We start from the raw sequence: 72,089 nt of genomic DNA on the forward strand, positions 1-72,089 counted from the left end.
CAGAAGCTGGCCACAGAGACACAAACTTAAAAGTTTATTACTGTTTACTTCCAGCCTTTTCTGCTTAGATTAAACTCTAACATGAGAATCAGCTGGAAAAATAGATGGGAAAGGTCAACCAAGTTCAAAAGCAGCAGGACATTCATTCCTCTAACCAGCCTAAAGGGAGAGGTTTTACAACTTAGAATTCAGTTTAAGCAACTTCAAGATTATTTTCGGGTTGCCAACACTTCAATTCAATCTAGAAAAACATTTACTTTTCTGAACACCTACCATGTGGAGAAACAAAGGCCAAAAGGCAATAGTCTCTGCCCTCAAGGGGCTTACATTCTTTGGGGAGGGCGTTATAACATATACACAAATAAATAAAATATAAGGGAAATCAAGGAGGGAAGGAACATTAACAATTGGGGGCATGTCAGGCAAGACTTCACAGAGAAGGGGGCCCTTGAATTGAGCCTGAAGGGGACACAAGCATCATAAAAGGTAGAGACTTAAACCTAGAATTCTTGACTATAGGTATAATTCATCATCTTCTCCTACTATGGGAATAAGGAAGAAGAGATGCATCCTGGTGTATCAATCACCAAACGTTTGTTGAGTGCCTAGTACTGTGCTAGATACTGCAAGGGATGTAGAAGACACTTGGGACATAATCCCTTTTATAATCTTTCTTTCTTTCTTTCTTCCTTCCTTCCTTCTTTCTTTCTTTCTTTCTTTCTTTCTTTCTTTCTTTCTTTCTTTCTTTCTTTCTTTCTTCTTTCTTTCTTTCTTTCTTTCTTTCTTTCTTTCTTTCTTTCTTTCTTTCTTTCTTTCTTTCTTTCTTTCTTTCTTTCTTTCTTTCTTTCTTTCTTTCTTCTTTCTTTCTTTCTTTCTTTCCTTCCTTCCTTCCTTCTTTCCTTTTTTTTTTTCTTTTCGGTGAGGCAATTGGGGTTAAGTGACTTGCCCAGGGTCACACAGCTAGTAAGTTTTAAGTGTCTGAGGCTGGATTTGAACTCAGGTTCTACTGCATCCAGGGCTGCTGCTCTATCCACTGAGCCACCTAGCTGCCCCCCTTTTATAATCTAAAAATCCTGAAACAAGAGGGAGGCAGTACTGGCTTAGTGGCTAGAGTACCGGATTTGGCCACTAGATGAGACAGTGGATGGAGAGCTGGACTTTGAGTCAACAGGACCTGAATTTAATTCCTTGCTGTGATGCTGACTAGCTGTGTGATCTTGGACAAGTCACTTGACCATTCTCAGCCTCAATTTCCTCATCTGTAAAATTAGGACAATAATAGTACCTAGCTCTCAGGGCTGTTGTAAAGTTTAAACAAGAGAGATAAATTTTATGCTTTGCAAACCTTAAATCACTAAGTAAATACTAGCTATTATTATAAAATGTGGGTTCAAATCCTGCCTTGGACACATACTGACTGTATGACTGTGGGCAAATCACTCAACCTCTCAGGAGCCTAGACCTCTTTCTAAGACCCTAAATTACAGACAGGTGCTGATCTACCTCAAGGGAGGAGTTTTCATACTGATGACAAATCACTGGTCTAGGTCCCATCTCCCCACTTACCATTCTTTCAGTGAAGATAGAACTCCCTCCCCTGCCTCCCTCTTAGGGCTCTCATGTGCCTCAGTTGTGATAATGTGTATGAAATGGTTCTGTAGCTCTAAAGGTCTCTTTAAATTTGTCTTTGCTATTTAAATGTAAGGAAGTGATCTGTTGTTTGGGAATGTAAAAAGGATGCAGGGTAACCAGGACACAGCCTGCTGGGGGGAAAATCACTTTCATAGCTGAGGGGGAGAGAAGAGTAATGGAGGTGCAGTGACTGGGGAGAATGGAAGGGAACAAGCCTGGGGCACAGAAGAGAAGGGAAGGGGCCCATTGGCAGGGAGAGGGAAATCTTTAGTGTTTCTCCTTAGGCAGTGAGTAATAACTTCTATCTCTGTAAGAGCTTAAAGGTTTCCAGAATCCTTTCCTCAATTCTGTGAAGTGGCTGGAGCAAAGCTTACTATCTTCATTTCATGGTGGGATTGCTGGCGATTTTTTTGCTTCTTCAATGCATGACAATGCCAGGGAGTGCTCTGGATGGCATGGGGAAAGAACTCTGGATAAGTTGAACATTCCCATCCAGTTAGTTACTGAGGGTCCAGAGGTTTTTTATTTATTTATTTATTTTTATTAAGCTTCTAGATTCATGGGAAGTGCTGATATAGACAGGCTTTTTGGAAGCTGGGGGAAAGAAGTTAGACCATGATTTTACTTGGAAATAACCTGGAGTCAGCAATGAAGAGCAAATGAAGGATGGGGGGTGGTATGTTGTGCTTCTGACTACCAGGCAAACTCCTTCATGAGGTCAGGGCTCTGTAGGAACTGTAGTACAAAGGAAAAGTCTATCTGGTCTGGTATAGTGTTACCACTATGACAGTGAACTCTGAGGGACTCCTGTGGCACTGAGATAGCTCTATGGAAGAGAAGTCTTCTTCCAGAAAGGGGAGGGACCTTCTGGGAGCTTTGTAGAGTTGCCGTAGGTACCTTAGGCAGGGAATGAGAGGGGAAATGCCATCTAGAAGGCCAGCTTAGTGCAGGGCTGTGAGTGACCACAGGGAGACTGTTCAGATCTCTGTGGTGAGGGATAGTGTGTGTGTGTGTGTGTGTGTGAGAGAGAGAGAGAGAGAGAGAGAGAGACAGAGAGAGACAGAGACAAAGAGAGACAGAGAGACAGAGAGACAGGGAGAGAGACAGAGACAAAAAGAGACAGGCAGAGACAAGAGAGACAGAGAGAGAGAAAGACAGAAACAGAGACACAGACACAGACACAGAAAGAGAGACAGAAAAATAGACAGAGACAGAGAGAAACAAACACACAGTGACACAGAAAGAGAAGACAGAAAGATACAGAAAGACAGATAGGGAGACAGACACAGAAAGAGACAGAGAGACAGAGACACAGAAAGGCAGAGAGACAGAGACTGAGAGAGAGAAAACAGAGAATGAATATTTCCTGTAGGTTCTGAAAAGAGCTCTGTACAATTTTTTTTATCTTTGTGAAATACATGCTTTCAAGGGATATTGGTGACAACATCTTTGGTAGTATCATATAGTGAAGTTTCTCAATGATCTGGGTGAGGGTAATAAGCCACAGATGGGAAAAATTCATCCAGGAAAACCAGGAGAATTGCAAAGAGACTAATTCAGGCTTAATGTCAAGAAAAAATTTCTAATAATCAGAGCTATCCATAAGTGGAATAAACTACTTCAGGAGATAATCAATAATAGTGATAATGCCTAGCATTCATATAATGCTTTTGAGATTAGTAAAGCACTTTACACATGCTATCTCATTTGATCCTCCTGACAATCCTTGGAGGTAGGTTCCACTGTTATCCTCATATAACAGATGAGGAAACTGAGGCTGAGGGGTTCAGTGACTTGGTCAGGGCCAAACAGCTAGTGTTTGAAGCAGAATTTAAAATTAGATATTTCTGGTTTCAACCCCAGCCACTGTGAGTTCTTCCTCATTGCAGGTCTTTAAGCAATGTCTGGATGCCCAATTGTCAGGGATGTTAGAATGTTTTTTTTTTCCTTTCAGTTATGGGGTTGACTATATAGCCACAGGTAATTGCAGGATTCTGTGCCACAACCAGCCTCAGAGGACTAGCAATGCAGGCATAAAACAGGATTTAGTCTAGGGGAATGGGGACTTGGAAATATCATGATGTTTAAGGCATGACAGCAAAAGTATGACAGAAAACTGGAAATCAGCAAAATTGGATTTTAGTCCAGTCACTGCCACCAAATAGCTGTGTGACCTTGAACAAGTCACTTAACTTTTCTGGACCTCAGTTTATTTATCTGTAGATGAGAGGGCAGGGGAATATGGTCTTTAAAGTGCTTTCCAGGTCCAACATTCTCAACCTGAGCGGCAGTGGTGTGAGTGATCCATTCCAAGAATGCATGAGTCATTCATCGACAAAGGCAGAACCTTAAACCGAAACACCACCATTCAGGCTATTGCAAGTCTCACAGGAAGGTCTTCATCATGAATTTCTGAAGTCTCCTTTTATCTTTTCATCTATCTTGTAGAGGCAACACTCTCCACAGTGCCAGGTCTTCATGAAAACTATTTCTATATTCTTCTCTTCCTTTTCTAGGAAATCATTCTTTCCCCTTACCCTGCTTATAGTTGTCATCCTAGTTTTCTGGGCATGGATAGGAGGGGGAGTAGCTACTACATATGCAGTGCCATCTGGGAAACTGTCCACTATCTTTGCTTAATATCTCTCTCTCCCCCCCCCCATAGCCTCCTTGAGTAAATAAAATTCCTACTTTGGGGATTCAATTCATTCCAATAAAACTGTCTCCAGAAGGTTCCTGTTAAGGTACATGAGTGTTATAAGCCATTCAATTTGCTCTTTCATCATTTTCTTTAGTGGTAAGAACGTATTTTTCAAGATTTCTACTAGTTCGGCCTGTAGTTGAACATTACTAATTTTCTTTCTTGAACCACAATAATGCATAAACCTGGTTGAGTTGACTACATGGCAGCTATATCTAATACTATAGGGTCTTAGGACTGGAGGAAAACTTAGAATGCACTAGGCTTGGAGTTGGAAGACCCGAGTTCAAATTCTCACTCTCCTACATATTAACTATATGACCATGGGCAAGTCACTTAATCTCATTGGGAATCAATTTTCTCATCTACATAACTAATAATTGGGGTTAGAACATTTCTCCCAGCTCTAACTCCTGTGATGCTATAAATATGGGAAAAGAAAGATGAAGTGACCATCACATTCTTACCTAGTGTGGAGCTAGGGTGGAGCTTTGGATAGGCATGAAGGTCTGACCCTTGCTCAGGTGCTTTTCCCTTACATCCCATGGAAGGAATGAGTCACACAGTCACATAATTTCAGGGTTGAAATGAATTTAGAGGTAGACCAGTCCAAACCTTGCCTCAAGTATCTCTTCTACATAATCCTCAACAGCTGGTTATCTGACCTTTGCTTGAAGATCCCCTCAGTGAGGAGGAACCTGCTACCTACTGTACTGAAGATGAATTTAATGAGTTTGAGGGATGATGGGGCTGTTTGGGGTTTTGATTTAACTTCTTATGGGCATCTACAGCTCATAGAATCATGGATTTAGGTTGGAAGGGACCTTAGAAGCCTAATCCCTTCATTTTAAACTGAGGCATAGAGCAGTGAAAGGATTAGTCCAAAGTCACACAAGTGACAGAGGTAGGCTTTGAACCCATAGTCTCTGACCCCAAATCCAAGGCTTGTTTGCTCTGTACCATGCCTCCCCTTCGTGTGGCTTGGAGGATGGGTCTTAGGGAGTATGGATGAATTGGTTGACTCAGATTCTTATAGGATGGACAGTTATGGGGGCGGTCACCCCTTAGTATTAGGCCTAAAAAGATCTTGGTCTTTTTGTCTTTTTCTCTCTATGAGAAGAGGTGAAAAACCAGATACCCAAGAGTGGAATGTTGTCTCTGGAGGGCACCTAAATACTGGCTTATTCCCTTAGACTGCTTCCCCTTGGCACTAGAGAAGGCAGTCTCTGTCAGTTTAACAGATGGTCATGAAGCTGGAGAGGAAAACTAAGTCATGCTATGGGGCAGAGGGAGAAAACCTAGCTTTTGCCTTCCACTATTATTGTGGATTATTTGGAGATGGTGTACCAAAGCAAAAGGAGGTTGCCTGTCGAGCAATCCCAAGTTTGTTTACATTTTGGTGAAGTTCAGGCCCTCAGAATGGTGTCACAAGACTGGAAGTGTGTATTAGTTTGCGGAGGGGTAAATGGAGTATTGAAATGTTAGGAGGGGTCACTTGTCTAGCAACATCAAGTTCATTTCCTTCCTTGTGGAGTCTAAGCTTCTTTCTGGAGTAGTAAGTATCATCAAACTGAACAGATGCCCATATGGATCTTTGGGGTGAAACTGGAATGTTAGGTGGGGGTCAACAGTCTAAAATGCTTCCCTTTCAGAGGTAGTCCAAACTAAGGTGATAAGTCTGGATCCCTATATGAGTCTCTTCACTGAGAGAGGGACTATTCACAAAAGTATTAAGGAATTGCCTCCCTAGAAATCCCGTTCATTTTTCTCCCAAGGGGTGGCAATACAAAAGTGAAAGCCTTTAGGACCCTGGAAGAAGATGAGTCTCACCAGAGAGGAAGTTGAATCGTATCCATTGTCTATGGGCTAATTTTATTTTTCCCTATTACTTTTTTTTTTTTTTTTGGTGAGGCAATTGGGGTTAAGTGACTTGCCCAGGGTCACACAGCTAGTAAGTGTCAATGTTCTGAAGCCAGATTTGAACTCAGGTACTCGACTCCAGGGCCGGTGCTCTATCCACTGCACCACCTAGCTGTCCCTCCCTATTACATTTGATTTCCCCAATGTTTGAGCCTCTTAAGATAATTTTGGACACTGTCATATAATATGCTAGCTGTCCCTCTTTAGTTTTTTGTGTCATTTGAAAATTTGATAAGCAGGCCATCTCTGACTTCATTCAAATCATTGACGAAAGTGCAAAATAACAAGGTCTCAGGAAAAGATCCCTGGGGAACTCCATTAGAGACTTGCCTTTAAGGTCAAGGGGTTGCATAGAGATTTCCTCTGAGCTCTTTGAAATATGTGCTCCCCAAATTAGGGGGTGTATTAGGTTAAGCCTAGCTTTCCTCTTCTCAACCACACATTTTGAGATAGAATGGTTCCTTCTCTCTTATCTTCTCTTCATCCCCATATGAAGCACCAATTCTACCTTGTTGGTCATGATTCCATTCTCCATCACATTTCATCTATTCACTTCCCTTTGTTACCTTTTCAAGGAAGAAATGGTCATCAAGGCAAACTAAGAATTTATGGGCTGCTCTATTTTTGGCAATCAAACAACCAGATTTTATTAAGTACCTACTATGTGGTAGGCACTGAGCCAGGTGTGGGGGATACAAGAGGGAAATGAGGTAGTCCCTGCCTTAGGTGAGTGAGTTTTGCTGAAGGATTTGGGCAGGAAAATATATGCCTGAGCAGAGAAGATGTAGGAAGTTGCAGTAGAGAATTCTGGTCAACTAGAGAATTTTATGAGATCCTATAGGTTCTTGGATGAGGTGGGAGTTGGTATGAGAATGGCTGGGAGAGTTACTCTGAAGATAAATGGTTTACTTGACAATTTTGTCTAAAGTAGGTCCTTTTCCTAGGATAAGACCAATATCATCTGACTGAGTCAGAGTTGTGCAGAATGATTGAGAAATATGCTCTGGGGTGTGGCCAGTACATCATTTACTTTGCAGGGAATTTTTGTTTGGTTTGCTCTTCGGAGACTTGGCCCCTTCCCATCATACTCCTGCAGTCAGTAGAGAGGGCCCCACCTGGGAGATGGGGTTTCAGAGACACCTTCACACCAACATTCTAAATTAGATTCTTGGGACCAACTCAGGGACCAACTCCAAGCCTCACCATACTTGGTCCTCCCACAGCCTCAAGGCCAGCAGTTCCCTTCCATCCACCTCTCTAATCCCTACGAATCAGAACTGATACCTGCCTAGACAAGGATCCTTTTTCCGTGACCTCTCTCTATACTCCGGTCTATTATTTAGTTCATCTCTATCCCTCCCCAGGGGAAGCTATGTGGTGCTATGGTGCACAGTGCCAGGTCTGGAGTCAGGAAGACTCATCTTCCTGAGTCCAAATCTGGCCTCAGACACTAACTAGCTGTGTGACCCTGGGCAAGTCACTTAACCCTATTTGTCTCAGTTTCCTCATCCATAAAATGAGCTGGAGAAAGAAATGGCAAACCACTTCAGTATCTTTGCCAAGAAAATCCCAAATGAGGTCACAAAGAGTTGGACACAACTGAAATGACTCATTATCCCTCTACTCCCTAGTCTCCTTAGCCCATTCCTTCAACTATACACTATGACTTAGAAAAATCATGGATATATTTTGTTTTTATACTAACAGAGCACTAACTCTAGAGTTATAGAGCTTGGGATCAAATCCCACCTCTGACAGGATGGATTGGGTCCGAAGGAGACAAATATTCTTCCTGGTTGCTCTCCTAACTTTATATTTCTGTATACTTGGGTGGGAACCATTATAAGGCCTAAACTATTATTTATTTCCATCTAATTTTTGTCCTTGATCAGGAAAAACAAGACTTTCTTTAATATTTGGAGCCCCCAAAGACTCTGTGAGCAGTGAGCAGTCTTTAATCTTTGTGCAAAACAGAATAATCCATGACTCAGGAACCTCTTTAGTCTGTAATTCAATTCTGCAACTCATCAACATTTGTTAGCTTGTATAGCCATCTCAACAGAAACAGGGAATCCAATTAAGGGCTGAGATTGCTTCAGTTGTCATGGATCATTGTTCATCTGGCATCATCTGGTCTGCCTTTGAGGCTTCAGGGTCCCGCACCAGGCAGGCAGACAGGCAGGCAGGCAGGCAGGCAGGCAAGCAGACAGGCCCTCAGGGTTACCTTGAGTTCTGATTCTTCCTTTCTCTAAAGTCAATCAATCTGTAGATTTTGGGCCCCTAGAGAGGAGCATTGTGTTCTTCTCTGATTCCAGCTCTAGAATAATAGATTTTTTTCTGCTTAGGGGCTATGGACATCACCCTCATCATTATTTAATTTCCTTTTTTTTTTTTTTGTGAGGCAATGGGGGTTAAGTGACTTGCCCAGGGTCACACAGCTAGTAAGTGTCAAGTGTCTGAGATAGGATTTGAACTCAGGTACTCCTGACTCCAGGGCTGGTGCTCTATCCACTGCGCCACCTGGCTGCCCCCACCCTCATCATTATTAATTTTATCTTTTACAGTTACATGTAAAGATAGTTTCAATATTAATTTTTTATAAGATTTTTAATTCTAAATTTTTTCTCCCCCCTTTGTCCCCCAAGATGACAAGCAGTCTGGTTTTTTGGTTTTTTTTTCCATATAAATATTTTATTATTTTCCAGTTACATTTAGGGATAATTTTTTTTTTAGTGAGGCAATTGGGGTTAAGTGACTTGCCCAGGGTCACACAGCTAATAAGTGTTAAGTGTCTGAGGTCGGATTTGAACCCAGGTACTCCTGACTCCAGGGCCGGTGCTCTATCCACTGCACCACCTAGCTGCCCCTAGGGATAATTTTCAACATTTGTTTTTATAAGATTTCTAGTTTCAGATTTTTCTCCATCCCTCCCCTCTCTCCCCCCTCCCCAAGACAGCAAGTAATCTGATATAGGTTCTATATATACAATCAAGCAGTGTGATATAAGCTGTACATGTACAATCATATAAATATATTTCTACATTAGTCATGTTGCGAAAGGAGAAATAGAACAAAAGAGAAAAGTCACAAAAAAATCCAAAACCAAAATTAAAAAAATAGTGAGAATAGTATATTTTGATCTGCATTCAGACTCCCTAGTTCTTTTTCTGTATGTTGAGAGCATTTTCCATTGTGAGTCTTTTGGAATTATCTAGGATTGTTGTATTGCTGAGAAGAACTAAGTCAATCACAGTTGATCATCATACAGTGTTACTGTTACTGTGTACAATGTCCTCCTGGTTCTGCTCACTTCACTCAGCATCAGTCCACTTAAGTCTTTCCAGGTTTTTCTGAAATCTGCCTGCTCATCATTTCTTCTAGCACAATAGTGTTACATTATATCCAGCTCTAGATCATTTAAAATAGTTTAGGAATCAGATTTTAGTCCTGGAAGGGACTACAATGAAGGTTACTCTCTTGGGTCAAGTAGGAACCTTACTCTCTCTCCCAAAATGGTTAAAGTCATAGGGATAGAGACTGGACTTGGGATTTCAGGAGTATAGGGAAACTCCACAGGAAGAACCCCCTCTACTCATGCAGGTTGGCACCTTTTCTACAACTTAATAGTCTTAGAAAGTTGCCTAGATCATTGAGAGGTTAAATCACTTGCTTAACTTTTGTCTCAGAGGCTTTCTAGGTTTCCAGGTTTTCCTGGCTCCAAGGTAAGCTTTCTAGACATTATTTGTGGTTGTGTCATTTCAGTCATATCTCAGTCTTCCAGACTGCATGTGGGATTTTCTTGGCAAAGATACTGGAGTGGTTTGTCATTTCCTTCTTCAGTTCATTTTACAGATGAAGAACTTAGGCAAACAGGGTTAAGTGACTTACCCAGGGTCACACAGCTAGGATGTGTCTGAAGTCAGATTTGAACTCAGGATGATGATGAGTCTTCCTGATTCTAGGCCCAGCACTCTATCCAGGTGCCAGACACTATGCTAAGTCCCATGGATACAAAGACAAAAATGAAACCATCCTCAAGAAGCTTACAGTCTATCAGGGAGTCAATCTCTCTCTCTCTCTCTCTCTCTCTCTCTGTCTGTCTGAGTATACACACACAAAATATGTACAAAATAAATATAAGATCAATTGGAACAGGCACATGAAAAAGAAATATGTATATATAAAAGAAATGATAATAGTAACTAGCTTTTATATAGTCATGGTTTGCAAAATACTTGACAAATATTATCTCAATTTATCTTCACAACAATCCTGAGAGGTAGATGCTATTATTATCCCCCTTTTACAAATGAGGAAACTGGGGCAGAACAGAGGTTAAGTGACTCCCTAGGACCATACATCTAAGTATTTGAGGCTGGATTTGAATCTAGATCTTCCTGACTCTAGGTCTGGTGCTCTATTTACTGTATCACCTAGGGGATATTGAACTGGTTTGATTTTATATGAGGTGGTTGTTTCAATACAGACTTGTAAATCCTGAGGGCCTTCCTGTTCCACACTCCTTTCTTTCTTTCCTTCCTCCCTTCCTTCCTCCACTTATTCATTCATTTATTTATTTGTTTATTATTGAGACCTGGGAAAGACCTTAGCTTGAAAAGGCCAAGGTCTGCCCCTACATTTGGGGCCATCTCCACTTACCCTGGTGTAAATGGACATCTTGCTACTGGACCCAGATGGCTCAGGAGGAGAGAGTAATGTTTGTGATTTTGCATAACTCTCCCTCACTTAAATCCAATTCACCACAAGTCATGATATTACCTCCTGATACCATGGCCCTCTGCAAGAATGAAGGACAAGCAACAACCAACATTGCTTTATGATGACATTCCATAGTACCACAAATCTGCGAAATTCTAGAGTGTTTGTGAAATAACATGGTGTGGTAGAAAGTGCTCTCTGAATAGAGGTTCCTGAATTCTAATCAAGGGCTCCACCACGGACTCACAGCTTGCCTCTTGGCAAGCTATTCAATCTCTGAGTCTATTTTCCCATCAATAAAATGGGGAAAATGCCCCTTTTCCCTCCCAGGATGGTTGTGAGGATAAATGAAATAAGAGATGGTTGGGTATAAACTGTTATAAATGATGAGGTAAATGGAAATCAGTCCTAGTTACCTTTGAAAGCTTCCAGAACCTGAGAGATCATGTGTCCAAAGGTTTTAGAATGCCAGTGGGCATGTCATCAGAACCCTTTTATTTCTACTGACCAGTCCAAAGAGCTTTCAGCAAGTGATTGACACAAACCCAAAGACCCTTAGGCATTAATATACAAATCTTTATTAATTTGTGAAGTACAACAGAGAATTCAGAAATTCTCTAGCAGAGAGTGCCACCTAAAGTCACAAATACAGTCAGCCTCCCTAAGAATTTAATTGCTGTCAACAATTGCTAATGGGTTCCAGGAGCCCCTTTCTGTGCTCCACTTCTACCCCCCTTTCAGCCCCCAGCTGCAGCTGATTTGGCAAATAATGTAAATCAGTTTAAGCTTCTCAGGTCATGAAATTTAGCTTCCACTGATCTCCTAGGATTTCTAGATGGGGAAGGTTTTAAAAAAAGATACTGGTGGTAATCCATAATGTTTTAAGTAGTTATAATTATGGTCTGTTTTCAGTCATTTCTAATTAAATCCTTGTGAGAGCTTGCCTAGAACTAAATGGATTTAATTCTATTGTCCAGATTCAAGACTTCTGGCTAGTTTCACCTGGAGCACTGCTCACCTGAGGGCTATCAAAGACACCTGCTATTGTGATTGTATTTAGTACTAAGTTCTTACTGATTCAGCCCCATGAGATTTCCTCATTAAGTCTGATATACAGCTGGGATGAAGGCGGATAGATTGACAGTCTATATGTAGGTAATATTTGTTTCCTCCTGCCTGAAATAGTAGCCTGAAAGGGTTGGAGATTTTGTCAAAAACATAGAAAATAGAAACTTTGTAACTATAAGCTTATTGAATCTGATTCCCCAGTATTGACAACAATGGCTTCCTGTGATGTGTTAATGTCCCATCTCTGACATTTCTCTTCCATCTCTGGAAGCTTCAGGAGTCATTCCCCACCAAAGTCAGCAGTGCTGTCTTGTAATCTCCACTGGTGTCTCCCTGGAGGGGCATCAAGAAAATGAGTGTTAATAGGGATCAATCAATCCACACTTTATTTAGTGCTAGCTATGTGCAGAGCAGCTAGGGGCTACTAGGTGGTACAGTGGTGAGAGCACTGGGCTTGGAATCAGGAAGACATCTGCATGAGTTTGGAAGCTTGGGCAAGAGTCTGTCCAGTTTGGATGAGAGTGCGTGGGGCAGGTAGGTGGCTCAGTGGAAGAACATGGGGCCTGGAGTCAGGAAGACACATCTTCCTGAGTTCAAATCTGGCTTCAGACACTTACTAGCTGTGTGACCCTGGACAAGTCACTTAACCCTGTTTGCCTGAGTTCCTCATCTGTAAAATGAGCTAGAGAAGGAAATGGCAAACTCCTCCAATATCTTTGTTAAGGAGGAAACCCTAAATAGGGTACAAAGAGTTGGACACGACTGCAATGTGTTAGTTGCTAGAGGTTAGACAAGAGGTCTCTGTTCTGATGAAACAGTCTAGTATATTAGCATTTGTTTTCTTATTCTCTCAGTGAAATTCTTAAACTGAAGAATTTCAAGGTGAAGAAATCCACTGTGATATATAAGATGTTCAAGAGACATTGTTTCTGGGTAATTAATAATTTTATTAACAATGCTAGCATATTATTAATCAAAGGATGGTCATTTGGCCATCTCTTTTAGATCAAAATCCCCCTCATGGATCTCATTCAATGCTTATATGCCCTTGGAAGAATGGGTTTTCCTGAGGGTGGAAATCAACTCTGATTGGTTAACAATTAATGAGAAGAATGAATATTATAATGACAGGGAAGCTTATTCTAATGAGGAACTGGGGGACTGGGGTAGCTCAGTTTTGGTCAAAGAGAACTATCTGTGTCCATATCACCTGTTTGACAAAAGGGAGAATCCACATTTCCCCAGACCTGTCAGAGCAAAACACTATGGGCTGGAATCCATCAACTCACCTAACTTTATCTTTTGAACAGGTCTGAGTCAGCCCTGCACTTCAAAGTCTTCCTGAATAACCTACAAGGGCTGATTTCTGAATGAGGAAGTATAAAAGGGGGAAAACCTTGTTCCTAATTCAATAATTAGTTATTAAATATAAGAGAGAAATAATCATTTTTCTCATCACTGATGTGAGAAGATGGATAAGTAAACCTTATACTATAGATGGAGCGGTGGGGGAGGGGGGGAGGGAGGAGAAAGTAGAAAGAAGAGAGAATGTGTTCTGGTTCAAGCAGAAGAAAGTGGATATATTTAATCGGGTAGAGAAAAAAAATCTTATGATCCTCCTTGGACAAAGAATTCTAAGGGTTTGATATTATACTCTCTGTTAGCCAAATGCTGTGTTTTGTTGATAGATGCATGCTACATGGTGCTCCTTGGCATCATCTTGCACAAGAACTTTATAAGGAGAAGCATCAGATTAACTCCAGAGTCCGCATTTCATTAAGCGAATGTTTAGCTCAAGAGAAAATTTCCTCCTTTCTATTCTATAATTTCTGACTCTGTCAAACTGGAGCCAATAAATTAATAGGGATTAGATGGAATATTCAATTCCAACACCAAATTGACCGAACAACTAGACAATAAAAACTAATAGAATCAGCCCTCACTTGTCTATTGGTAAATAAAGGTCTTGTGGCCTTATTATCATGAGGATACACAGGAAGTTGAGGGGAGATAGAGAGGAGAGAGGGAGGGAGACAGAGACAGGCAGAGATGCCAGCCAGAGACTCATAGACAAATAGAGACAGTGGGCACATGCAGAGACAGAAACAGAGACACACAGAGAGAGACACACACAGAGACAGAGAGAAAGAGACAGAGACTGAGACAGACATAGAGAGAGGCAGAAACGCAGAGAAGAAGAGAGAAGCAGAGAGAAACTGAGAAAGAGACAGGAACACAAGAAAGGGACATAAATAGAGACTGACACACACAAAGACAAGGACAGTGAAAGACAGACACACATACATAGAGAAAGAGAGGCAAAGACATGTATAGAGAAAAACAGAGACAAAGACACACAAAGAAAAAGACAGATACACAATGAGAGAGACAGAGTGGAAGCGAAGAGAGAAAACACTTATTCTTCAAGACTTCTCCAAAGTGGGGACAATTAGGGAGTAGAATCCCATGAGAGAACCTGAAGGGAGAAATTTGTGCTAATGGAATTCTTATATCAGGGCTGTAAAAAATTCTGGAGAATACATAGATGTTTGAGATTACTGGTTTCTAGCTGAAAAATTTTGGTTTTGTTTTCCTTTTTCTTTTCATTAAAAAGCCTATAATTTTGTAAAATCCATGCTTCTAAGCGAGGAGCCAGTTTCAGCATATTGTCTGAGGCTTCTTGGGAGGGGGTTATAAGTCAAGGGAGTGAGGAAATCTCCCAAAGTATACCTGGATTAGTCAAATCATGAATTAGTTTCTGGTTATTAAGGTTTAGATAACTGATATTAAAAACAAGACAGGTGACTATGCTAAATCAAAAAGCATGCTTTGTTTCCAAGCTAAATAGAAAGCTTCTCCAAAACTAAAGGGTTCTCACTCGAATTAAAGATAACCTTTAATGTTTATAGTAAAGCACCAGAGATAAACAGAGAGTTCACCCACAAACTGGGGTAATGTCTTTTGTGTCCTAATTTGTTGAATGAAGGATGGTTAGGAAAGCTGACTTGTTCTCTGTTAGAATGTGTTTCATGTTATCATATTGATACCCTCTACTTCCACCCCAATCATATACTCAGTGTGTTCAGCTATACCACTACCATCACTACCACCACAACCATGAACAAGAACCACCCACTAGCACCACCCATTACATCTACCACTATATATACCACACATCATCACCATTGCCACTGCCACCATAATAATAATAATAATCACCACCACCGTTGCTACCAGCAGCAGCAACAACAACTCAGGATATTGATAACCAGTGAGCCCCAAGTCTAGAAGGGCCTTTTAGAGGCCACTCAGTCATTACCACTAACAATTATCAGGGACAAGCTGAGCAGATGGAGCTATTTTGTCCTTGTAGATGTCCAATTGGTACTTGGTAAATTCATTTAAAAGCAACCTAATATTGGTGGAAATAGTATTGTGCTCAAAGTCAGAAGGTCTTCCTTCAAATACCAGGGCTGCTGCTTGTTAATGGTGTGATTTTAGTCAAATGGCTTTTAAACTCAGGGCCTCAGAGTCTTTATCTACAAAAGGGGATATTGGTATTTTCACTGACTACCAGAAAGTCATTGCCAAAAAAGGAAAGTGCTTTATAAATGTGAGCTACTATCTACATCATTAGTTAAAGGCCATCCCTAGCATCTGCCCAGTTTGATTCAGGTTGTACTTTGGAGGAGGTGGAGAGAAACAACTTTACTTAGAGATCTAGTAACTACCTATTTATTTCAACTACCAATTAACTTGGTGTACCCAGGCAAGTCAATTGGGGGAAAAATGGCCTGGCATTTAGGTCATAGATATAAGCATCATTTTAGCTATGTGAGGAGATGTCTGAAGTGATCCTTTTCCTTCTCTCCTTCTCCATCTTGTATATTTTCTTCAGATCAGGGGAGAAGAAAAAGGGCGAGGGGGAGATATTCATCACAAGTTTGATCAGAAAATTGATATTCATTCCAGATCCCTAAAGGAGGCTCATTAATCAAGACAGCAGAAGCTGACATTGTATATTAGAAGAGAGAGCCTTTATCTAATGAGATTTTCTTTGAGGAATGTTCACGTGATGAATCTTTAGATCTGTTTCCAAGTGAAAGGCTTCATATGTATTCTGGGGAAAAGGATACTACTTTTTCCCCCCTATTCATTAATTCAACTAATAGTTATTAAGTTTACTATTGAAAACTAAAGTTTATAGTAACTATAGGTTTAATGTGTGCAAGTATGCCCGGGGAGGTTACAAAGGGGTCTGTATGTGTGTGCGTGCACGCACCCATGCATGTATGTGTGTATGTATGTGCATGTGTATGTTTGTATGCATATACATGTATGTGTATGCATTTATTTCAGATCAGTGGCTAAAAGTAGCTCAATAATAATGATAGCTAACATTTATATCATGTTTACTATGTGGCAGGCATTATGCTAAGTGCTTTGCAATTATTATCTCATTTGATCCTTACAATAATTTTGGGAGGTGGGTGCTATTATTATCCTCATGTTCAGATGAGGAAACTGAGGAAAAGAGAAGTTAGATGACTTGCCCAGAGTCACACATTGAGTAAGTGTTTGAGGCCAGATTTAAAGTTGGGTCTTCCTGATTCCAGGCCCAGCATTCTCTCTACTGTACCACTAAGCTGCTCCTGATTCAGGGAAGACCTCACTTAAGCCTTAATGTATTAGCAATGGGTTTTTGGTGATTTTTTTTGTTTTTGTTTTTTTGGTTTTTTTTACATTTCTGCTCAGTCAGAAGATTCTGAGCTCTCAGCTCCCCCTTCCCCTCCTCCAGGTGATGTAGCATGGCTGTGGGCCCAACGACCATTCATACTCAAGTGTGAAGCTCTTGTGGACTCAGCCTCACTTTAGAAGGGAATAATTTTATGAGTCTTGTCCAAGTGTCTAAGTAAGAATGATAACTTAGAAGCCTTGTGAGGTCCTGGACCGGTAGGACATAGGACCTTGGGCAGAGGATGCTCAACTGTCTTGGGGAGAAGGAGGAGGAAGACCTAGATTGGGATGAAATTTTGGTCCCCTTATCTGTAAATAAGATCAGAATGGTGTACTCTTATGAAGGCTAGGGAGCCAGTATGTGTTGTGTCTGTACAGCACATGGGAAAACTTTCTAATAACTAGAGCTATCTAAAAATTAAATGGGCTACAATTGGGAGCTAGGGGATGCCCCCTCACTTTAAGACTTCAAGTGAATGTCAAATAACTTCTTAGCCAGTAGGATGTAGAACTTTGCATGGCATTAGTGAGATAAGGCTTAAACCAGATGTCTTGTGAGGTCCTTTCCAGCTCTGAGATTCAGTAATTCTGTGTGTGACACAGAGTCCCTGCTCCTGAGTGAGCTTAAGTGTGGACAGTGAAGAGAGGGAGAAGAGCTTCAATAAGGGGCCATCCCTGCTTGGGCTCCTACCTGCTAGAGCTCACACTGAGGGAAGAAAAAGCTTCTTAAAACCAGAGCATAGGAGTGAAATAGGCTACCTGGAAGGTAGTGGGTTTCCCCTCATTAGAAGCCTTCAGGTTGGGGCAGCTAGGTGGCACAGTGGATAGAGCACCGGCCCTGGAGTCAGGAGTACCTGAGTTCAAATCTGGCCTCAGACACTTAACACTTACTAGCTGTGTGACCCTGGGCAAGTCACTTAACCCCAATTGCCTCACTAAAAATAAAATAAAATAAAATTTAATTAAAAAAAAAAGAAGCCTTCAGGTAAAGACTGGATGACCATCTTTAAGGAGGTAGAGGTTGATTCTGCTCTGACTTTTGGGTGGATGACCTTTTTTTTTTTTTGCGGGGCAATGGGGGTTAAGTGACTTGCTCAGGGTCACACAGCTAGTAAGTGTCAAGTGTCTGAGGTCACATTTGAACTCAGTTCCTCCTGAATCCAGGGCTGGTGCTTTATCCACTGTGCCACCTAGCTGCCCTGAGCAGATGACTTCTGAAATTCGTTCTGACTGATATTTTGTGATGGCTAGACTGGGACTGTAAGGGGATATTTAGCATTGCTCTGGTAAGTCTTTTCCTTTTAATGAAATCTTCCTCTTATCTGCTTTGGCCAGCATGCTTCCAAGAGGGTCATTGGGGTCAGTCTTTTGGTTTTCCCAGTAGAGAATTCTTTATTTGAGTGGCAAGTTCTACGATCAAAAATGGCAAGAGAGTTGGCTTGGTAATGAGAAGCAGAGGGCTCAGGGACTTCTTTGCCAGATTATCATAAATATTGTTTGCACAATAATGTGGGTTTCTTGGAACTGACTCTTAGAATTAAATCTCTTAGGACTGATTACTTATCACTGTCCCAGGGAAGACTTTCCATTTTATCTAAAAAAAGACAGTGCTTGTTCTCAAATATTGAAGGGTAATGTAAGTTCATTTCTGGGACAAAATACTTTAGAAGATAGCAATCTATGTTCCAGTTTCTGACTGTTTTATCCTAGAGTATAACCCCATGTATCTAAAATTTAAAGTTCTTAATGTAGGGGACAATTGAATAATTAAAAAAATGTTTTGGGGTACAAATTCATACACTAAGGACACATCAAAGACTTTGAGGCAACCCAAACGAAATTCAGGGCAGCTAGGTGGTGCAGTGGATAGACATGGACTTAAAGGACTCATTTTTTTCTGAGTTCAAATCTGACCTCAGACACTTACTAGCTGTGTGACCCTTGTCAGGTCACTTAACTCTGCATCATTTTCCTCATCGTTAAAGCGAGCTGGAGAAAGAAATGGCCAACCATTCCAGTCTGTCTACCAAGAAATCCCAAAATGGGTCATGAAGAGTCAGGTATGACTGAACAACAACAATCTAAATTCATGGTTCATTGATAATTCATTCACTCACTCTTTTAGAGAGTCCAAGCTAAATAAAATTTGCTCCAGGAACTAGTGACAAATTTTTAAAAATGCCTTATTTAGGACTTTATTGGTGGGAATTCCAAAGTTACCTGATGAATTAATTGAAAAGAACATGGATGCTGAGATGCTGCTACTGTTTCAAACCCTAAGGTTTAGTCAAAAGCCCTTTTGGGTATGTTTTCACAGATGCCTGCAGTAAGTAGTAAAAACAAGGAGGTATTTTGAAGGGCTCTCTCATGGAAGAGGAATTGGATTTGTTCTTCATGGCACCAGAAGGAAGAAGAATTTGATTATTACTTGGAAGGCGATAGAGAGCCCAGATTTTTGATAGGAGGTATGACATAACCACATCTGCGTGCATAACTACAGTAAATTATGTGGGCAGAGAATAAAGATTTACTCACCATGATCATGCTAGAAAGAGACTTCCCATACAACTTCTTAAACTCTTTCTTGATGAGGTTTAAGTCGATTTCACTCCTTGAAACAATATTTCGGATCAGTGTACCATCCCAAGTTCCTAATCCCTGGGTTAAATAATTACAAAATAGATATCACTTCTGGCATTTTCAAAAGAGAGAGAAACTTATTAGGTTTCCATTTAGTCTTTAGTTAATGAACATTTCTATAAGCGTCTTGAAATATAGGATTGAAAATTGTTTATGTAATGTAAATATCACCCTGCATGATTTCTTCTTCCTACTAATAAGATCTCATTAAATTTGAACAACTCTCTCTTTTTTAAAAGTAAAATTTTGAAGATTCTACTTGTTGTTAATAAGTTATGTGAGAAATGTATATTACTCAAGGTCTGAAAATAATAGATGACATCTGAGGATACCTTTACCTGTTATTTTACAAATAAAACCTTCCTATGGTATGGGTAATACCAGCTTAATTTGAGCCTAATGGAATACTGTCTGATGGGGTTTATGCTTATTTTTCTTGGAATAGTCAAATTGTTTTCCCTAATTTCATCTTAATTGCCATTTCTGCTTCCTCACATAGTGATGCACCTCACAAAATGGCATTGTTATTATCATTAATGAGGGGAATAGATTATTATAGAAACCCTGTTCCATTTCACAACTATTTGTTATCCTCCTTTCAATTTCATCTACAAATGCTCTTGAGATCTGCCTTAGGTCTCATGACACTTTTTTGTATACTCATTTTTCCCTCAATGACTTTTTGTTATTTTATGAAGTAATACAGCTTCTTTCTATCATACTTGTCAATAATGCATTGGAAATGAGTTTGCACTCTAAACTAATATTGTCCTTGGCAGTTATATCCATCTTCTAGGCAAAGAAATCACATTTTTTTGGCTGAGGACTTTTGGGGAGGTCTTATTGTGATGACTATTTTTACACTGGTTAAATTTCTCAGAGGGATAATGATAATCAGAGTTAATTTCTTTGCATCTATCTATTTCCCATCTTTCCAGGTTAGCAACTTTAAAAAATAATCTGGCTAAACCAGATCTCCTCAAGCACATTTGTAGATGAAACTGAAAGGATAACAAATAGTTGTGAAATGGAACAAGATTTCTATAACAATCTATTCCCCTCATTAATGATAATAAGTATTATTTTTGTGAGATACATCACTATCTGAGGAAGTTAGTTTAATTCTGTTAACTTACTCATTTAACAAATAGTTAAATTACTCCCAGGTTAGAGTACTCTGCTTATTGGTTGGAGAGGTATAAAATTTAAATAATACATGATTCCTGCCCTCAATAGAGCTGACAGTCTAGCAGGGGAAACAGACAAAAATATATATAACAATAACACTCAAATGTTATTGTAAGTATATTAGAGAGTAAGAAAACAAAGTGTTATATAAACTCCACTGATGAAAGTCATTCCCTTTGGGGTTCAGAAAAGGTTTTCTGCAGAAGGTAGCATTTAAAATTAACTATAAAGGTTGGGTAGAAATAAAAAAAAAACAGAAGAGGAAACAGTAAAGCACAAAGGCAAGAGGGTATGTAGCATATTCAGGGGGCAGAGAAGTAAAATGAGACAAGCCTGGAAAGGCAGTGTGACATTATTGAGAGTCCTAAATGCAAGGCAGAAAAATTTGAACTTTACTTGGTAAGTCATATGATTTTTGAGCATATAAAGGACCTACCAATATCTATGTTTAAGAAATATTTGTCTAGCAATCAGGTGAAGCATGGTTAGGAGGGATACAGAACCGAGAGGGGAGGAGAACACCTGTTAGGATCCTAAAGCAACAGTCTAGGTAGGTGATAATAAAGGCTTGCATGAGAATGGAGGCAATGGAAATAGGGAAGAGAGGACAAATGTGAGAGGTATAACAGGAGTGGAATCAATTAGACTTGGTAATTATTTGCCTAGGAGAGGTGAGAGAGGTGAGAGAGAGAGAGAGAGAGAGAGAGAGAGAGAGAGAGAGAGAGAGAGAGAAGAATCAAAGATAATTCCAAGATTAAAAACATGGGAGGCTGAATAAATGGTTGTACACTATGAATTAATGGTCTGGAAAAAGCTTTGGGGAACAACATGTATCCCCACCTTTTTTGGGGGGGGTTGCTTCTACCTTAGGGGGATTGGTTTTTTAAAAGTTTTTAAAATTTATTTTTTCCCATTTATTTAGAATTTTATTTTTTCCCAAATTACATGTAAAAACAAATTTTAACATCAATTTTTAAAACTTTGTATTTCAAATTCTCTTTCTCCCTCCCTTACCACCCTCCCTTAAGAACTCAAGCAATTCATTGTAAGTTATACATGTGTAGTCATGTAAAACATTTCCACATTAGTCAGGTTGTGAAAGAAAACAGACAAAAAAACTTTAGAAAAAGGAACTGTGAGATTTAAAATTGGATATTAGATCATAAATCTCCCCTCTTTAACCTTTCCCTTAATTTATCTCCCAGACTAGTAAATGGAAGAAGCTTCTGGTTTTCTAGTTAGAGCTTTTATTGTATGGTAGTCAGAAGGTGATGTTGATTAGAAGGATAGGAAAGTAGAAATACAATACAAATCGTCTTAAGTCTAAGCTTAGTCTATATTCCGTATAAAACTCATCAAAAGCCGAAGGCCACCTTTGGGGAGAGAGAGAGACTGTGTCAAGCACGTGCTGCTGCTAACCGCGAGTCGGGTCCAGTCGAACTCTCGTCAGCATCAACCTGTGCAGCGCAGTCAGGAGACCAGCAGAGCAGGAAAAAACATCCCACTTCCGTTCTCTCCTTGCCTTTTAAGCTCGCACCCTGGAAGTGGAGTGCTAGCAGGCAGTCTAACGTGCGCAGCAGGCAGACTGGCGTGCGTAGTTCATGCCATTGGTCTCCTCCCCGAAAGGGTGGTCCTTCAAAAACTGGCGTCTTTCAGTTATCCTAACCGACTGTTAAAAACTTTAATTTTTTTTTTTTTACCACAGAACTAACAAAAAAATTATGTTTTAATATGTATTCAGATACCACCAGTTCTTTCCCTGTAGATGGATTGTGTTTTTCATAAGTCCTTCAGAGTTGTCTTGAATCATTGTTTTGCTGAAAATAACTGTCATTCACAGCAGATCATTTTACAATAATGCTGTTATTTTGTATACAGTACATTTCACTTTGCATCAGCTCATCTAAGTCTTTCCAGGTTTTTCTGATAGCATCCTGTTTATCATTTCTTTTAGCACAATAGTGTTCCATCATAATCCCATCCCACAATTTGTTTATCCATTCCATTATCCCCACCTTTTTTTTCTTTTTCACTGGCCCTGTAAGTTATAGACAGTGAGGAAAAGAGATACTCTAGTGGAGAAGTTTATAGGGGATTAGGTAAATAACAGAGTTTCTGCTAAAATGAGGAGGTCGAAAAGATTGAAGATGAAGGAAAATACTCTCCACATACAGAAAAAAGAACTATGGTGTTTGAACGAAGATCGAAGCATATTATTTTCACTTTTGTTGTTGCTTTTTTGTTGTTTCTTCTTTCTTTTGTTTTTTCGCTTTAGTTATGACTCTTCTCTTACAGCATGACTAATGTGGAAATATGTTTAACCTGATTGTAATGTATAACCTATATCAGATTGCTAGCTGGCTTAGGGAGGGGGGAAGGAAGAGGGGGAGAGAAAAATTTGGTACTCAAAATCTTACAAAAGTGCATGTTGAAATCTATCTTTACATGTAATTTGAAAAAATAAAGGTCTGGTAAAAAGAAAAAAAAGATTGACAATGTTGAGCAAGAGTTTAAAAAGTTACAATGTAAAGGTATAGAAGCTGGATATCCAACTTGTGTTGCAGTTTAACTTGAAGTTTACTCAAGGGGAAACAGAGAGGCATATGGTAGATGTGAACAGGTTTCAGCAAGATTACCTTGTATTTATTTTGTTTATACTATCTATATAAAATATACTTCATCCTTCCTTTGCATTTACCTTTCCCTACCATGTCAGTTTGTTTAAGGCAAGGACTTTTGGCTTTATAACTTCAGCCCTGCCACAGGGCCTAGCGTATGGTAAGTGACTAATAAATGCTTAACTGATCAGTAAGCATTGGTTACCAATCAAGAGTTCAACTATTTTTACTCAAAATGTCTCCTTGGAAAATAAAAGAACATTGAATAAATAGAATTTAGATAAAAGAAAGATTATTTTGTTGACTGAAGAGGCTCACAGCTAAAAAAACAAACAACCCCCAAAACAACAACAAAAAAACCCAAACCCCAACCCAGAATGATTATACTTGATTTTTCCCAATAAGACCCAGCATCTAGTGACTTGGAAGAGGTTGATAGGCTAAATTATTAGTGTAGTCTCTCACCTTCATGGAATAGTACAGTCTCTCTGCAAAGTAACTGTGAATGTTCCGGGTGCACTTTACTAGACAAAGGGAAAGGTTCTGTTAATCCTTTGGAAGTGATATGTGATATTGCCCAAGTGTGAAATTTGAATATCCTATGAATATATGGGAACTGGGGCCCTCTCAGCTTGCCTTCCAGAAATATATACCCTTGATTCTAGGATTACTGGTTCCTTGCAGTATTTTATCATGATGAAAGATACCAGTGGTTGATTTCATGGATATAACTTTCAAGAGTCTATATCATGGGGGCAGCTAGGTGGCGCAGTGGATAAAGCACCGGCCCTGGATTCAGGAGTTCCTGAGTTCAAATCCGGCCTCAGACACTTGACACTTACTGGCTGTGTGACCCTGGGCAAGTCACTTAACCCTATTGCCCCATAAAAAAAAGAAAAGAAAAGAAAAAAAAGAGTCTATATCATGCTAAGTATGGCCTTGATCATCTAAGCTGAGCTATCTTTAAAATATGACTTCATTCTTTCTTTCTTTTTTCTTTTCTTTTCTTTTTTTTTGCAGGACAATGAGGGTTAAGTGACTTGTCCAGAGTCACACAGCTAGTAAGCTTCTGTGGTTGGATTTGAACACAAGTCTTCCTGAATCCAGGGCCGGTGCTTTATCCATTGCCCCACCTAGATGCCCCCTAAAATACGACTTCAGAAAGTTTTCTCTTAGAAGATGACCCCAGTTGTAAAATGGGAGAGACTCAGTACTCTGCTGGGAGGTTCCAGTGGGATCACAGGCACTAAGACCTATTGGATTTTAGTTCAAGGTTTGGAGAGGCATAGGGAATTTGAGGGTCTTTAGTTCAACCTGTGAAATTTATGACAAACACACATCTGTGTTTTCTTTTCCAACTCAGTCCTTTTTTTTTTTTTTTTAGTGAGGCAATTGGGGTTAAGTGACTTGCCCAGGGTCACACAGCTAGTAAGTAGTAAGTGTCTGAGGCCGGATTTGAACTCAGGTACTCCTGACTCCAGGGCCGGTGCTCTATCCACTGCGCCATCTAGCTGCCCCAACTCAGTCCTTTTCTCCCCCTTTGGTGAGGCAACTGGGGTTAAGTGACTTGCCCAGGGTCACACAGCTAGTAAGTGTTAAATGCCTGAGGTTGGATTTGAATTCAGGTCCTCCTGAATCCAGGGCTGGTGCTCTATCCACTGTGCCACCTAGATGCCCCTCAGTCCTTTTTTTTTTTAAACCCACACCATTGACACACTTTAAAAATTCTTAATTCGTATTGGCATTGTTTGTTTTTGTATCACTTTTATTTCAAAATATAATCCTCCTCCCCGCCCATATGAGCCCTTGAAGAATAAAGCAAGAGAGAAAAAAAGAGCAATTCTTTGCAATTACTCTGTATGTAACATATGCTCCTGTTTACATGTTGTCTCCTCTGTTGGAATGTCAGCTCTTTGAGGGCAAGGTCAGATCTTACTTTTTCTTTGTATCCCCAGCACTTAGTATAGTGTCAGGTATATAGTACATGTTTGATGAATTCTTGTGATTGATGGAAGTTAGAAAGTATGTGAAATGCTCCACATCTATGGTCCCTCATAACATCAGTTTTAAAAAATGATATTTTAAAATATCCATTCACCTTAGAATATATTATATAAATTAGGCAGTCACAGACACTTAGAACGCTAAGAGAGCTTGGAGTCTATCTGGCTAAATCGTTTGTGATAGATTCAGGACTTAGACCTAATCATCTGACTTCAACTCTAGAGCAAATTAAGCCTAATTTCTCCCGTCTGATCTGAAGTCTTCATACCATAGTGAAAGGGGCACTGAACTGAGGCGAGAAATCAAGTGGCTCAGTGGAAAGAAAGCGGCAACTGGAATTAGCGAGACTAGAGAGCAAATCATCCTGTAGGCGCTTACTAGCTGTATGACCTTGGGCAAGAATGAATTTCTCAGTCTCAGTTTCTTCATCTGTAAAGTGGCCATAATACTTGCACCTACCGCCCGGGGTTGCTATGCGGGTCAAACCAGATAATATTTGTAAAGTGCTTAGCATGGGGAGTCTAGCACATAGTAGGTACTTAAGAAATGCTTTTCCTTCCTTCCTTCAGCTAGTTGTATGACCAAGGGCAAATAGATCATTCCATTTCATGTGTAAAATTAGAAGACATTTTGAAGGGTAGTGATGTGGAAGAGAAATTAGATTTGTTCTGTCTCGTCTCAGAGGGCAGAACATTGTATTTACTTATCTCCGCACAAGTAGAATGTAAACCACTTGAGGACAAGGACTACTTTTTTTTTTGTCTCAGTGTATCCAGTGTCTAGCACAGTGCTTGGTATATATGGAGAGGGACTGGACCTGGGATTTTACTGACTTAGAGAATTCCTAGATGAGGATAATTTGTCTATAATCACTCAGACAATATTTATCAGGGGTGGGACTTGAACCCAGATGTGCCAGATCTCAAGGCCAACTCTATACCCACTACACCAGGTTTAATAAATATTTGCTGAATTGGCTTGAATGCTGTGATCTCTACTCTTGTCTCCACTACTGGACCCAAGTAGACACAGCCTTCATGAAGCAGCTTCAGTCTGAAGACCATGGGGCGTGTGGACAATTATTGAGACTCTCCAAATGCCTTACCCACAGTGAGCATCGCCTCCTCCAGGGAGCCATGGGTCTCACTCTTAATGCTGTCTTCAATGCTCTTGTTGGCAATTTTCTGGTACTCGTCAAACACTGTGTGGAAAGAGTAGGTATTATAATGCTGGTCACAAGACTCTCTGAGGGAAGAGGACTGCGATAGATAATTCCAAACCAAAGATCACAATCTGGGGTCTAACAAAGGATCCCTCTTCTCCAATTTGTGAAATTAATTGTACCAAAAGGCTTATAAAAGTATAGGCATTAGATTATTTTGTTATAAACTTATTGAAAGAATAATAAATGAATAGAAACACAAAATTAAGCAGAAATGTCTGCCAGTTAGTATAATGTTTACAGGCACATTATTCCTCATCACTTATGATACATTCTAGTCCCTGGTCTACACCCATCCTTGGAACATGTTCCATGTTCACTTCTGCCTCCCAGAATTCCTAGCTTCCTTCCGTTCTAGTGCCAGATGGTCACCTGCTAGTAAAAATAAGAGTCAGGAGTCAAACTTGTGTCTCCTGAGTCCAGGCGTGAAGCTCTTTACATGACAGCCTGGTATAGTGGAAAATGCGTTGGCTCTAGAGTCAAGGAAGCTGGGATTGGAGTCCCATCTCCAGGACTTACTAGCTGTGTGACCTTAGCTTAGTCCCCTGACTTTTCTGGGCTTCTGTTTTCTCGTTTGTAAAATAAGTTGTTGGATAAGATGACCTTCTAAGGTCCCTTCTAGCTCTAAATATGTTTCTATTTCTTAACCCCCCCATATATCATTGGCAATTTGACCTCCCCACCTCCTGCAAAGATGAGAGAGAGTGAAAATAAAAGCAAAATGAAACAAAAAATCAGGTGCTTTGACAGATGATAGATTCCTTAATAGACAGTGAAGGGAAACTGAGATGATTTGTGAATGTCCTTAACCTTTCCAGGTTGATATGATTGTGATAAAATTATTAATAATAGGGTGTTTTGGGGACTCAGAACCCCCCCCCCCCCCACACACACACATACACACATACATAGGAACTCTGGCTGGTTTTGCAGGGCCAGCCCAGAGTAAGGAGAATTTAAAAGGAAATGTAGATCAACCTTCCTTACTAACTAAAGGAAGTTAACTTACTTAAGACCACCTTCAAGTCATGTCAATCGATGGACTTGAATGTTACCAGTCAATTAGCTTGGATCAAAGTGGAGTGACCCACCTCTACCTGAGACAGGTTAAAAACCCTGGAGAGGGGTTTCTTTCTCTTTCGGCACTCTCTTCCCTCTCCCACGCTGCTTTCTCTTTCCCCTCTATCCTAGGTATGTAGGGCTTCTTAACTTTCTGAGCCATGTGCTCTATCTCTTTACTAATATTTAATATACTCTAATAAATGTCTAATACCCCCAAACTAGTGCAGTAGCCTCTAATTTCTAAGTAATAAATAAATATATTATAAATCCCAGCTAAATTCCCTAACACTTGGGACAATTATAGGGTGACCCCATAAGTTTTTATTCACCACATGATGAAGAACAAGCATTAGCATCCCAGATTTAGAGCTGGAAAGGATCTTGGAGGCTATTAGTCCAACCCCATCATTTAACAGATGAGGAAACTGACACTGAGAGGGAGAAGTTAAGTGACTTGTCTAGGGTCACACAGTCTGAGACTAGATTTGAACTCAGATCATCCTGGTCTCAAGCCCAGAGCTCTAACGTTTCCCCCTTCTTGCTGACTTAATTCTTTGATGATAAATGGGAATAAGAGCTGGAAATTTTAGTTCCATTGTTCTAGGAATTCTGAGTGGGTAAAATAGTTCTAATCCATTCCTATATAGACACTGGCCAGCTATAAGGGACTGAATGCATCAGTTTCTATTTATTTTAGGGTCATCCTCTCCTGATGTGGTTCATGTGGGAAGCGGGATGTGATAGAGATTCGAGGTTTGAAAGCCACTTGTCCAGAGCCAAAGCAAGGCTCACGGAGAACTCTATAAAGGCTTAGTTATCACAGTGCTGGGCACTGAAGAAATGCTTGTTGACTGACTATGGGAGTGTGAAAACACTACAAAGAATTCTTTGTACCTCTCATCAAGTGTGTGGCACTCCGGGTGCAAAGGATGGTGATAAATTTCATCTCATCAGTCCCTCGTATCTTTTCTCCAGCTGCATAGAGGTCCTAAGGGCACAAATAACGTTTATTTACAATGTGCTTAAGTCAGCCCTAACAATATACATTTGTGAGAAAAGCCAGAAACTGAAAGAGGAAAGTATTATGGTAGAGAGCGTTTGAGTGAGGATCAATGGAGGTAAAAACAGAACTGATTTTGTTATAGGAGTAAGTGTTCTAGAAATTCTTGTTTTGTTCTGTGAATTGAAATTGGTGGAACTTTAAAAAAGTGATCAGTGTGGGGGCAGCTAGGTGGTGCAGTGGATAAAGCACTGGCCCTGGATTCTAGAGGACCTGAGTTCAAATTTGACCTCAGACACTTGACACTCACTAGTTGTGTGACCCTGGGCAAGTCACTTAACCCTTATTGACTTCCCCGCCCCCCCCCTCCAAAAAGTGATCATTGTGGATGCAGAGGGCATGCACTGGCCAATGTAGGTTTTTAAAAGCCACATCTAGAAGAGAGAAGCAAGGAAGGTGATAAACAATGTATAATAAGGAATAACTTTGTAAAAATGGCACTAGGTGTGCTAAATCTCTGAGTGAACTGAGATTGGTGATGGATACTAGGGACAACAAAAGAAGCTGTTTTAAAATATATTGTTGTTGTTCTGTCATTTTGGTTGTGTGCAACTCTTCCCTAAATGGTGTTTTCTTGGCAAAAATATTGGAATGATTTGCTGTTTTCTTCTCTAGCTCATTTTACAGATGAGGAAACTGAGGCAAAGAGGGTTAAGTGACTTGTCTAGGGTCACACAACTAGCAAGTGTCTAAGCCTGGATTTGAACTCATGAAGATGAATTTTCCTGATTCCAAGTCCAGCACTTTATCCACTGTACCACCTCACTGCCCCTTTAAGCTATGTTTGGAAAGATGAAAAAAGAACCAAGCCTGCTTTTTGACTTGGATAGGACAGTGATAAGGGATGACAGAAAGAAGACAGAATGATTCTTCCTTTAGTATTTTCTTCTGCTTCCCCGTCCCCCACCTCACAAAAGCCTCACTTCAGTGTCTCACTGTGGTGTGGAGGTTACCCTGCATTCTTAAAGGTTTTGCCATCAGCACGCAAAAGAGGCAGTTCGAATTGGACTGGCCATCAGAAGACTTGGTTGCTAGTCCCAGTTCTTTGATTAGGCAAGTCACTTCCCCTCAATAGGTCTCATCTATAAAATGAGAAGGTTGGACTTAATGACCTCTAAAATTCCTCCCTCCTTTATTATTCTTAGGTTCTAAGTAGGTATCTATGTACATTATTTATTTATTTTTTTGTGGGGCAATGGGGGTTAAGTGACTTGCCCAGGGTCACACAGCTAGTAAGTGTCAAGTGTCTGAGGCCAGATTTGAACTCAGGTCCTCCTGAATCCAGGGCTGGTGCTTTATCCACTGTGCCACCTAGCTGTCCCACATCTATGTATATTCTTTCAGACATTGTCCCATGGGAATCTAAAATTATAATATGAAAGGTTTAGAGGCAGCCTGATGTAGTAGAGGGCAAGCCCCAGAGTCACAAGACCTGGGTTCAAGTCCCACCTCTGACACATACCAGTTATGTGACCCTGGACAAGTCCTGTAACCTCCCAGTGATCCAAGCCAAGTGACAAGATTTAAGATGTAGAACAAGTTTGAATGTCCATTGGTAGAGGGAGTTTTCTCAATTGGAGTCTCCCTATAATGACAGATTGGTCCAAACAAACAAATCAAATTGGAACAACTCAGGCATTCCCTTATTTAACCAATAAGAAAGAGGTAGTTCACTTCCACTTTCTTTCCCCAGCTCTCTTGGTTTAGATATTGGAATGGAATGACAGAAAATGTGCTCCCAATTCAGTGACAGAAGAGACCTCAACTGTAGACATTGGGACGTTTATTTCAGTGTTAGGTTGGGCCTAGAGGGTTAGGCAAGAGAGGCAGTAGCCTAATTCCCAACATGCATGGGATGAGATGAGACACTTTGGAATAGTTATTTTTATAAATGCTTGTATTTTAGATGACAGAAAATTCCTTTCTCGGTGTCCCTTAAGTGTTTATTTTGTGATAATAGAGTGATAGTTCAAATCCTCCAGGGGACAGTGACATATAGGGGAACAAATTTCAAATTTTGTCTGTTGAGGACTTTATTTCTTTTTTCCCAAGAATTCCAAGTAGATAACATCATTCTAACCCCTTCTCACAAAAACACTGGTCAGACTCAAAAGGAGTTGAATGTTTCAGTTTCCATTTGCAATGGGGTGTGGTTCCAACATAGTTCCAATTTTCCAGGGCCTGGGTGAGAAGTGGTAGAAGTGGTAGGCAAACAGGGCATGTGTGTGTGTGTGTGTGTGTGTGTGTGTGTGTGTGAGAGAGAGAGAGAGAGAGAGAGAGACAGAGACAGAGACAGAGACAGAGAAAGAGAGAGACAAGGAGACAGAGAGAGACAGAGAGACAGAGAGAGAGAAGGGTATAGGGAAATTTTTATGTCTAGGGAAGCAATGGTGGGGCTCATTTAGGTTGGACTAGATAGCTTCTGAGGTCCCTTTAAGCTTACTTGGGCAAAACAAATAAACAAACAAATAAATAAACAAACATATAAATAAATAAATGAGTACATAAATAAGTAAACAAGCAAATAAATAAATGAAAGAATGATAAAAGCATGAAGGAAGCAATAAAATAAAATGACCAGAAGAAGACAGAAGGTAGTTCAGAGGGGAACATAGACAAATGGTATAGCTTTGAAACTAACATGCTAAATGTACTTAAAAAAATTCAAGTTGTATGTAATAGAGGCTTGAACTTTTGTGTACAATCCTCTTTTTCTGTTCTTTGCATATGGAAATGCTCATATTTTCTGGTGTTTGATAAATTCAGAATAATAAAAAGAATGCATTTAATAACTAAAAGTTTACCTGGGCATCCTGGAGTGCCATTCCTGGATCCACAAAACCACTCACATCATCTCTGCTGCCCTGAGAGAGGAAACAAAGTAGCTCTATAAGGCAGTAGAATCTCTCCTTTCCCCCAGATCAGACATGAGGCAAAGTCTGAGCCTTACATTCCTCCCCTTGGCTGCCCTCTAGTGGCAGAATAAGTCTGTGCTGCTGTCCCATTCCTCCTGTCATGGGAATCATGCAAGGTTTTTTCTCTGCTGCTGACTGCTGTGACTCTGCTTTCCAACCCAGGTCTATCTCAGGGAACCAGACTTGTGGACCCTTGTGTAGTTGCCTTGGGGACATCAGAAAAATAAACCCATTCTTACTTGCAGGAGGCAGACCAGGATTCTCTCCAGGTATCCACTGGTGTCTGATTTAATATCGTCTTCCAGGTTGGAACCATATTCTGCAAGGCAGAAACTCAGGAGGGTTATTAATATTCATTCAAATTTGTATGGAGCTTTAAAATGTCAAAGCACTTTCCCCGAGATAAAATGACCTTGTGAGGTAAGTATGCCTGGAGCAAATACAGGATGTAGAATGAGTAGGGCCTGAGGTATCATAGCTTTAGAGCAAGAAAGGATTATAGAAGCCATTGAGACTAACCCTTTCATTTTACAGATGAGGAAACTGAGGCTGAGAAGTGAAGTGACTTGTCCAAAATCACACAGCTAGTAAATGTCTGAGACAACATTTGAACATCTAGTCATTTTTTTGTATTTGTTTTTTTTTTTTGGGTGAGGCGATTGGGGTTGAGTGACTTGCCCAGGGTCACACAGCTAGTAAGTGTCAAGTGTCTGAGGCTAGATTTGAACTCAGGTCCTCCTGACTCCAGGGTTAGTGCTCTATCTACTGTGTCACTTAGCTGCCCCTACATCTAGTCATTTTAAAGATAAGGAAACTGAAACCTGGAGAGGTTAAGTGATTTGCTTAATGTTGTAGAACTAAGAAGTAAAACAGTCAGGATTTGAATCCAGGTCATCTGACTCCAAATTCAAGTAGGCGGCAATGCTGAATGCGTTGTACTGCTTATTACAGTATTGATGGGTGGCAAAATCTTTCTGGTCATGTCACAATAGAGAGAACCCTTGATATGGATTCATGCACACATTTTCTCATATCCAGATGCAAAGTCCATTGGCTTCTCTAGAAATGTGATTTGGGCCAAGTCACATACCCTCCCTAACCCTCAGTTTCTTAATCTGTAAAATGAGAGACTTAGATCATATGGCCTTTGAGGTGCCTTCCTGCCCTATGATATCATGACTATTTGGCCAGATCTCTCTACTACCATGACAAGTTCAAGAGTGGCTTCTTGGGGAGTTCATCACCCTTTCTACTCTTGCCATGAATACCATCACATCTGCGACTTTTGTTTACAACACTCCCTTCTTATCAAAGTTGGTCTGTATAGGCCTACCTAGGCTACTTGTATTGTATTTCTGACTCCTGTTAGGCAAGCTTTCCCTAAGATTTGTCTATGGCTTTCTTCTTAGTTCTCTTTTCTTTACAGGGCTGTGGGGTAGAGCACAGACTTTATCATTTGCATGTGTTATAAGCTGTTAGTCTGTAAAAGCAAAACAAAACAAAACAAAACAAAACAAAACAAAACAAACAGGAAGCAGCTCAATGAATACAGTGCTGGGCCCGGAGTCAGGAAGACCTGAATTCAAATCTGGCCTTAGACACTTACAAGCCGTATGACCCTGGGCAAGTCACTGAATCTCTTTTGCTTTAGTCTACTAGAGAACGAAATGGCAAACCACTCCAGTGTCTTTGCCAAGAAAACCCTATAGACAGTATAGCCCACTGGGTCATAAAGGGTCAGAAACAACTGAATGGCTGAATGACAATGACAAATCAACTTCTTAGTAATTCAAAGCAGCCCTTACATTCCCACTGCCCTGGTAAAGAAAACCATTTTAACTCTCATCTTTTTTCCTTCTAGAAAAACTGTTATTAATGAGAAAAATCAAATAAGCACTGTAGGAAGACCATTTAAAATACACAAATAGCCTCCAGTGGATGTCAAATACAGTAATGAATATAAAGAACTCTTGAGAACAATTTGCAATTTACTTGGGAAAATGTAATTTCTGTAAAAAAAAAAAACCCAATGAAAAAATAGCTGATGCAATATATGTAAGCAAATTTGTTGTAAATAAAAAGAGTATTGGGCTAGATGATATCTAAATTTTCCTCCAAGAGTCAACATTCTATGCTTTTCTATTTATGTAAAAGGCAGGTCAGGAAGTTCTTCTGATGCCAAGATTGTTTGCAAAGTTTCCAAGTTTGGGAGGGTACTGCAACGACTTCATTTTTTCAAGATGTCTTGAGATGACTACTAGAACACTGGGAGATAGCTGCTCCAGGTCATATAGGTCTTCATGTCTCCAGAGTGTCTTATACTCATATATACATATATATTTAAATGGGGGCAATGAGGGTTAAGTGACTTGCCCAGGGTCACACAGCTAGTAAGTGTCAAGTGTCTGAGGCCGAATTTGAACTCAGGTCCTCCTGAATCCAGGACCAGTGCTCTATCCACTGCACCACCTAGCTGCCCCAGAGTGTCTTATACTCTTGACAGTGGATGGCCCTTCCATCTCCCCACATCTTTGTCTCCATTGCTACTAAACTAGCGAATTGGCGAATTCCCTTCAGTAACTGCCATATGAATCTGTTACATGAGATCCCAATGGCACAGCTGCAATGATTCTTACCTTCCTCGTAAGCTCTCATGATTTCTCTAAGTTGGACTTTGGTCCGAGATGCCAAGATCTCAATGATGACACCCTCTTTGGTTCCTATACCCTGGGAAGAGAAAGGAATTCCACATAAGATTAACCTCTAGCAAATAAAACACAACAGCCTTTAGTCAGACTGTGAGGGCAATGGAAGAAATGGGTTCTCAGGGGGACTATGGAAGAGTATTGTGCATGGATAGATTTCAATGAGTCAGAATTGTGTGTGTTTTTTCAAATTTAATGTGTTTCCTGGGCTTGGCAAATTAAAGTGTGCTTTTCTTTTGCATTTACGGCTCCACAGGGTCGGTAATTTTATAAAGTATGTTGTTTGAAAACAAGAGACAACGTCAATGCTCCCATCTGATGGCAAACATTTACTAACTGCCTGCTGTGGAAGATGCATAAGGTTGAACACTCCTCTTCCTTGTCGAAAGCTAAAGCCTCGTTCGACAATGCTTGAGTTACCTTCATGGCATCATGTAATTCCTTGGCTTCGTATTTGTACGGGGGGTACATGAGGGCGATGATGAGTCTCTCGAAATTGCCACTCAGTTCAGATTTCAAGGTCTCGGTCAGATCCTGGTGTAAAGATAGAGTGTAAGAAGATGCTTCAGCAGAGACAACCTGCCTCATGTAGATTTCTTTGTCATAGCCCGTTTTTAGAAAAGAAACCTTGCTAGCTCATCCCCTTTCTTCTCTCTGCTTAGGACCGTATTGCTCAGATTCCTCTAGTTCACATGTTCCAGTTAGGGGGAACACGGAGCCCTAGGAATCACTAACATTAGCCAAACAAGTGGATGGAGCGCCGTATAACATCCAACTTTATTAGCTAGAGTGGTGCCCCTCAAGTCTCTCGTGCCTCTTCTCCAGTCCTTCTTAGTGTTTCTTTGACCTCCTATCCTCTTTATTATTTCTCCATTCAACACGTGTGAGTCAGCCTTTTTTTCTCTTAGGGACCTCTACCAGTGGACAGTCCTGGACCACTCCACAAAAGGAACTTGGGACTGTAGCAAATCTGAAAGGGAGACAGGCAGGGAGGGGATGAATGCAGAGGGAAGCAGAATCAGGCCTTTTTGTACAGATCCTAGTTTCTTATGACACTCTCCCAAAAGCAGATATTTAGATTGAGGCTGCTAGGCTGAGTAATGGATAGAGTGCTAGACTTGGAGTTAGGAAGACTTGAATCCTATATGGAAAACTTCCTCTCTGAGTGGCCCCAGGCAAGTCACGTAATTTCTCTTAGTCTCAGTTTCTTCATCAGTAAAATGGGAATAATAAGAGCATCTATCCCTCAGGTTGTTGTGAGGATCAAATGCATATAAGTGTGTAATTTAAGATTCTAAATGTGGATTCTAATCTGTTCCCCCAGTTTTGGGGGAAACTGACTAAAAATCACTGATAAAACGAGTTTAGGTTTCTAAGGGTTTATTGGAAAATAGAAAGAAAAAGATTGAGAACAGAATTCTAACAGCCTGGCATTCCTATCTTTCCTCAAATTTCCTGTGAAGTCCTCTGCCACCACCACCATCAAGTCAGGAAGCCAAAAAGCCCCAGCACTCTCTGCGCAGGCTCCCTTTCCTCCTTCCTGTCTCCTCCCAGACCATAGGAGGCTCCTCAAGTTGATTGGCTGGTAGCCTTGATAGACAGCACCCATGAGCAAACGTCATTTCCTGACGCCAAGGAAAAGCCACAATGCCTCTGAGGCATTTTCCTCATGGTGGAGCTTTCCCACAGCAAGTCTCCAGTAGGTGGCGTCATTCCAATCATTACATAAGGTACCTTGCAAACCTTAAAACTCTAGAGCAATGTAAGTTGTTATTCTTCATTGCCAAAGGACCCTTGGAATTCCACTCAGTAGGAAAGGAGAGAGTCTTATTGGTAGTTTGGGGGATCATTGAGCTATAGGGATCATTAATGTTATACAATGTCTGCTCTCCATTGTACCAGGGTGACTTTCTTCCCTTCTCCACTTCAGCTGAGACAAAAAAGAGAAACATCGATTTTCTTCAGCTCTGAGATAGACTGACATCATAAACATTACCTATTTTTTTTTTTTGTCCAGGAAAGACATTGGTAATTATAGATTTAGTGAAAAGTTAAGTGACTTTTCTAGAGTCACAAGGCCAGTCCCATTTAGAGGTAGGGCTTGAATACAGGTATCTTTTTTCCAACACTGGACCTCTATTTATTTTACTAAAGGTAGTAAGGGACAGTGAGATGGTGCAGTGGATTGAGTGCTTGCACTCAAGTCAGGAAGAACTGGGTTCAAATCTGGCCTCAGATGCTTACTAGCTGAATGACCCTGAGCTAATCACTTAATCCTGTTTGCCTCAATTTCCTCATCTGTAAAAGGAGCTGGAGAAGGGAATGACAAACCACTCCAGTATCTTTGCCAAGAAAGCCCTAACTGGGGTCATGGAGAGTCAGATATGATTGAAAAGACTCAGCAACAGAAGGCACTAAAGGTTCCACACTACCTTTGGGCCATTAGCTATATTAGCAGGGTACAGGATTATGAACTCTCCAAATACAATGCTTGAGATAAAGGAGACTGTGTATTATCTGGATATAGCAACATCCTTTCTGAGATTTCTAACCTACTTCCTCCACTAATCATAATAATAGTTTACATATTATAATACATAATTATATTATATTATATTTTATTATAATAGCATTTTAAGATTTGCAAAGCTCTGGGGGCAGCTAGGTGGCGCAGTGGACAAAGCACCATCCCTGGATTCAGGAGGACCTGAGCTTAAATCTGGCCTCTGACACTTGACACTTACTAGCTGTGTGACCCTGGGCAAGTCACTTAACCTTCATTACCAGGCAAAATGATGATGATGATTTGCAAAGCTCTTTATATATGATAATAGTAGTAGTTTTAGTAGCTAGCATTTATATAGTGCTTTCAGATTGGCAAAGGGCTTTACGAATATTATCTCATTTTATCCTTACAACAACCTTGGGAGTTCGGTATTATTATCCCTATTTTACAGATGAGGACACTGAGGCAGAAAGAGGTTAAATTACTTGCCTAGGGTCACACAGCTAGTAAGTGTCTGGGGTCAGATTTGAACTCAGGTCTTCCTGAATTTAAGGTCAGAACTAGTAAAGGAGTTATTATTTCCATTTTATAGACTCAGAGCTAAAGTCTGTGGACATAACCATATCTGACTTGGCTCCTTTTGTTCCAACACAGAGCTGTGCTACCCAAGTAGGTAACCAGGCAATTTAGTATAATAATAATAATAATAACATTTATATAGACTTTAAGATATGCAAATATTATCTCATTTGAACCTTACAGCAACTTTGGGAAGTAGGTGCTATTATTACAGATTAGGAAACTGAGTCAGACAGAATTTAAATGACTTGCTCAGGGTCACACAAGGCCATATTTGAACTCAGTTCTTCCTGAATTCAGGATTACAGCTGACAATACTGTTATGATTATTCCTGTTTTATAGATGAAGAAACTGAGGCCCAGAGAGGTTATGAATTGCCCAAAGGGTCAGAGAGAGAAAGTGACAAAACCAGAATTTACACCCGTGCTGCTTCCCCACAGTTTAGTGCTTCCTGGTCAGAGCTCCCCATGTGTCAGAAATATTATTGGAACTCAGGTCTCTCTGGACACCCTGTGTGGCACCAGCACTGCCTTCCTGGGCTGGTGAGGGAAGTGAGTTTAGAGCTCAGTGACTGGCCGGGCTATCAGGTGTCCTTTCTTTACCTTTCCATACAGAGCCTTGAACGCTTTGGCGATCTGTTGCCGCTGTGCATTGCTCCTCTTGGTGAGGACGTCGATGATGGCCTGTTCATTGGTCCCTGTTGAGGACACGTAAAGTTTTGATTACATATGATGTTGGAAGCAGAGCCTCCGTGTTGATGCCCTGCCTAGCAGCTAAACAACCTGCGAGACGTTGCCCAGGTGCGAACACCCACATCTTGGCAGTCTTCTCAATGAATCACTCAGAACCACCAGTCATTTGCGAGTTTTATAGGCACAGTTTTCTACTCCCAGCTGCAGAACGCCAAGGACCAGATGATGCTGTGAGCAATCCTGTAGGACTTGGCTCAGACATCACCTCTTGGCCTTCCTGGACAACTCCTCCTACTAGTACATATTGTATATGGTGTTTTTTTCTATGTGTATAGACATACATGTTGTTTCCTTGAGGTCTGAGGCTATTCCATCTATGCCTTTGTATTATTCTCAGAACTGAACACAAAGTAGGCACTTAATAAATGCTTATTGAGTCATTGATTGATTTAGCCCCACATGTCTAGTCAAGGCTACTGCAAAATCAGCTTGGAGTAGTCAGTACTGATTTTTTTGGGGGGGCAGGACAATGAGGATTAAGTGACTTGCCCAGGGTCACACAGCTAAGTAAGTGTCAAGTGTCTTGAGTCCAGATTTGAACTCAGGTCCTCCTGAATTCAGGGCTGGTGTGTTATCCACTGCACCACCACCTAGCTGCCCCAGTACTGATTTTTAAAGATCTCCTACAGACCTAGGTTGCTTTAACTACATCAGGCAAGGAGAAAAGGTCCCTGGATCCATCAGAAATTGGTGTTCTATAGAAAGAAAAATGGTTTCAGAATGAGAAGACCTTATGTGTACATATATATATAAATGTATATGCATAGATATATATAGGTATGTGTGTATATATATGCACACATATGTTTATGTGCATGTATACACATGCAGTATATATGTAGGTATCTGTATATGTACATGTATATATGTATATATAATTATGTATATGAGTATATAAATATGTACAGAGTGGGCCCAAAGTCACGAAGGGTTTCAATATTTAAAAAATTTATTTTTTGTTTTTTAAATTCATAATACTATAGCATCATATACAGTATATATAGGAAATGAATTTACATTATGTGTGAAAAATCAAGTCTTGTAAATGGCAAAAAATAAAGAATTCCCCCCCAAATTATGAAAAACATTGTGACTTTTGGACCACCCTTATATATGTATATATGTATGGGCATATATATATATATATACATATATATGTATATACACATGTATATCCCTCCATAAGTTTATATTAATCTTTCCTTTCTAAGTCAACTTGATACAATAATTGTTGATTTCATCCTTATATTGGGAAACTCTTGATCAAAGCAGATCAACTGCCCTGCAATTTCTTATCTTAGACACTTGCCCAAGGGCCCAAAGAGGTAAAGCCCCTTGCCCAGAATCACCCAGCCAGCATGTGGTGTGGCTGGATTTAAATCCATACCTTCCTTGGTTCCTTGTCCAAGGTGGGTTCTCTATTATCCCCATGCTGCATTTCTATATAAGTTATTTCTTTGAAAACAAATAGGGGCAGCTAGGTGGCGCAGTGGATAAAGCACCAACGGATTCAGGAGGACCTGAGTTCAAATTCGGCCTCAGACACTTGACACTTACTAGCTGTGTGACCCTGGGCAAGTCACTTAACCCTCATTGCCCCACGGAAAAAAAAAGAAAACAAATAAAAACACTTAAAATTACCTTATAAACAATTTTTTCAAAGGAGGTATGACTTGGTCGACAACTTACCTATTCCTTTCATGGCCTTGTATAGTGTTTCTGCATCAGGGTCAGGGTTAAAGTGGGGGCTTCCCTTCACAGTGACACCTTCTTGTTCAACCTGGGAGAACAATAAATCACCTCATCATTTCTGGTTACAGCCAGATCAGCCCTGCCATCAGAAGCTATGTCTCAGAGGCGTTTGGTCTAGTATCCAGTATACTCCAGGGTATTCAATAAACAAAGAACCTGCAAGTCCCAGTCATGGTGGGAGCCTGGCCTCTTCCTTGGAAATAGTTGCGTTCCTTCCCCTCCCATTAGCACCCACAAGGCTCCTTTCAGGAGGGAGGAGAAGACTTGAATTAATTTTCCTTCCTCACCTTTTTTACTCAGATGTGCCTTTCATACTCTATTCAACAAATATTTATTAAATACCTACCAAACAACAGGCACCATGGTTGGTGCTGGGAACAGAAGGACAAAAACCAACTGGTGCTCATTCACAAGGAGTTTCTGTTCTACTTGCCCTTTCATTCCTCCTCTGCTTTCCTGCTCCAATCCCCAATCCCCATCTCCTTGATCCTTTGGGTCTTTCCCTTTGGAACTCTTATGGTACTTTGTTCTCCAACTTTAATATGCTTAGGAGGTAATTCCATGTATTACGGTTCTCTGTGTTTGTATCTTATCTCCCTACTAGACTGAAAGTTTCTGGAAGGCAGGCACCATGTCTTAGCTAAGCTCTGTGGCTCTTCCAGCACATAACACAGTGTGACATAGTTTCGGTACTTAGTAAGTGGTTGTTGAATGGATGGTTTGAATAGCAATTCCCTCCACACTTCATTTACCTTCTGGGGAACGAAGTGATGTTCAGGGGAAGCAAATTGCCAAAGTACTAAGATAATGGAGGCAGCTAGGTGGTGAAGTGGATAGAGCTTTGGGTTTGGAATCAAGAAGACTCATCTTTCCTGAGTTCAAATATGGCCTCAGACACTTCCTAACTGTCTGACCCTGGGCAAGTCAATTAACCCTGCTTGCCTCAGTGTCCTCATCTGTAAAATGACCTGGAGAAGGAAATGAAAAAACCACTCCAGTATCTTTGCCAAGAAAACCCCAAATGGGTTCATGAAGAATTGGGCACAACTCAACAACAATGAGATAATGGAAAGACCTGCCTACCTAAAGGGTATAACCTGTTGAGCATGGCCTCACTTCTTTGCATGTGGAATGAGAGTGACATACTGACATTCCTTCCAGTCCTAAAATGGAAAAAAGTTCCCCAGGTAATTTCCAGTAGTATCTATGGGTCAAGTCTGGGGAGTCATTTCAGAGTCTCAAAGACATTCTTTTGCAGATAACACAATTCTTTTCCAGACCCTTAACATAATAGTAACTAGTATTTACAAGACATTTTCTTCAAAGTGCTTTACGAATATTACCTCATTTTGTCCTCACAACCACCTGGGAGGTAGGTACTGTTATTACCACCCCCCATTTTACAGATGAGGAAACTGAGGCACAGGTTAAATGACTTGTCCAGGGTCACACAGTAAGTATCTGAGGCTGGATTGGATCCAAGTTTTCTTGAATCCAGTTTCAGCTCACCTAACCCTCCAAGGAGTATCTTAAATTCCAACATTTTAATTTGGGACTGTTTCTCAGATGTTTGTATTTTGCCTTTTTGACATCATTGCATTCATCAGTGTTTAGCACCTTTTACTGAGCCCCATCCCAGTCATCAAGCAGGATGGTGCAGATCAGCTCACCTTTCTGAACACTGATGCTCTCCAAATGTACCAACACCCTTGTGAGGCTAGCAGAGGATGCTGAGGCTAATAGAGGGCCTCTGTGACCAGGGCAGAAATATTCTTAGACACAATCCGGATATTGTTACTCCACTGTTCAAAATCTTGGAGCGGCCATGCTCTTTAGATGTATTCAATGCTATCCATAATCTGACTGCAGCCCATCTTTTTTACCTTACCCCCCCCCCACTACTCCTCACTGACATATTGTACTTTCCAGCCAGATGGAACTCCCTGTTCTATGGATCTGTCTCTCACATTCCTACTTCTGTGTCTCTTGTCATTCTATTCTCTATATTTGGAACCCCACTCTCTTCTACAACACGGATCTCCTTCTGTCAAAGTTTCATCCTTCCTTAAACGTCTATGTCAACTGCCATCCTGTTCATGAAGCATTTTTTTGGACAGGACTAGTAATTTCATTGGCACAAGGAACCCCTTCTTCCAATACAGATTAACACCTGCACCGCTAGAAGTTAAGTGATTTGTTCAGGGTCACATGGGCAGTATGTATCAGAGGCAGGATTTGAACCCAAGTCTGTCTTGACTTATAGGCTGGCTCCCTAACTACTATATACCATCATGAAATCCTCTTTAGTGCTGTCTAGTCAGAAACACTCTTAACTTCTTAGCAGCCCTCCTAGACCACAGTAACTATACAAAAAAGACATAAACAACGTAAGACATATATATATATATATATATATAATTTTTTTTGTGGGGCAATGAGGGTTAAGTGACTTGCCCAGGGTCACATAGCTAGTAAGTATCAAGTGTCTGAGGTCAGATTTTAACTCAGGTCCTCCTGAATCCAGGGCCGGTGTGCTGCCTAGCTGCCCCCGGACAATGTAATATTTTGATTACAGTTATTTAAGTGTTTTGTCTAACCTGCCAGGCAGTAAGTACCTTGAAGACAGTCTCTGTCTTGCTCATCTCTATTTCTCACTCAGCTTCTAGTCTAGTGGCTTTCATTTAGTTTTGTTGTTGTTCAGTTTCAGTTGTATCTGGCTCTTTATGACCCCATTTAGGATTTTCTTGGCAAGGATATTGGAGTGGTTTGCAACTCCTTCATCAGCTTATTTTACAAATGAGGAAACTGAGGCAAACAGGGTTAAGTGACTTGTCCAGAGTCACACAACTAGTAAGCATCTGAGGTCGAATTTGAACCCAGGTCTTTCTGACTCCAGGCCCTGGACTCTCTCTATTGTGCTATTTACCTGCCTAGCATTTAGTAGATGCTTAATAAATGCTTGATGGATTCAATTGTTTTTTGATTCTCTCATTGGGTTAAAAATCCTTTTGTCACAGATAAATTGGGAGAGTGGTTTTTAAAATAGCAGGATATGAAGTCCTTTTGGAAATTGTGCTAAAGGAGCCATTATCCCATCAAGAGAGACCCTGAATTATATGCAGCATCCTGACAGAGAAAGAGCCTACTTGCATATTTTATTCAGTGCTTGGTCTCGGAATAGACCTTGTTTTATTGAAAACCACTGTACTTTACTCTGCTTTTTCTCTATGGTTTTTAGAGCACTTTCAAATATATCATCTCATTTCTACCCTCACAACAACTTGCTTCAGTAGGCACGGTAGGTATTTTCAGTTCCATTTTAAAGACGAAGAAACTGACACTCAAGAGACAATGACTTGTTGAAGGTCAGATGGCTAGTAAGAAGTAGAACTGAAACCGGTCATCTGACTCCAGCTCTAGAGATGATGCATCTGAAGAGCTCCTTTCCTCATCTGTCTTGGTTGTTGCTCCATCCTGTAGGAATACGAGTGTGTGTGTGTGTGTGTGTGTGTGTGTGTGTGTGTGTGTGTGTGTGTGTGTGTAGGCTTGTGTCTCTCTGTTAGTGTTGGTGGGTCAATGGAGTAGAGGTAGGGTGTGTCCAGGTGTGAAAGTGGTTTATTTATGGCACATTGCATGTTTCATGTTTTGTGTGTGTACGGTCGATGAGGTGGTTAGGTGCTATTTGGGGTGGTGTTCATGGTGGGTGTGGTACTGTGGCATGTTCCAGGTGTGTCAGGGTGTGTTGGTGTGCTTGGTGTCTGTTATAGAGAGAAAGGGATGGGAACAGTCAGTCTGGTGCTATCGTCCTCCTACTCTATTCCCCTGGCCACAAAGATTGCCTAAGAACTCTGTCTCAGAAAGGTGTTCTTGACACTCCCTGTTTCCTTTCCCCTCAGGAATGTTGGCTGGCCCACAATTCTTTTCTCTACTTAGTCTGGGAAAAGGCTGGCAGGGTGGGGTTTTCCTCTATCTCATTTAGAATAGAGTCCTGTTCTTTGGGGAAGAATATCTAGACTGCAAGGGCCATTGCAAAGACTTCCTTGGGCGACCAGCCAATGGAGAGCCATCAGTGTTGGCATTCTCTTCTCTGGAAGCTGGAGACTAGGGGCTGGGGCTGATGACTCAGTTGAGCTGTCTTACAGATTTTCAAGGTTAATACTAAAAAGACTTTGAGCCTGTGGGTGGAGTGAGACAGGAATCTGGAATTTACAGAGAAGTATGACTTAACAGACCAAAACTGAAAGCTCCCAATTTTTCATCCCTATTGTGCCAAATAAATTTTTCATAAAACCTCTTAGTCTTTTATGTGAAGCAACTAGCTAAAGATAGTAATAGACATAGGCACTAGCAATTTCCCAAGGTTTTAGAGGCTTATCCAAGCAGGAATATTTTATAGAATAAATATGACTCAGCCAAGCATGTCTACACACATTAACAATGTCTTTAATAATGATTACAAAGAAGATCATCTGTCTCTTTGTCTTCCCTCTTAAGTGAATATAAGCTAGTAAAAAATACCCAAACCACCAAACAAGGCTGCAGTGGGGCAGAATAAGAGAGACATGAGGGAGGAATACAGAGGGAGAAGGAAGGAAGGGAAAGAAGAGGGAGGGAGGGAGAGACACACGCAGAGACAGAGAGACACAGAGACAGAAAGACAGAGACACAGAGACACACAGAGAAAGAGACAGAGAGACACACCCACAAAGAGAGACAGAGACACAGAGAAAGACAGAGATACAGACTGAGACAGAGAAAAACAGAGTCAAAGGCAAAGACAGAGACACAGACACAGACACAGAATCTTATTAAATAAGAAGGAAGCACAGGTCTGGGCATGAACTTCCAACATGGGTTGTGGCCAGAGGTAGCATGGTTCAGTAATTTTGGAGTCAGAGAACCTGGTTCTCAGATCCTAACTTTGATACTACCTAGGTGACCTTGGGCAAATCACTTAAACTCAGCCATAATATCCTCCTCTGCAAAATCAATGAGGGGGTTGGATCAGATAATTTCTAAGATCCTTTCTAGTTCTATCCCTGATTTTCTTCTGATCTACACAGATCTTTTCTGCGTCCAGGGATACTTAGCAGACCTCAGGGTCCAGTCTTTGAACTGAACAGGTGATTTCACTGATGAGGAAACTCCCCCTGCTAATGCAGATCAATGCCTCCTTTCTCCACGTTGTCTTAGAAAGTTAGCTGGGAGACACTGAGAGGTTAAAGGTCTTAACTGACTTGCCCCGGGTCATCCAGCCAATATGAGTCAAAGGTGGGATTTGAACCCAGTCCTTCCTGCCTGCAAGGCTAACTCTTTTTACCCATAGTCTCTTCTGCCTCTCAAACAGTAAAAGCTCCTTGGATTTTTACCTCTACCTTTCTGAGCTCATTTTCTTTATCCGCCAAATAAGGCATCTCAGAATGAGATCTGGAAAGGGACTTTAGAGGTCTAATCACCACATTTTACAGATGAGGAAACTGAGGCTCAGAGAGGTTTAGTGACTTACCCAGGGTCTAAGAAAACTTATACTGCTACCTGCCTGAGCATCCAAAGAGATAACATTAAGTACAGAGCTTTATAGCCATAAAATGCAATATGAAAACAACCTATTATTTAAATTATAGCCTCTTGGTTTGCATGAGACTTTCTTAAAAAAGAGGCATAGCCTTTTGCCTAGATAACCTCTGGAGCTCATGTCTGGCTCAACCTACCATAGCCTAACAGATTTTAGACAAGATGTGCTCACTACTGGAAGAAATGGAGGACAGGAACAATTTTCATTGCAGATCCCTATTCCAGTTATTCAAATGGATTCTTTTTATCCAATGATTCTTAATATTTTTCTGTGTGTCTTGGACCCCTTTGGCAATATGGGGAAGCCTGTAAACCCATTCTCAGAATAATGTTTTTAATGCATAAAATAAAAATACATAGAATTACAAAGAAAACAAATTACAGTGAAATAAAGTTTTCCAAATATTAAAAAAAAAGGTCCTGGACCCTCGGCTAAGAATTTCTGCTTTTGATAAAGAGAGTGAAGTCAGGGACTTGGGAGCCATATGGGACATTTAGCTTCACCCTATTTCCTCTTTCACCCCTAACTCCAGAAAAATATCAAGCACAAGGTGATTGGGCAAAAGGGCAAGAATGGCTCAGTACAAATCCCTCCCACAAGGAGAAAGCCAACTCCATTCTTACTTCTTTCAGTTCATGTGGTAACTGGATTAAATTAAATTAAATTAAAAAGCAGGAGTAAATGGTAAACTCTCTATTTTCTATTTTCCTGGGAATTTAAGGAATCTTTATCAGATGCCACTGAAGCCATTTTCACACCAACATTTTATTGACTTACCCAAGCTTTCCACCAGGCCATTGTCCTCAGTCCAGTGCCCCTTTCCCTGGTGAAGTAGAGGAGAAAAAAAATGCAAAACAGCATTATCTAGACTGCAGCTATACACTTTTAGGATTATGGCACATGTGTAGGATGCTCCCACCCTCACCCCCACCCCTACCCCTTCCTTCAACTAACCTGCAAGTAGAAAAAATCTGTCTCAAAGGGGTGAGTTTCTTTGGACTATGCGGACACAGGACCGTAATCAGCTAGCCAGCTCTACTCCTGTTTGGGACAGGCAGTTAGTTCCTTTCTATACTTCTCCCAAGGCACACCCTTCAAAGAGGCTGGGCCTGTTTCTCAGAAATGACTTCACTGCCAAATAATTGCCCCAGTTTGAAAAACCCAAAGCTTTAAATCAGGTGATCAAACATAGTGGCTATTGGGAAATGTTCCTATTTAGAATGGCGCCCCAAAGAATAAAGGGAGAGCAGAGCCTGCCTAAATCCAACTCCTTTGTGATAGGGATCAAGAGACTTATATCCAGAGTGAAGTGACCAGAATTCACCTTTATTATCTGATTGGTCCTAAAACCCAACTTTTCTAGCTTGTCAGTGAGGGATGGAAACAAAGCTAGGTCTTATTTGGTCCCTGTTCCTCAGGAGTTTTTAGTTTAATGGGGGGGGGGTGGGACCATATACAATCCATTGATTGACATTATTCTGCACCTGAAATGACATGAGAACAACTGCAACAATGTACTGATCAGTGCCACACAATAAATGGCTGGTGTAGGGGAAAGAATCCTGATTTGGGAATCAGAAGATTTGGGTCTGCTCTAGCTCCTCCCCTTTCTAGTTGTGTGACTGTGGGCAAGTCATTCAACAGTTTTGAGGCTCAGATTTCTCATCTACAGGATGGGGATAATGCTCTTTGCTCTGCTTATCTCACTGGCTCATTCTGAAGATCAGATGAGTTAAAAAGACATAATGCCTACATAATATTCATGTGAATGGTTATTAGTTAGTTGCTTGGAAATGGTATATTCTAGTTATTTTAACTAATCAGCCAAGATTCAATGACATTCCTCTCTTCCCCCAGCCCGTGTTTTAACCAACCCTTTTGATTGCAAGGCCACACCCTCCACTGGGAACTGAGGTGTCAGGGTTATAGTTTCTAGTCTTGATTCCAGAGTTAAGTTTGTGCTGTTTTTAGCTTTCTCTTCACCCATAGAATATTTGTACAGTCTTTACTTGTGCCTTGGAGATATATAAAGAAGGGGGCCTGATACTTCTTTTTCCATGGATGGGGATAGCTTATTCTTTTGGGGCTGTTGACATCAGGCAGGGTCCCTGTTTTTAGCAGCCTTCCCACCTTGATTTCTGTTTGTATAGGGAAGGTAGATAGATATAGATGATAGATAGATGATTGATAGATAGATAGAGAATTTATTAAGTGTGTACTATTGCCAGGCATCATGCTAAGAACCAGTAATACAAATAAAATGAAGTAAGATGGTCACTATGTTCAAGGTTACATTTTTTTTTTTTTGGTGAGGCAATTGGGGTTAAGTGACTTGCCCAAGGTCACACAGCTAGTAAGTATCAAGTGTCTGAGACTGGATTTGAACTCAGGTCCTCCTGACTCCAGGGCTGGTGCTCTATCCACTGTGCCACCTAGCTGCCCCCTCACGGTTACATTCTAATAAGGAAAGGCATCACATAAAGAAGAGATGGAAGAGGGAGTAGGGATGAAGGTGGAGGCATGATATACCAATGACACCAAATGGGTTGGAGAACTGGCCCCATGTGAGAAAAATTAAAAAGACTAAAACTTACTGATGAGAGCTCAATATCCCAGAAAGGGAGCCTAAGATTATTGGAGTAAGATTCCAGATCACTGGGATCAGATTTGTCTTCATATTTAGCATCCAAGAAGCCTAGTTACTGGAAATCATAGGGTTAGAGAGATGGTTTTGTGGATGGGATGGAAATCCCTTCAAAGTATCATGTTAGAACCAGAAGAAGGCAGTTAGGTGATGCAGTGGATAGAATGCTGGGTCCAAAGTCAGGAAGACTCTTCTTCGTGAGTTCAAATCCAGCCTCAGACACTTATTAACTGTGTGACCTTGGTCAAATCATTTAACCCTATTTTACTCAGTTTTCTCATCTGTAAAATGAGCTGGAGATGGAAATGGCAAACCAATCTAGTATCTTTGCCAAGAAAACTTCAAATGAGACCACAAAGAGTGAGACATGACTGGAAATGACTGAACAACAAAGAGCTGGAAGGGTTCTTTAGTGTTCATCTAGTCTGCCTGAATTTTACAGAAGAGCAAAAGAAAGTCAAAGAGAAAGAGTTTTTCATCCCATAAAACTGGAGCTTCCCTGAGTGGTCTGGGTCTTTTATATTCTTTAGGATCTGGGATAAGTAGTTTTCTTGGGGTCTCATCACTGAGAACCTGGATCTGTTGGCTTGGCCTCCAGTGACCACTTCCTCAAAAATAGCAAACAATCTTCCAAGGACAGTCTTCAACAACTTTGGCTTCACTTCCTCCTCCCTCCCTTACTCCCATGAATCTTTTGCTACTTTTTAGCAGTAAAGACCCTAAGTCATTCACTTACACTGACCTCTGTGAGCTCTCTGTTGGCAACTACTAAGTAAGTACTACAACATCTTCTGGAATTAGATTTCCCCCAATTCAATAAGCATTTGTGAAGCTATAGGCTTCGCATCCCAAGTAGCCTGGGTGGTGACTCAGCAAAATTTATTTGCCCAGATGAATAATCATTAATACTGATGAGGCCCTTTGCCCTTCAAGTTTCATCAATATGAGATATTACCTTTTCCTTCTGTGGGGAAGGATGGCTTTGTCTAGGGATCTGACATCTACTGGTTTGCTTCATGGGACTCTCAACAAAATTCTGAAATATAAAACTCCTTAGTTTGTAGTTCGCTTATTTGTGGATTCATTTAATTCAGTTGATTTCATATTAATGGGTCCAGGACTAGATAGGATAATGAGGTTTTGGACAGAACTTTCCAGCTTTGCAATGTCAGCCCTAAAAAAAAATATGTATTTCTTTTTTTTTCTTTTCTGTATATGAAAACACATGTTTGCAGGCCAAACCGAACATTCATTGCTTGGTGATTGATTTCTTTTATTTCATATAGGGTAGAATGACAATGACTTGGAGTCAGGAGGCCTTGCATTCAAATCTTGACTCATACTTACCAGCTGTGTCACCAGGGGAAAGTAATTCACCCTCTCTGAGCCTCTAGGATTTAGCTATTTATCTACATGAAAGGAGATGCATTATTATCTGTCTTTCCATTGTACCCAAAGAACCACTGTTTTTTTTTTTATCTGACCTGCTATGCTGTCTCCCCATTAGAATGTGTGAGTTCCTTGACATTATTGACAAGGACTACCTAATTTTGCTATTTCTATCGCCTTCCTTTAACACAGTGCTTTGCATATATTACGCATAGGATCAATGCTTTTTCCTTCATTCCTTCATTCACAGGTAGGTTGCAATCTGCCTTGAAGGTGCTTCCACCTCAGTAGTTCCTCAGCCATATGTCTTTTCTTGCCACTGAGCAAAAGTAGGAATTTCCAAGTTTCCTGGGATTTTTTTCAGCGTAAATGAAGGATCCTTCATCTTCACATAATACTGTCAACCTTCCCTTAGGTTTGCCCAACTTTTAATATTTGCAAGACTATTCCATTTCTGGTTGACATTGCTTTGTGGAATTTATCAACATGACTCAGGATTCCATTCCTGGTTACCCGGACCCACCAAATTAGAAATTCTGTTTGGCAGAAAAGATTTTGGACCGTGGAAATCATTTCTGAATTTGCTGATGTACTTAAGACACTGTTATTGAGAACTCAAAGATAACTGTTATTGGGATTTCAATGCTTTTATAGCACTTGTTTTAGAAGACAAGGATGTTTCTGGGTGATCTTTCAGAGATGCTTGCCATGTGCTCATTAACACTTCCCAATGCCTGCGAGAGCCTGCCATTTTTTTCTTTTTACTATTCCAAAAACTTCCACAGCTCTATAATTCAGAGAAATTCTGGAAAATTCATTTTCCTAAAACATGCTGGATTTACTCCCTTGTACTTATTATCCTAACCATTCTGTTGGCATACTCTTGGACTTTCATTTCTTGTGATGCAGAATAAAGAGGACTGGATTTGAAATCAGAGGAACTGGGTTTAAATCCCAGTTCTGACTCCTACCCATGTGGCCTTGGGCAAATGGCCTACCCTTCTTAGTTCCTCATATGTAAAATGAGGGTTAGGAGAAGAATTTATACAATGAGAATGACAAAATAGAGAAAAGCACCTTTGAAAGACTTTTAGAATTCTGATCAACGTAGTGATAAGCCAGGGGTCCAAAGAATGAAGATGAAACATGCCACTTGCCTCCTGACAGAGAAGTAATGAACCCTAAATGCAAAAAAAAAAAAAAAAAGACCATACATTTTCAGACATGTCTAATGTGGGAATTAGTTTTGTTGGACTTTGTCCCTATGTATTGGGGACTTTAATTTTAGGTTTGCTTTTTAATTTATTTAATTGGGTGAGTAATGAGAAGGGCAGATTAATTCTAAAAATACTTGTGAATTTAAAAAATAAAAATAATGGGGGGGGGCAGCTAGGTGGCACAGTGGATAAAGCACCAGCCCTGGATTCAGGACTCCCCGAGTTCAAATCCGGCCTCAGACACTTGACACTTAACTAGCTGTGTGACCCTGGGCAAGTTACTTAACCCTCATTGCACTGCAAAAAATAAAAAAATTAAAATAATGAATTTAAAATATATATGATGGGGAAGCTAGGTGGCACAGTGGATAAAGCACCAGCCCTGGATTCAGGACAACCTGAGTTCATTTTAAAATTTGTATTTATTTATTTAAAAAAAATTTTTTTTTGGTGAGGCAATTGGAGTTAAGTGACTTGCCCAGGGTCACACAGCTAGTAAGTGTCAAGTGTCTGAGGCCGGATTTGAACTCAGGTACTCCTGAATCCAGGGCCAGTGCTTTATCCACTGTGCCATCTAGCTGCCCCAGAACCTGAGTTCAAATCCGGCCTCAGACACTTGACACTTATTAGCTGTGTGACCCTGGGCAAGTCACTTAACCCTCATTGCCCCACCAAAAGTAAAATATATATATATATATATATATATATATATATATATATGTCTGGATGACCTTCACAATCCCTTCAAGCTCTAAATCTATGATCCATTTAATAGTAATTTATGATGGCAATCCACAGTCAAATTCTTGAATTTGAAGAGAAACTCTCCTATTAGTAATTTTAACTTACTCAGTTGACTTGTGCTTTGTCAAGCAACATCATGTGTATACTTGAATTGCTTTAATTTTAGAAATTATCATGACTTGAACTTTGGTGCTTGGCAAACCAAGAGACTCATTTTGGAGTCTATTAGAGTCATTTGGAGCCATTTTGAACTTGTCTTAGATAAAATAGCTTTCAGAGCCAAAGTTGTGCTTTGAAATAATTTCCTTTGATGCTTTGTTAGGCTTAGGAAGTAGCTTTATAATACCCACAAAGAGACCAACAGATTTCCAGTTTTATTAAAGGGATCCCCAAGTACCAGATTATATTTTGAACAAAAATGAATAGCCTGAGAAATACATTTGAGACTTTTGTATAATTTTTACTTTTCTGAGTTGAGTGATTGTTTGAGGAGTGGCATCAAGAAAATATCCCTTTTCAATTTTTTTTTTGCGTGTTTTCATTCCTACTTCAAAAAAATTCATGCACCAAGTCCTTATGGTATTCAGGCACAGATGTAAGCTTTTGGAATCTGAATATTCTTTTTTGGGGAGTGTGATCATACATTATTTTGTCCAACAAAGAGAACACGAGAAGAACAAAATAAAGATTTATTCAGTTTGCAATATGTCAAACAATCGCAGTTGGCTAAACTTCCATTGGTAAGTTGCCTGGTAAACCAGTGGTCTGGGAATAACTCTCATCCTAGCTGGCTTTGAATTCGCCATATTTACCCCACCCATGCCACACAATAATAAATTAGATAGCGCTTTTAATGTTTGCAAAGCACTTTACATATGCCATCTCATTTGATCCTCACAACCACCTTGGGATGTAGGTGCTACTATTATTATCCCCATTTTACAGATAAAGAAATTGAGTCTGGTAAAGGTTAAGTGACTTGCCCATGGTTTAGTAGCTACAAAGTGACCAGAGTGGGATTATTCCCTCCAGGTCCAGGGCTCTCTCTTTTTCATCATCTGGATAACTCTGATTAGGGATTCTAAGGTGCCAAAGTGAGGAGAGAGTTCATGCCCCAGGAGTGAGGAAAAGCAATGCAAAAATATGGAGATGGAAGTTACACCTGAGGAACATGAAGTGGAGCAGATGTGCTTGAATGTAGAGTCTGTGAAGGGGAGTAATATGTAATCATCTTGGCAGGATAGGCTGGAGCCACATTTTAATGGCTTTAATCACAGAGGGATTTGTATCCTATCCTAGAGGCAATAAGGAACCATTGGATCTTGTTGAGCAGTGGTGTGTCTTGGTCCCATGGTCAGAACTGTCCTTTGGCAATATCACTTTGGTGGCTGTAGGGAGAATGGGATGGGGTTTGATGAACTGACTTGAGGTGGACCAACCAGGTGGGAGATTATTCCAATAGTGTGGACAAAAGATGATGAGGACCTGAACTAGGGCGATGGAGAGAAGGGCACAGATGTGAGAGAGATTGTTGAAATACGATCAACAAGACTTAGAAACAGACTATGGCGGGAGGCAGCGGGGGTTGAGGAATGGTCAGTGAAGAGTAAAAAGGATGTTTCTAAATGTGTGAATCTGAGGAAGTGAAAGGATGAAATATGGAATTTAAGAAGATGGGTACAGTTTGGGGAAAACTAATGAGTTAATGTTGTGTTTTATTAAATTCGGTGCTGTCTGCTATCAATGAAGACGTTATCTTTGATTTCTTGACATTTAGATGAACTTCAGATGCATCTGTGTTATAAGCAGCGTGTTCACAGTTTTATCAGCTCTTGAAATCTGCATATGGCAATCAATTCCATGGAGGTAAAAGGATGATGCTTTTTCATTGGGATTTAACTATTTGTGTCTGTGCCTTGACAGTCTTCCTTTTTCAGCTTCAACTAAATTTGCCTTTGAAAATAAGTGTACTTTAAAAGCTATAATAATAGTAATCACAATGAGACATTTGTTTACTTTTTTGGGCAATAAGGGCTAATGCTGTTTCTTTCTCTTTACTTCCTTTGTAAATAGTTAAGAGTGTGATGATTTGGAGGAGAATACAGTTCATCCCAAATGAGTACCTTTTCTTAGCTCCCACTGAAATTTGGAAAGATTTGACATCTCCAAGAATTTGCTCAGAGTACAGTTATATGACACATGGCTTTACACGGTCCTTTTTTGTCCTGTTGAGTTTTTGATGTTTATCACAGTCAGGGAGAAAGTGCATTTGAACTTGGAGTAGGAAGGCAGAAGCTGCTGTCATTTGCTTTAATCAAGGCGCCAATACCTTTGCTTTAACTCTATACCTATTGATGAGATGGAGAACCATCAAGCCAGCTACTGACTCCTTATGTACTCTAGGTTTTACTATATGCCCTGCCTTTATGTCCTACAGTCCCCTGGTACTGTCATTTGACCTACTGATGTAATCTAAAGACCCCTGAACCTTGCCATCCACCCTGCCTCTGCATCCTTAGCACCTTTGGGCCTTTCCATTTGCCCTGCAGTACCTCTCTTTCTCCTCCTCCTCCTACTTCTCTTTCTCTTCAAGTGGACATAATGAAATTATATCTCCCCAAGGACCAGTACTATTTATTTTGTACATTGTTTCTCCCCAATTAAAGGATGAGCTTCTTGAGAACAAGAACCATCTTGCCTTTTCTGTTTGTATCCCAAGCACTTAGCACAGTGCTCGGTACGTAGTAAGTCCTAAATATATGTTTTTTCCATTCATTCTGAGGCATCCGTGGGCTATCTTTAAATGCAAGGGAGAATCCAGGCCTCTGAGCTTGTTCCCAAACCAGCCTTTCTATCATTCTTGTGGAGCTGAATATGTTGATGTGGAAGAATAATAAGGCCTTGTCCTCACAGAGAGATGCAATTTTGGGGTGATTAACCTGAATGACATTGTCTGTATGCCTGTATCTGTCTTTCCCTTTGTGTGTGTGTCCTTTGGAAAGACTTGTGCTTTCAGCTTGATCAATGATGAATCTGGAGTAGGACAGAGATAGTTACTTCCTGACTCACTCCTCCTGGGCATATTTGTATTAGGGCAGGAGGGCAGAGGATCCTCACAGTCAATGGATGTTGGTGCCTGGACCCTCACTTGCCTAACTAGTTATGCTCCTTATCTACCTGTCTAATAGGTTGCCTTATTTCTCTAGACTTTTCACCTCTGTCTTTTCCCTGGCTTTGTCTCCCCCATGGATGAATTTTCTAAATTATTGGAAGATTCATGACTTTCCTGCATTGCTGTCATTTCTCTTTCCATTCTTTCCTCCATCTCTCTAAATCTTCCTTCTATCTCTCCTACTTTCTCTTCAAAGTCCCTTTGGAGTGCTTCCATGGCCTGAGACCAATTCATATTTTTCTTGGAAGCTTTGAATGTTGGAGCTTTGACCCTGTTATTATCTTCTTCTTCTGAGGGTGTATTTTGGTCTACCTTTCCCCCAAAGAAGTTTTTGATGGTCTGCTGCTTTCTCTGCCTACGTACTCATCTTGGCCGCCTATTTCTTGGCTTTTAACTCCTTAAAGTGTAGCTCTGCTTCCAGGACACACTGTTCAGGCTACAGCATGGCCTAGGAGGTGATTGGGCTTCTTCTCAGCCTGCCTGGCCAGTAAGTAACCATGGCCGCTTTCTCTTTGACCTGGAAACAGAAGTCTGATTGAACTCTGATTCTCTATGGTCGGAAGCTTGGCGGGCCTGTGCCCCTCCCCCCCTGGGCCACCACTACTCAATTCAGCCCACTGGTTCAGAACCAGGGTGCTTCGCCCCAACTCCAGCAGAGACTGACTCTACTTCATCCCGGCCTATCACCGAACTCCCTCACCAGTCTGTGACTGGAGCCTCAGAAGCTGCTGACGCTGAAGACTCTGACGGGTGCTGGAAGCACTGTCTGTTCTTGGCTGGGTCTGGACTGTGTGCTGAGCTATTCAGCCTGATCAGTAGGTGATCTCAATTGCCCTCTTTTGCTGAAAAATAGTCTCACTCTGTTCTTATGTGCATTAGGCTGCTCTGTTTTTTGTTTTTAACCACATCTACTGGAAGATTCAGAACCTTAACATTGCACCCCTCCCCTGCACCAGATGCAACATCCAGAATGGGCTAGGACATAAAATGATAACCTGACCCCCCTTGAGAAGTAGTGCCTCTCTTCCTCCTCTTTCTCCTTCTTGTTTTCTTCCTCTTCATCCTCCCCTTGTTCCTCCTCTTCTTTCTCTTCCTCCTCTTTCTCTTCCTCCTTTTTCTCCTCCTCCTCTTCCTTCTCTTCCTCCTTCTCCTATTCTCCTCTTCCTCCTCCTCCTCCTCCTCTCCTGATGCTCTTCTTTTTCTAGTCCTCATCTACCAATGTGAGGTGGCTTCATGATTACAGATCTAGGCACTTCTCAGGAACAGACCTAGGATTAGCTATGTGCAGTAAACCAAAGGTAGGTGCAGAGAAATATTACATCATGAACAACTGCACAGGTGTCCCACAGTGGGGATGATGTTTCATCTCTATCACATGGTAGAGAAAAGAGCCCTGGTGAGCTGGGGCAAACTCCTGACTCACTATTGATTCACTGTCTGAATCTAGGAAAGTCTTTGACCTTTCCTATTTCTCCTATGACAAATGGTAAAAGGGAGGGACTCCTTATGTACCCCTCTTTGCATTATTCATAAAGTGCCTTGAATGCCCTGATAACAAACTCTATTTACTTCCTTGTCACAAATTCCAATACCTACATTGGCTCTTCAGGCAGAAATGTAGTCTTCAATTTACATGTGATCTTTCTCAGTATGACCTATTTTTTTTTGGTTTTGTTTGTTTGTGTTTTTTTTTTTTTTGCAGGGCAATGAGGGTTAAGTGACTTGCCCAGTGTCACACAGCTAGTAAGTGTGTCAAGTATCTGAGGCCGGATTTGAACTCAGGTCCTCCTGAATCCAGGGCTGTTGCTTTACCCACTGCACCACCTAGCTGCCCCCTCAATATGACTTATTTTTAAGTAAGTTATTTGGAACTCCAAACATTTCACTTCCTAAACAATGTCATTAGTGGCAGGTTCCTAGGCTTGTTCATAAAACTGTACTTATAACATAGAGAGAGGGGTTGCCCTGTGATTTCACTTGCATATGGGACTTCCCAAGGAGGGGATTCCCTTTAACAATATTGATCGACACCTTTACAACTTATAGTCATAGAGAGTTGCTGGGGACATTGAGAGGCTGAAACTTGCTTAAGGTCACACTGCTGATATATGTATCAGACCCTGTAACAACCATGTCTTCCTGACTCTGAGGCTGGCTCTCTATCTCCTTAGTCATACCACCTCTGTTTAAAGCATACAAGCCCTTATTGACTACAGGCAATATGGTGTGGTTTGAAGGTTGTTGGGCTTGAAGTCAGAGACAGAAAGGTTCTGTTTGGGGGTTTTCTCAAAGAAGATACTTGGAGTCAGACACAACCCAGTAATGCAGATTTTGGCTCAACATAAGAAGAAAAAATCCTGATGATAATAATTGGCATTTATATAATATGTGAAGGGTCATAAAGCTAAGACACAGGGTAAGTAATAGGAAGAGCACAGGACTTGAGTCATGATGTCATTGGTCCTCTTTGAGAATAAAGGACAGATAACAAGAACTCTGAGGCTGTCCTTCCCAGAGAACCTTGTTCTTGGCCTGTGCTTTGGTTACCAGCAAACCTTCCCCCCCAAAAAACATTTGCAGAGCCCTGCCTGCTTCATTCTTCACAAAAACAAAAACAAAAAAGGAAAAAAAAATATAACAACACCCAGTTGCCTGCTAGTCCTTACCAACTCAATACAAGAAGGGTGCTTAAAACTAGGGCAGAGGAGAGACAACCTACCCTGCTTGTGCTGCCAAATGCATCCACCCACTTGTACTAAACCCTGAGAGAATGTGCCAGTCTCCTTGACTATTCATTCTCTGTCCTCATAATTGATTTGAGCCCTGGAGTCTTACCCCCTTCACTGGGTTTTCCTTGGAGTCTGCTTCTGAATGTGTTTTTTTGTTCAGCCTAAATCTCTGGACATAGACCCCACTTTGCCTTCACCCCTGGTCTGTTCTCTTCAAATTGGCTTTTCATGTGGACTTTGATCTAATGGTTTCTTCACCTTTGCTTCCATATTCCCTACCCATTGGTCTTGTTACAGAGATTGCTCACATTATGCCAGAGATATCTGAGATTTCTACCAGAAATGAATCACAGAACTCCCCACTCCCTTCACCTAAATCTCTAACTAAAATAACACATTATCCTGAGAAGAAGTCTGTAGGCCTCACCAGGCTGCCAAAGGAGTCCATGACATAAAAAAGGTTAGGAACTGCTGTCTTAAAGGGAATCCAGTGAGTTTGTCCTCTGGTCTATGCCAGGTCTGTGGTTCATTACATTTGGTGACTTACCACCCCCTTTAAGGGACAAATACATTTCAGAACAAAGAGGCCTGCTCAGCCCCACTGGAAGCTGTTTTTTTGATCCAGTCACATCACTGATGAGCCTTACCCTGAGGCCTTAAAGTGGTCAAGCAGCTGGGATGTCATCACAGAGTGGTCGGTCTTCTCCTGGCCACACTAAATATCTTGCCAGCAGGCTGCTAACAATTGCCTGCATGTGAAAGTATCTGCCAGATCCTGCCAGGCTGGTCCCTCCTCCCTTGTCCTATTATTTTTATGCTCTGTTGTTGATTCTTCCTCTAAGTAAAGTTGGTTTTCCTTAAACCGAGTTCACCCCGGCATAGCATAGTCTGTGTCTGGCTAACCATCAAACACTGACAAAGCAATTGGAATTTGCTCTGGACATCATTATATAAGGCTTGCCCTTCACCCTCACCCAGTCCTTCTCTTCTCTTCTCTTCTTTTCTCTTCTCTCTCTCTCTCTCTCTCTCTCTCTCTCTCTCTCTCTCTCTCTCTCCTTCCTTTCTTCCTCCCCTTCTTCCCTCTTTCTTTCTCTCCCTCCCTCCCTCTCCTCCTCCCTCCCTCTCCTTCTCTCTTCTCTCTCTTTCTCTACCTTTCTCCTTTTCTCTCTCCATCTCTGTTTCTCTCTCTCCTCTCTCCATCTCCTTTTTCTCTGTTTCTCTGCCTTTCTCTTCATCCATACCTTTTCCTTTTAAATTGAATTCCCTTTCAAATATCCTCTTTTTCTTATTTAAGAACAAAGATTTCAAAAAGCAAAAACAATTCAGTAAAACCAACCAAGGCACAGATGGAGAGAATGGGCAATATTTCACACCTATAATCTCCCACCTCTTCAAGGAAGGGAAGAAGGCATGTTTTCTCCCTTCTTTTCTGGACCCCAGCTCTATTACATTCAGCTTTGTTTGATCATTCTTTCTGTTCACATCATCTGTTGTTGCTGTTGGTGGTGGTGTTTTCCTATTTCTATTCATTTAACTTTGCATCAGTTCATAGATGTTGTGCCATGTCTCTCTAAAATGACACCTCACATTCCAAGCTGTCTCACATGCATTAGACAAGAATTCTCACTTCCCTTGCCCATGCTGGCCAGTGATCCAGAGTTCCTTTTCATAGTATAATAATAATAATAATAATTCCTAGTACTTACATGATGCTTTAAAGTTTATAAATCACTTTACAAATATTATCTCATTTTAACCTCACAACAACCTTGCCTAAGGGACAACTAGGTATCACAGAGGATAGACTGCTTGGAGTCAGGAAGACCTGAGTTCAAATCCAGCTTTAGACACTTACTAGCAGTGTGACCCTAGGCAAGTCACTTAACTTCTGGCTGTCTCAGTTTCCTTATCTGTAAAATGGGAATAATAATAGCATCTACCTCCCAGGGTTGTTGTGAGGATAATGCAAGATAATATTTGTAAAGAACTTAGCACAGTGCCTAGCACCTAGTAGGCACTCAATAAATGCTTCCTTCCTTTGAAGACCTGACTCCAGGTGGGCATTACTAGGCCACCCAGCTGCCTCAGCAGAGGTCCACTTACCCTTGTCCCCTGTGCCTCTATGTTGTAAAAACAGAAGTGATAATCCACCTATTTCTTTCGTGTTTGTGTTCTGCTGTCTGTTTGTATTAACTACTCATGTGTCTACATCAGCCTCATTTCTCTCAGATTGTAAACACCTTTGAGAGAGAAGGAGCCATGTTTGTATAGGCTCAGCATACTTGCCTGGGACAATGCCACAAGGAATTACGTGTTTGTTTACAGAAGAAGTTAGGATGATCAAAATGAGATAATATTTGTGAAGCACTTAGCACAATGCCTGGCATAGTAAGCTCTTAAAAAATACTCATTCCTTTATTCCTCTTCCCCATTTAGTAGAAAAAATATTGGACAGAGTGTCAGGAGACTTGGGTTCTAATCCCACCTCAGAAGCTAGCTGTTGTGTGAGTCATTTAATCTCTCCGTGTCTCAGTTTTCTAGTCTGGAAAATGAGGAGATTGGCCTTCGTGGTCTCTGAATACTCCACCCCCCATTCTAAATCCATGGTCTTCTTCTCCTTCTGCCACTAATTAGCTGTGTGACTTTATATAAGCCATTTCAATTCTCTGTGCTTCAGCTTTTTTTCTGACAGATAATAAAACCCATCCTGCCCACCTCACAAAAGGTTGTTGTGAAGATTATATAAGAAAAGACTGGTAGTTAGGCCTCATCAGGACATTAATCAGCCTGAAAGGTTGCTAATTAGTCATTTTACATTTCCCCTTGGGTTGGCATAGTCTAAACCAAAGCTTCTTAAACTGGGGGATGGGTTGTGTAACTGAATGTGAGGGTCACAAAAAATTAGGCAATAAATGTTTGATTTGCATGTCTATTTTATAGACATACGATTTCTTGGGCAAAAAGGGGTTACAAGAAGAAAAAGTTTAAGAAGCCTTGGTCTAAACCCTTCCCTGCTCTTGTCTGCTGGTGAAATGACAAGGATTGACCTGTCCTCTTTCGGGTGGCCAGTCTCTGGAATGAAAAACTTCTCCTGCTGTCGGGCACTCCAACTCCAGAGATGCCATTGGCCATTGACACCATTCACTTCTGACCACAGATAGAATCTATGATTGTATATTGGGCCTACTGAAATAACTGTGTCCTCAGGATATATTGCTCTTAGGGTGATTGTTTGGTTTAAATCAGGAAAGAGCAAACACAAAAAGGGTGAAGAAATCCAGGAACCTCCAGTACAAAGCTTGCCCAGTTGAGTTCACAGTCCATGAGGAGACCAGTTATATGTCACCCTGTTATTATGGTAGAGAAGAAACATTTTTCTACACTCCCCACTGGAGTCATATTTTGCCACCTGAAGTGAGTAGCAGCTAAGAGAGCATTAACTGGAAGCTGCCTCTTCTCTCTTTTTTTTAAAAATAGATGAACTCTCCTTTTCTGCTACTGTAACTGTGTGTATGGGGTATTCAGAGAAGACGAGCACCATTGCTGTAAAGGCTTGCCAAACCCTTTTTTAGGGCTGCTCATCTACCTTTGGTGTCCACTTGTTCCCCAACTCTCACCTGTGGCTCCAAGAAGCTGTAGCTTGTGCATCAGCCACACCTCAGTAAAATTGTTTTGGCAGATGGGCTAAACCAGGTTGAGGGTAACTGACAGGCCTCAGACCGATTGGTGAGTTAGGGGTGGATAAGAACAATTTATTCCAATGGCCATGAAGGCCGATAAAGCAGACACTGTGGAGCACTTAGAGATGGTCAGACATCTAAGGCACCAATGTCATCCATTGCATCCTGGGCCACCACCAGTTTTCCTGACTTTGGTCTTGCCACTGGAATTCAATAACTCTGGAAGAGAGAGTGAGGCTGATGACTTTGTGCAACTCTGCTTCATTTAAATTCAATTCATGTGCAAGTCAAGATATCACCCCGTGATGTCATTGGTCCTTTTTGAAATGAAGGATGAACAACAATTGTAACTAGGAAGTGGATTACTCCAGGCCTATCATATCATATTAAAATGGCAAGTCCTTGTAGCACTGGGTCACCACATGACCAGAGGCAGTCCCAAAGCTCCACCTGGGTACCTGCAAGCAGAAAACCCGGGCATGCGCTATACAACCCACCACAAACGGTGCATCTGAGCATGACCTTGTTTCTTGTCATATGTGAAAATGCTATGCAAAGGTGTGGAGTTCTTAATAAGATGATGATGACCTAAAAATTTCCCCGTTTCTCTTCTGAGATGCTCACACCCCAAACCCACTCACAAAAGTGCTGCTACCTTCAAGTTTGACTTGGGATGGTTCCTTCTCTTGTTGCTTACCTTACTGTATCCCATGTCTTCAGATCTATAGCTATAGTAAAACAATTAAGGCTTCACCCAGGGTACCATCTTCTTTGGGGGTGGGGGTGGGGGTGGGGAGCCACACTTCCTTCAGTAGACCTCTAGCCTGATGTCACCTGCCTGCTCAGTGTGATTGTCATCTCTGCCCCCATTCCCTTGTCTAGACCCAGGGTGGGACATGCATGGTGGAAACCCACAGATACTTCAAAAGAGATGCTTATTTCCTTTTTTAAAAAAAATAGTTTTTGTGACTGTTTCTTTTTGAGGAAGCAAAAGATGGGAAACAAATGGGCAGGAAAACTTTTTTTTTTTTTTGGTGAGGCAATTGGGGTTAAGTAACTTGCCCAGGGTCACATAGTTAGTAAGTGTCAAGTGTCTGAGGCTGAATTTGAACTCAGGTTCTCCTGACTCCAGGGCTGGTGCTCTATCCACTACGCTACCTAGCTGCTCCTACCACTTTGTTTTCTGGAACCCTCTTGCTCCCAAGGTTTGATCTCAAAGCACTCCACAGGCAACATCTCTTGATTCTCACAACAGTCCTGGGAAGTGGCCAGACACTCCCTTGCTGAACACCCTCCTCCTCACCCACCACCTAGCAGCTTCAGAGAGACTCTCAAGCTTGGATGGTAGCTAGGCTGTTTTGAGCAGTTTCCATATGGCCCTACCAGGAAAGTGATTTGGTTTCCAGGGACAGGAAATTAAATGCAGATGCTAATGACTGTGCTCAATGCACAGACTGAGATAGTCTCAGACATCTACATTATAGTCCCCACAGGAGATTACTGTGAGGATGGATTAAATGAAATGGGTATGCTCATTCCAGCTAGATGCAAAACAAAACAAAACACATACCCTACTCACTGGGAGCTGCGGGGAAGAATGTGGCTCCATCCACCAGAGATCAAATGTCTCAGGATTATTATTGTTGTTGTTGTTGTTGTTATTATTAAAATCATGGCTGGCCCTTCCTTTCCTTTCACCTCTTTTTTCTGAATCCTCTTCTCTTTCCTCCTTCTCCCATCTGCCTTCCCCCAAGCACTTAGGTACTCATGCTGCTCTTTGGGTGTCCCCAGGGCTTACTCCCACCTTCCAGCCTCAATTCCAGCTCTTTCTCTCTCTTATTTCCTATTTATCCTGTATATAGTGTGTTTGTATGGATTTATTTGCTTGTTGTTTCTTCCACTGATTTGTGGGCTCCTTGAGGTTAGGAACTGTCCTTTGACTCCTTTTGTATCCCCGGTGCCTGGCACATAGCATAATGTTTATTGGTAGGCTGACTGATGTCCCACCCAAGCCAGTGCATTATCTACTTCTCATTGCTCCTCCCAAATAAGACTTTACGTCACTATGTTAACAAATAAAAATTTGATGTGTAGGAGGCAGCTAGGTGGCATGGTGGATAAAGCACCAGCCCTGGATTCAGGAGGACATGAGTTCAAATCTGGCCTCAGACACTTGACACTTACTAGTTGTGTGACCCTGGCCAAGTCACTTAACCCTCATTGCCCTGCAAAAAAATTGATGTGCATTATAACATTTTAACCCAAAGGAATAGTAAGCTAATGGTAGACTTAGAGGCATAAATGATAGGTCCTTAAGGCAAATATTTTTGAGGACAAAGGATTCCTTGGCGCCCCTTCTCATCACTATATAACTGGTAATGCCTACCGTAGCTACTCACCCTGACTACTGTTAGCAGATTCCTCTCTTTTATTTCCTGGAGCTCTCTCAGGGCATAACAAAAACCCAGATCTTTGAGTGAGGACAGGAGCTGCCCCATCCAGAGGGACTACAGTGCAACTAACTAGAAGACCTTGTAGCTTTCATCTCTACTTGCTTTTGGCTCATGAATTTTTCAATGCACAATATTAAAAAAAAAACACCCTTCCCTTTGTTTTCTACCTAATGATGCAATTTATGTCCTTCTATTCATTATCAAATGTTTCCAAAGAATACTCTGCAGGAATCCAACAACAAAACAATGTACCAGCTAGGTGGCTCAGTGGATAGAGCATTGGACCTAGAGTCAGGAAGACCTGAGTTTAAATCTGGTCTCAGACACTTCCAAGCTGCATCACCCTGGGCCTCAGTTTCCTCATCTCTAAAATGAGCTAGAGAAGGAAATAGCAAACCATTTCAATATCTCTGCCAAAAAACCTCAAAAGGTGTTATGAAGAGTCAGACACAACTGAAATGTGCTAATTACTGTTAAGTGCTAGAGGTGAAAAAAAAATGGCATAGCCTCTACCCTCAGGGATTTTTTGCCATAAATGGAACCTCCACTTTTTGACACTCATTCTTTTCTTAACTTCCTTTAGTCTGGCTTGTACCTCTTCTATTTTACTGAAGTCATTGTTTTGAAAGTCATCAATTACTTTCTATGGGCCAAACTCACGGAACCACAAAATCTCAGAATTGAAAGAGACCTTAGAGACTATTCTAGTCTAACCTCTACCTGAGAGGTTCTCAATCTAGGATCCATGAACTCATTTTTTTTTTTGTTAGTGAGGCAATTGGGGTCGAGTGACTTGCCCAGGGTCACACAGCTAGTAAGTGTCAAGTGTCTGAGGCCGGACCTGAACTCAGGTCCTCCTGAATCCAGGGCCGGTGCTTTATCCACTGCGCCACCTAGCCGCCCCCCATGAACTCATTTTTAAAAAATATTTTGAAAACTGTATTTCAATATAATTAATTTTCTCCTATTCATTTTGTGGTGTACATTCAAAAATAGAATTTTGAAACCTGGAAGAACTTACATGAACTGATGCAAAGTGAAGCAAGCAGAACCAGAACAGTGTATACAGTAACAGCAATATTGTTTTTTTAATTATAAAAGTATTTTATTATTTTCCAGTCACATGTAGAGATAGTTTTCAACATTTGTTTTTTTATAAGATTTCTAGTTTCAAACCTTTCTTCCTCCCTCCCCTCACTCCCCCCTCCCCAAGATAGCAAGCAATCCCATGTTATATATGTACAATAACATTAAACATATTTCTGCATTAGTCATATTATAAGAGAAGAATCAGAGCAAAAAGGAAAAACCTCAAAAAAGAAAAACAACAGCACCCAAAACAAAAGAAATAGTATGGTTCAATCTGGATCCATATTCCACAGTTCTTTTTTTTTCTGGATTTGGAGAGTCTTTTCCATCATGAGTCCTTTGGAACTGTCTTGGACCGTTTTATTGCTGAGAAGAGTCAAGTCTATCACAGTTGATCAACACACAATGTTGTTGATACTGTGTACAATGTTCTCCTGGTTCTGCTCATCTCACTCAGCATCAGTTCATGTAAGTCCTTCCAGGTTTGTCTGAAATCCGCCTGCTCATGATTTCTTACAGCACAATAGAATTCTATTACATTCATATACCATAACTTATTCAGCCATTCCTCAATTGATGGACAGTCCCTCAATGTCCAATTCTTTGCCACCACAAAAAGAGCAGCTATAAATATTTTTGTAAATGTAGGTCCTTTTCCCTTTTTTATGATCTCTTTGGGAAAAAGACCCTATAATGGTATTGCTGGGTCAAAGGGCACAGCTTTATAGCCCTTTTGTCATAATTCCAAATTGCTCTCCAGAATGGTTGGATCAGTTTACAGCTCCACCAACAATACATTAGTGTTCCATTTTTCCACAGCTTCTCCAATATTTATTATTTTCCTTTTTTTTATATTAGTCAATCTGATAGGTGTCGGGTGGTACCTAAGAGTTGTTTTAATTTGCATTTCTCTAATCAATAGTGATTTAGAACATTTTTTCATATGGCAATAGATAGCTTTGATTTCTTCATCAGAAAACTGCCAGTAACAGCAACATTGTGCAATGATCAACTGTAAATGACTTAACTATTCTCAGCAATTCAAGGACCCAAGACAATTTCAAAGAACTCTTGATGAAAAGTGCTCTCTGCTTCCAGAGAAGAACTGATGAAGTCTGAATGCAAACCAAAGCATACTTTTTTCACTTTCTTGATTTTTTTTTAAGTGAGGCAATTGGGGTTAAGTGACTTGCCCAGGGTCACACAGCTAGTAAGTGTCAAGTGTCTGAGGCCGGATTTGAACTCAGGTACTCCTGACTTCAGGACCGGTGCTCTATTCACTGTGCCACCTAGCTGCCCCCACTTTCTTGATTTTATTTTTATTTCTTTATTATTTTATTTTATTTTTTGGTTTGAGTTTTCTTCCACAAAATGACTAATATGGAAATATTACATTTTACATGATTGCACATGCATAACCTACATCAGATTGCTTACTGCCTCAGGGAGTGTGGAGGGAAAGAAAGGAGGGAGACAATTTGGAACTCAAAATTAAAAAAAGAATGTTGAAAATTGTTTTTACATACAATTGGGGGAAATAAAATACTACTTAGAAATAAATAAAAGAAAATTTTTTTTTCTGAGAATGGGTATGTAGGTTTCACCAGGCTGCTAAAGGTGATATTACACACACACACACACACACACACACACAAAAGGTTAAAAATCCCTGATCGACCTGAAAAAGGATCTTCTCTGCAATATATTTGATAAAAAAGTACCTGGTTTTTTCCTGAAGACTTCTGGTGAGTGGGAACCCCCTACTTACAAATACCTTTTCTCCATCCTCATTTTCCTTGGTCTTCCTATAACACTTGACATTATTGGTTGCTCCTTACCTTTTGGAAACTATTATTTCCTGTGGCTTCCATGACACTTTCCTCTCAAGGTTCTCCTCCTAAATCTTTGACCACACCTTTTCTGTCTCTTTCACTGGCTCATTTTCCCCTCTCCTCCCCTCATTTGCTCAATAATTCCTAGAAATTCAGAGATATTAGATGATTGTAGTCTTCTACTATCAGTATTGATAAATCTCCTTGGGGGTGGAGGATGGAAAGATATTTGATGTGCTGATGTTTTTTTATATCAGTAGATCAATACTTTACAGACACCAATTAATGTCTGTCCCAGACTGGGTCTTTCTGTTCCAATTGTGAGAACTGGTAAAAAAGGTATCAGCTCAGAAGACAACTCATAAGCAAGAATGACTCCCACTCCAACAAGACATAACTAGTACTGATGTGCTAACCAACTTACCTGGGCTTTTTGCATATCAGTGTCTCACCCAACTTTTAGTCATTGATCCAGTTGCCACAGGAAGCAAGAGACATCTGATGTGCAGCCAGAAGATGTAAACATAGCAACCACCATCTATTTTTCAGGACTAAATTATGGCCCAAGACTTTGCTCAATCCTTGTCACTGATTCCATCAACATTCACTGTGTGTGTTGCATTGTGCTGGGTGTGTGTGTGTGTGTGTGTGTGTGTGTATAAAATGAAGAAAAGGACACCAGTCTCTGCCCTTGAAGAGCTCTTAGGATTCTGAATTAGTGGTTCCCTGTGGTTTAGGGCCCCTCCCAACACTTCTGTGCATTCCTGAGAGGTGATTTATGCAGGAAATGTAATTAAATGGAAAAAGGAGAATTTAGGTTGTTCCTTCTGAATGCCCTAAAATCAAGATGACAATTTTAAAAAAACCTGGTAAATCATGAATGTTGCTGTTACATGGACAATGCCAATATCAATTAAAAAATACTAACAGCAATAATGGAGAAATACCCCCTTTACAGAAGTAAAGAACTTTAAGTATTTATCATTGGGTGAAGCATTGTTTAGTTTTGCTGATCTGCATTTTTTCTTTTTCTTTTTTCTTCTTTCTTATAAAGGTTGGATCTTTGGGTAACAGAGGGGAGAGAGATGTATTTGAAAATGAAATTGATGTAAAAACAAATTATAAACGATCTAAAAATACAACTTACATGACTAGATATGTCCTCCTCTCCACCAATTTCCCTTTTTCAGTCCTGCCACCCCCAAAGAAATAATGGAGGAACCACAGAAAAGAATTATTAAATCATTGAACTTCCTTTGTCAGCTGCTCAGTCACTGTGAAAGATGGTGGGGCTCTGATATGCAAAAAAAGTCAAGTCAGATGACGAGCATGGATGCTGACAGAGTAGCATCTTTTTTTTTTTTTTAAAGAGTAAGTCACTATTGCTAGACCTCAGGCCAAACCTTAAGGAGAATCCTAGGTGGGGAGAGGTGTTCAGTGGTTCTGGTTATGAAACTCACCTGTTTGGGGGTTGTGAATTGTGAAGGATTTTGACTTGGGGCAGGGAGGTGCCACAGGAGATAGAGTTCCAGGACTGGAGTCAGGAAAACTCATCTTCCTGAGTTCAAATTTGGCCTCAGACACTTATTATCTGTGTGACCCTTGGAGAGTCACTTTACCCTGTTTGCCTTCATTTCCTTATCTATAAAATGAGCTATAGAAGGAAATGGCAAACCACTCCAGTGTCTTTCCAAGAAAAGCCCAAATCGGGTCATGTAGAGTCAGACATGACTGAAAAAAAGGACTGAACAACAAATTAAAAAAATTTTTTGGGGGGCAGGGCAATGAGGGTTAAGTGACTTGTCCAAGGTCACAGAGCTAGTTTCAAGTGTATGAGGCTGGATTTTAACTCAGGTCCTCCTGAATCCAAGGCTGGTGCTTTATCCACTGTGCCACCTAGCTGCCCTGAACAACAAATTTTGACTTGAAATTTGGGTTTAATCCAGGATCCAGTCAGAGAAGACCTAATATCTTTAGGATTAGAACAAGAAGCTCTTGGAAATCCAAAGGAGGAACTAGGAAGAAATTTGGTGTTACTGTGAATAGAGGGAAGGGAAGAGATACAAGAAATGTTGTGAATGTAGAGGAACTCAGTAAGTAGCAGTGCCTAGATACTTATTAGTAGCTACTAGCTAGTAGGGACCTAATAGATACTTATTAACTGGCTAACTGACTGACATCATGGGGTGGAAAGGAATTCTGGTCTTGGTTTCAGAAGGACCAACTTGGAATCCTGGCTCTGCTCCTTACCTTTACCCTGGGCAAATCAATTCTCATCTCTGGGCTTCAGTTTTCTCATTTGCAAAAGGAGGCAGTTGGACTAGCTGGCCTCTCTGGTCCCTGGCAGCCCTGTGATTCTATTTTTAGAAGATATTTATCTCAGGCCTCTATTCATTCTTCCTGATCTTCTGACAGAACCCAGTGTAATGACTGGCCTAGTTTCTTGCCTCCATATTCTGGCTCCCCACCTTTTTTATCTCCTCCCTCTAGCTGAGTCCACTTCAAGCCTGCTTCAGGCTTGTGTCTTGTGACTAAGACCCTTCTTTCTTTCTTTCTATCTCAGTACCAGTAATTAAGTCCCTGATTAGCTTCCTGTGCCTGAGCTCCTACCTTGTAACAAGGTCTCTAATTGAGAGCCACAGTCCACTGTGGCTGTAGGATCATCCAACCAGAGGTGGGGAAGATGGTGAGGCACCAATGAGGTGATGGATGTAAAAGTATTCTGCAAGCCTTCAAGTGCTCCATTTCATCTTCTTTCTCCTCCTCCTCCTGCTCCTCCTTTTTCTCCTCATCTTTCTCCTTCTTCTACAAGTGACCAGGTTTCCAGACTGTTAATGACTTCATTCTCTGAGCTTTCTATGAAATTCCTGCTGAACTTCAGCAATGTTTAGACAGCAATACAGGTAACAACCAGCCTTTGGGTGGGTGGGTGGGGGATGTAATATACATACACTTTTAAATTTAATCTGCATTACTCACACCTTTTTAAGTCTAGACAATTAACAAAAGAGTAAATCAAGCTCTGATTTGTAGCAATCGCTGATGTCTGAGGTGTAAATCCTCACACTGAAAATTCAATGATGGATTCACAAAAACTCTGGTTCTAGCACATCCCTAGTTACCTTCTCAACAATAGCCAGTTGTGTGGTTTATTTATCTCCATACATAACCTTCACCCATTAGGGCTTAGCACACCATTACTCCATCCCTTCCATTTCAGATTAAGGTCCCAAGCAGGGATGTGCTGGTAAAAATTTAACAACCAGCTTTTTTTTTTTGGGGGGGGGGGTGTACCTATGATAACAGTTTTGAATTTAATCTCTATTAATAACACTTTCTCACATCTAGATAATCAAAATATAAATCAAGTCCTGATTAGTAGCTTGCCAATTTCTGAGGTATAAAAGGTCATCCTGAAAATTTAAGGCTGACTTCAGCGTATTCTGGCTGGATATAGGTGTCTCAGGGAAATTATAACTTAATTCCCTCTTGGGAACCTGCAGTAGCATCAGCACAGATGCCCTTTGGAAAATCACCAAGCCATCATCCTATCCCATATAATATTCATATGAAACTTTAAGATTTGCAACATGAGTTATGTTATCTTATTTGATGCTCAAAACAACTCTGAGAAGTAGATTTGTATCAAAGAAACATGAGAAGGGGGCAGCTAGGTGGCGCAGTGGATAGAGCACCAGCCCTGGATTCAGGAGGACCTGAGTTCAAATCTGGCCTCAGACACTTGACACTTATCAGCTGTGTGACCTTGGGAAAGTCACTTAACCCCCATTGCCTCACAAAACAAAAACAAACTAACAAAGAAACATGAGAAGACTTGTATGGAATTATTATTATTATATCATGGTACACTGGAGAGAACACATGCCCAGGATTCAAGGACCTGGGTTCAAATATTTCCTTAATGCTTTTCACTTGTTGGGCTTTGGGCAAGCCACCAACCCATGCCTCCATGTTCTCACCTGAAAAATGAAAGAAAAAACCCCATGACCTCTGAGGCCCTTTCCAAATCTAGCTCTGTGATTCCTTATAGCAAAAGCCTTAAAACTTTTTTTGATCTCTCACTCCAAACTCAATAGACTCAATGGCTCCCTATTATCTTTGGGATCAAATATAAACGCTTCCATTTAGCTTTCACAACCCTTCGCCTGCTGGCCCCCACCTACCTGTCCAGTCAATACTCTTCTTTTCACACACTGTGATCTAGACAGACTAGTCTCATTTCTGATCCTCACACACACATGCACATAAACACAGCTAAAATATCCAAACAGGAATCACAAATTAAAACATCAGATCATCTATTAAATAAAACTAGCTATCGAAGGAAGAATGGACCTATACTGAAAACTTCCATTTGAGTTAAAAGTGGGGATAACTCACTTTTTCTCTTTCTTTTTAAGGCAGGTAGGTGGCTCAGTGGATAGACAAAGACCTGAGTTCAAATCCAACCCCAGACACTTAACAGCTATGTGATCTTGGAATTGTGTGACCTCTAAACCTTTTTCTGCCCCCCAGTTTCCTCATCTGCAAAAGGGAGATAATAGGGGGTAGCTAGGTGGCACAGTGGATAAAGCACCGGCCCTGCATTCAGGAGTACCTGAGTTCAAATCTGGCCTCAGACACTTGACACAAGCTGTGTGACCCTGGGCAAGTCACTTAAGCCCCATTACCCCACAAAAAAAATAAATAAAAGGGAGATAATAAAGCACTTGCCTCCCAGGGTTGTTGTGAAGATCAAATTGGGTATTTGTAAAGCGCTTTGCAAATTTCAAAGTGCTTTACAAATAAATACTCGCTATAATTATAGTCCTGGCCACTTATGGTAGAGATCTTTACACAGAGAAACATGACTTGTCAAAAAGCTATTAGGGTCACTGACTGTAACAACACTTTAGGTGATTATTGTGTATCTTGTGTAGTCAATAAAAATCAATGTCTAAAAAAATTCACCTGCTTGGTTAGCTACATTGATCAAAGTAAATGAATAATGAATTACTAACAATCATTATTTACAAGCCTGTTCAATGATCCAGGATATGCACAGGAATTTCTTAAAATAGTGAAAACATATTTAATCACATTAATCTTAGAAGAAAAAAGGTTTTTCTTTTACAACTAATAAAAATGAATATCATGTTTATTTCATTTTTATCCTACTCTTTTACAATTTATATTTTTGTGCTTCATAATTTATGTTACACATTAGTAAAAGAGTAGATGTAGCTAATTTATAATTAAATAAATAAATATACACATATTATGGGTGCATTCTCAAAATTATTTTACAGATGGGGTGAGAGATCAATAAGTATTAAAGCGATTGCTACAAGGAATCCCAAAGCTAGACCTGGAAATCTCAGAGGTCATGTAGTTTTTCATTCATTTATTTTTTATTTTTAATCTATTTTTTATTTTTTGGTGGGGCAATGGAGGTTAAGTGACTTGCCCAGGGTCACACAGCTAGTAAGTGTCAAGTGTCTGAGGCTGAATTTGAACTCAGGTCCTCCTGAATCCAGGGCCAGTCAGTGCTTTATCCACTGCACCACCTAAGCTTCCCCTTTCATTCATTTTTTTAGATGAGGAAATGGGGGCATTTTGCAACAACTCCTCGCCTGGGAAAGAAGACCGAAGGGTCAATATTTTCTTAGGAGAATGGCTGCCTACAGTGCCTGCATTCTGCAGTCTGTATGAGAAGTCCTTGAAAGCAACGCCTATGGAAGAATGAGAAAAATGATTGGAACCTCCCCTTTGCTGTTTAGGGCA

The 72,089-nt window shown here is 40.7% G+C and overlaps 1 protein-coding gene across 1 annotated transcript; it reads right to left on the minus strand.

The window, feature by feature from the left end:
• Nucleotides 1-11,537: 11,537 nt before the first annotated feature.
• LOC122742070 (annexin A8) lies at nt 11,538-46,437 on the minus strand. Its single transcript, XM_043986052.1, has 13 exons — nt 46,311-46,437; nt 46,134-46,179; nt 39,719-39,809; nt 37,880-37,974; nt 34,612-34,725; nt 34,123-34,213; nt 31,726-31,805; nt 31,376-31,435; nt 28,406-28,499; nt 26,333-26,428; nt 23,689-23,747; nt 19,313-19,435; nt 11,538-12,373 (listed from the first exon to the last, which is right to left on the minus strand). Exons 2-13 carry the CDS (start codon nt 46,152-46,154, stop codon nt 12,314-12,316), a joined length of 984 nt encoding a protein of 327 aa, XP_043841987.1. The 5' UTR covers nt 46,155-46,179; nt 46,311-46,437; the 3' UTR covers nt 11,538-12,313.
• Nucleotides 46,438-72,089: the final 25,652 nt, after the last annotated feature.

This window comes from Dromiciops gliroides, chromosome 2 (assembly GCF_019393635.1).
Source record: "Dromiciops gliroides isolate mDroGli1 chromosome 2, mDroGli1.pri, whole genome shotgun sequence".
NCBI classification, from domain to species: domain Eukaryota; kingdom Metazoa; phylum Chordata; class Mammalia; order Microbiotheria; family Microbiotheriidae; genus Dromiciops; species Dromiciops gliroides.

Excerpts from the sequence above, each read along its gene's own strand:
- LOC122742070 (XM_043986052.1), bottom strand. The coding sequence starts at position 46,154 with ATGGCCTGGTGGAAAGCTTGG. Across the intron at positions 34,214-34,611 it reads AATTACATGATGCCATGAAG|GGTATAGGAACCAAAGAGGG; the intron begins GTAACTCAAGCA and ends TTCTCTTCCCAG. Across the intron at positions 12,374-19,312 it reads CTCTTTCTAGCATGATCATG|GGAGACACCAGTGGAGATTA; the intron begins GTGAGTAAATCT and ends ATGCCCCTCCAG.